Source organism: Garra rufa, chromosome 1, assembly GCF_049309525.1.
Source record: "Garra rufa chromosome 1, GarRuf1.0, whole genome shotgun sequence".
In the NCBI taxonomy this organism is placed as follows: Eukaryota; Metazoa; Chordata; class Actinopteri; order Cypriniformes; family Cyprinidae; genus Garra; species Garra rufa.
In genome coordinates this window covers 40,077,766-40,143,398 of record NC_133361.1, presented here as the reverse complement: position 1 = coordinate 40,143,398, position 65,633 = coordinate 40,077,766, and the positions used below count along the sequence as shown (strand labels likewise).

At 40.4% G+C, this 65,633-nt stretch overlaps 15 protein-coding genes across 15 annotated transcripts in view; all 15 read right to left on the bottom strand.

The window, feature by feature from the left end:
- The window catches only part of LOC141348624 (zona pellucida sperm-binding protein 3-like), a 1,849-nt gene extending 1,649 nt beyond the window's left edge, over nt 1-200 (bottom strand). Inside the window, exon 1 of the mRNA XM_073852928.1 lies at nt 1-200. This exon is cut by the window's left edge and continues 379 nt beyond it. Within this exon, the coding sequence (XP_073709029.1) occupies nt 1-200 (200 nt within the window).
- A 1,509-nt stretch (nt 201-1,709) lies between these two features.
- Nucleotides 1,710-3,452, bottom strand: LOC141310424 (zona pellucida sperm-binding protein 3-like). The gene is made up of 8 exons (XM_073832571.1): nt 2,988-3,452; nt 2,796-2,917; nt 2,603-2,706; nt 2,359-2,536; nt 2,175-2,292; nt 2,007-2,101; nt 1,850-1,938; nt 1,710-1,777 (listed from the first exon to the last, which is right to left on the bottom strand). The coding sequence occupies exons 1-8, from the start codon at nt 3,450-3,452 to the stop codon at nt 1,710-1,712; spliced, it is 1,239 nt and encodes a 412-aa protein (XP_073688672.1).
- Nucleotides 3,453-6,672: 3,220 nt separating this feature from the next.
- Nucleotides 6,673-8,519, bottom strand: LOC141348409 (zona pellucida sperm-binding protein 3-like). Its single transcript, XM_073852748.1, has 8 exons — nt 7,941-8,519; nt 7,742-7,863; nt 7,565-7,668; nt 7,326-7,503; nt 7,127-7,244; nt 6,970-7,055; nt 6,850-6,907; nt 6,673-6,765 (listed from the first exon to the last, which is right to left on the bottom strand). The coding sequence occupies exons 1-8, from the start codon at nt 8,517-8,519 to the stop codon at nt 6,673-6,675; spliced, it is 1,338 nt and encodes a 445-aa protein (XP_073708849.1).
- Nucleotides 8,520-12,408: 3,889 nt separating this feature from the next.
- Nucleotides 12,409-14,148, bottom strand: LOC141310258 (zona pellucida sperm-binding protein 3-like). The gene is made up of 8 exons (XM_073832570.1): nt 13,684-14,148; nt 13,492-13,613; nt 13,299-13,402; nt 13,055-13,232; nt 12,871-12,988; nt 12,703-12,797; nt 12,549-12,637; nt 12,409-12,476 (listed from the first exon to the last, which is right to left on the bottom strand). Exons 1-8 carry the CDS (start codon nt 14,146-14,148, stop codon nt 12,409-12,411), a joined length of 1,239 nt encoding a protein of 412 aa, XP_073688671.1.
- Nucleotides 14,149-17,672: 3,524 nt separating this feature from the next.
- On the bottom strand, nt 17,673-19,520 carry LOC141347928 (zona pellucida sperm-binding protein 3-like). The gene is made up of 8 exons (XM_073852689.1): nt 18,942-19,520; nt 18,743-18,864; nt 18,566-18,669; nt 18,327-18,504; nt 18,128-18,245; nt 17,970-18,055; nt 17,850-17,907; nt 17,673-17,765 (listed from the first exon to the last, which is right to left on the bottom strand). Exons 1-8 carry the CDS (start codon nt 19,518-19,520, stop codon nt 17,673-17,675), a joined length of 1,338 nt encoding a protein of 445 aa, XP_073708790.1.
- Nucleotides 19,521-21,976: 2,456 nt separating this feature from the next.
- Nucleotides 21,977-23,669, bottom strand: LOC141310092 (zona pellucida sperm-binding protein 3-like). Its single transcript, XM_073832569.1, has 8 exons — nt 23,254-23,669; nt 23,056-23,177; nt 22,863-22,966; nt 22,619-22,796; nt 22,435-22,552; nt 22,267-22,361; nt 22,113-22,201; nt 21,977-22,044 (listed from the first exon to the last, which is right to left on the bottom strand). The coding sequence occupies exons 1-8, from the start codon at nt 23,629-23,631 to the stop codon at nt 21,977-21,979; spliced, it is 1,152 nt and encodes a 383-aa protein (XP_073688670.1). The 5' UTR covers nt 23,632-23,669.
- Nucleotides 23,670-26,716: 3,047 nt separating this feature from the next.
- LOC141347327 (zona pellucida sperm-binding protein 3-like) lies at nt 26,717-28,563 on the bottom strand. The gene is made up of 8 exons (XM_073852367.1): nt 27,985-28,563; nt 27,786-27,907; nt 27,609-27,712; nt 27,370-27,547; nt 27,171-27,288; nt 27,014-27,099; nt 26,894-26,951; nt 26,717-26,809 (listed from the first exon to the last, which is right to left on the bottom strand). Exons 1-8 carry the CDS (start codon nt 28,561-28,563, stop codon nt 26,717-26,719), a joined length of 1,338 nt encoding a protein of 445 aa, XP_073708468.1.
- A 2,766-nt stretch (nt 28,564-31,329) lies between these two features.
- Nucleotides 31,330-33,073, bottom strand: LOC141309926 (zona pellucida sperm-binding protein 3-like). Its single transcript, XM_073832568.1, has 8 exons — nt 32,609-33,073; nt 32,411-32,532; nt 32,218-32,321; nt 31,974-32,151; nt 31,790-31,907; nt 31,620-31,714; nt 31,466-31,554; nt 31,330-31,397 (listed from the first exon to the last, which is right to left on the bottom strand). Exons 1-8 carry the CDS (start codon nt 33,071-33,073, stop codon nt 31,330-31,332), a joined length of 1,239 nt encoding a protein of 412 aa, XP_073688669.1.
- Nucleotides 33,074-36,317: 3,244 nt separating this feature from the next.
- On the bottom strand, nt 36,318-38,164 carry LOC141346836 (zona pellucida sperm-binding protein 3-like). Its single transcript, XM_073851829.1, has 8 exons — nt 37,586-38,164; nt 37,387-37,508; nt 37,210-37,313; nt 36,971-37,148; nt 36,772-36,889; nt 36,615-36,700; nt 36,495-36,552; nt 36,318-36,410 (listed from the first exon to the last, which is right to left on the bottom strand). Exons 1-8 carry the CDS (start codon nt 38,162-38,164, stop codon nt 36,318-36,320), a joined length of 1,338 nt encoding a protein of 445 aa, XP_073707930.1.
- Nucleotides 38,165-40,298: 2,134 nt separating this feature from the next.
- On the bottom strand, nt 40,299-42,042 carry LOC141309782 (zona pellucida sperm-binding protein 3-like). Its single transcript, XM_073832567.1, has 8 exons — nt 41,578-42,042; nt 41,380-41,501; nt 41,187-41,290; nt 40,943-41,120; nt 40,759-40,876; nt 40,589-40,683; nt 40,435-40,523; nt 40,299-40,366 (listed from the first exon to the last, which is right to left on the bottom strand). Exons 1-8 carry the CDS (start codon nt 42,040-42,042, stop codon nt 40,299-40,301), a joined length of 1,239 nt encoding a protein of 412 aa, XP_073688668.1.
- A 2,998-nt stretch (nt 42,043-45,040) lies between these two features.
- LOC141346482 (zona pellucida sperm-binding protein 3-like) lies at nt 45,041-46,887 on the bottom strand. The gene is made up of 8 exons (XM_073851389.1): nt 46,309-46,887; nt 46,110-46,231; nt 45,933-46,036; nt 45,694-45,871; nt 45,495-45,612; nt 45,338-45,423; nt 45,218-45,275; nt 45,041-45,133 (listed from the first exon to the last, which is right to left on the bottom strand). The coding sequence occupies exons 1-8, from the start codon at nt 46,885-46,887 to the stop codon at nt 45,041-45,043; spliced, it is 1,338 nt and encodes a 445-aa protein (XP_073707490.1).
- A 2,757-nt stretch (nt 46,888-49,644) lies between these two features.
- On the bottom strand, nt 49,645-51,339 carry LOC141309621 (zona pellucida sperm-binding protein 3-like). The gene is made up of 8 exons (XM_073832553.1): nt 50,924-51,339; nt 50,726-50,847; nt 50,533-50,636; nt 50,289-50,466; nt 50,105-50,222; nt 49,935-50,029; nt 49,781-49,869; nt 49,645-49,712 (listed from the first exon to the last, which is right to left on the bottom strand). Exons 1-8 carry the CDS (start codon nt 51,299-51,301, stop codon nt 49,645-49,647), a joined length of 1,152 nt encoding a protein of 383 aa, XP_073688654.1. The 5' UTR covers nt 51,302-51,339.
- Nucleotides 51,340-54,634: 3,295 nt separating this feature from the next.
- On the bottom strand, nt 54,635-56,481 carry LOC141345763 (zona pellucida sperm-binding protein 3-like). Its single transcript, XM_073850701.1, has 8 exons — nt 55,903-56,481; nt 55,704-55,825; nt 55,527-55,630; nt 55,288-55,465; nt 55,089-55,206; nt 54,932-55,017; nt 54,812-54,869; nt 54,635-54,727 (listed from the first exon to the last, which is right to left on the bottom strand). The coding sequence occupies exons 1-8, from the start codon at nt 56,479-56,481 to the stop codon at nt 54,635-54,637; spliced, it is 1,338 nt and encodes a 445-aa protein (XP_073706802.1).
- A 2,137-nt stretch (nt 56,482-58,618) lies between these two features.
- Nucleotides 58,619-60,313, bottom strand: LOC141309455 (zona pellucida sperm-binding protein 3-like). The gene is made up of 8 exons (XM_073832552.1): nt 59,898-60,313; nt 59,700-59,821; nt 59,507-59,610; nt 59,263-59,440; nt 59,079-59,196; nt 58,909-59,003; nt 58,755-58,843; nt 58,619-58,686 (listed from the first exon to the last, which is right to left on the bottom strand). Exons 1-8 carry the CDS (start codon nt 60,273-60,275, stop codon nt 58,619-58,621), a joined length of 1,152 nt encoding a protein of 383 aa, XP_073688653.1. The 5' UTR covers nt 60,276-60,313.
- Nucleotides 60,314-63,606: 3,293 nt separating this feature from the next.
- LOC141345273 (zona pellucida sperm-binding protein 3-like) lies at nt 63,607-65,453 on the bottom strand. The gene is made up of 8 exons (XM_073850176.1): nt 64,875-65,453; nt 64,676-64,797; nt 64,499-64,602; nt 64,260-64,437; nt 64,061-64,178; nt 63,904-63,989; nt 63,784-63,841; nt 63,607-63,699 (listed from the first exon to the last, which is right to left on the bottom strand). Exons 1-8 carry the CDS (start codon nt 65,451-65,453, stop codon nt 63,607-63,609), a joined length of 1,338 nt encoding a protein of 445 aa, XP_073706277.1.
- Between the last annotated feature and the right edge of the window lie 180 nt (nt 65,454-65,633).

Genomic DNA, 65,633 nt, shown 5'->3' with positions numbered 1-65,633 from the left:
GCAAATCCAGGGTTGCTAGAGTCATATCTCTGGGGAACCTGAGGAATCCTGGATTCACTCTGTTGAGGAACTTGCGCTAATGCCCCAAGCTTAAACATAAGTGGGTCCTGATTATGTGTTGACCTTCCTTGCCATTGTGCTGCAGACAAGCCAAATGCAAGCACAACCACCAAGCCAACACTAACTTGCCTCAACCCCATTGTCAGAAACGTTCAGATCCTTAATGCTGGTCCTTGTCTTGTCCTTTATGTATAGTAGTTAGATAAACTTGGCTCCACCTCTCTAGCATCAAGCATAATCAGTCCCTGGACTTGTTAACTTACACATCATGTCACAGGTGAAAACCATTGAGTCATTATCAGTAAAAGGAAAATGTGTGTTCTTAAATAACATTTACGAATAACTTTAATATAATCAGTGATTAGGTCAAAACTTTGGACTCAACTTACCTAAAGCAATGTTGCAAACAGATTTATTATTGCGCACTTAAACTCAAATAAATATACTGAACATACTATACAAAAAAAGTCATTCTTCAACCCAGATGCATCACTTACAGAGCAATTTGCACTATATATATATATATATATATATACATACACACTGTTACTTAAACCTATATTGCAAAGGAATGTTCATACATGGGTTTCAGTGCACTTTCAGTCCATTGTCTGAAAAAACTATGCACTGTTCACACACAAAATGCCCTTGGTGCATTTCCATTAGAGATTTTTTTTTTAGAAATGTCAAGAAACTATTGTAAAATGCTTCCATTAAACAAGGTTTTGCGATTAAAACTTTTCCTGTCGCAGTAAATCATGGCAACGGATGTTGGTAGGTTTACGTATATTGCAGCATCACACTAGCCCTTATTTTTAGTCAAGGAAGACACATGAGTGAGACAGCAAAGAGAACCATTTCTGGGACACTTCTGAATCATGCCACAGAGCAGCTGGTATATGCAAGCATTGACTAGAGTGGCCGATAAAGGTTAATCCAAGAATAAATAAAAGCCCTTTTATTTTTAAGAGCAGCCACATACGAGGCATTTCTTGGAGTTGATGGTACACTAAAGAATGATCATGTGACTTTATATAGTTGGTGAATTGTAAATGCAAAAAAAAAAAAAAAAAAAAAAAAAAAAAAAAAAAACACCACACACACCCACCCTACCTCATGAGAGTGTAAAACATTTGCTATCCAACTTTTTCCTGAATGTGGCAGAGTCTTTTACACCTCAAAATGGAAAGATGCTTAATTTCAGTCTTGGGGGTTTCTAGTCAAATTAACCCTACACACATTTTTATACTAAAAGTCTAATTCAATCTTTCTACCCTATTTTAACATGGATTTCTATGGAGACAGGAACATGAGAGCACCAAAATTTTGAAAAAAAAAAAAAATTACTCAGGAAAAAGGTGGATATGACAGTTTTTGCAAATTGACTCATTTCCATTAGGCATATTTTTAGTTTGTGCAATTTAAAGGGTGATTGCAGCTACTGTTCTACATTACTGTTAATTGGGTGCAGCATGAATAGCAATCAACATGGGAGCAGTAGTAACATGTTTACACATTTTCAGAGGCAAAAAAAAAAACAAAACACCCTTCTCAAACCTAGAGATCCAAAAGAGTAAAGTTAAAGGAGTAGTCAGGTGATGGTTCTAAAAACTTTATTATCAATTGCACAGAAGCCCAAAGCCATTCTGTTAATTTTGGCCATAGCCATATTCCTTAACACTGATAGGCCCAACAGAGGCTCTCTCCCATTGCAGATCTGAGGAATAAAAGAAAGAAATTGTGAGAAAGCCTTCTACGTAAAAGGAAGAAATTGGGAGTTAGTTTATACCTTTAAGAAGCTGATCACTTCCACTCCTGCTGCTACAGGTTGTGTCACAGCAGCTACAAACCTGGTTGAATTCATCTGCAGACACCCACCTGCCAAACAAACATTACTTGCACAGCCTCATTTACAGCATCATCATCATGAGTCTTGGTTAACATACCCATTAGCAGAAAATGAACAAGCTTTCTGTTCAGGACTTGGAGTATAAGTAGAAGCAGTTGCTGTAGCCGCCTTCACAATGCATGTGATGTAGATCTGCAGAAACAGTTGCAAGCACACCATGGCAGCATATCATACAAGGGAATTGCACAATTAATCACATACATACCAATCCACTGTCTGCTTGCTGGAACCTAAAAGCCTCTAGTTGAAACTGGAGCTTGTCACCCTGAGTCCGGGTCATGAAGCGAGACCTGGAGCCTGTGATTTTGGCATCAACCATACACCTAAGGTAGAATCCAGTTAGACCTCTTCCACAGTCCCATGAGGAAACTACATATAGGACTCCTTACCCATTGTTCTCAATAAAGGAGTATCGAGGGACAGCACTGGCATCAGGAACTACAGTAGCCACACAGCCATCCACAAAAACACGCAGAGGAACATGGTTGTACGACCTTACAGAGGCTTCAAAGTTGATGATGTCACCCAAGAAGTACTGATTAGAAGGCCTCTCAAATCTCCAGTCATCTGTTGAGAGATCAGTTTATCAGTTGAGGTTCACACAAAGACGGCACTAAATTGCAGTCTACCAACCAGTCATGAGCTTGAGAGAGAACACCAGAAGTTCCTCAACAACTTTAGTGGAGGCATATGGCATCCAAGTGGGCATTAAGGTATCACTGCTCACATCATGTAATCTACATGAGGTTGGGAGAAAGAAGCAGTCACCACAACTGGTAAATGAAAGGGTATTAGAATGCCAAACAATTCAGAATTTAGTCCTTACCTCGAATAGTGACACTCAATATTAATCACTGCACCGCTGCTCCTGACAATAGGACCACCATATGAAGCCTCTTGTGGAGTGTAGGTTAAGGTGAACGTATAGATAAGCTGATTTTCAGTCACCTAAAGGGTTAGCAGTGTAAGGATTGCTCACAGAAACCTAAAATGCACAAACAAAACTAAATCACATCACCTGTGGTATGCTGCCACACCCATGCAGTTCCGACTCAAAGATGAGCACTTGAGTAGAAGGATCCTCTCCAGTTGCAGTACAGCCTCCCAGGGAAAAAGCGGTGGGCTTTAGAGATTGTCCAGTCCCAAAGAAGTCTTTCATCACCTCCACATATACAGAGCTCTCAGCACACTGAGCCACCACACTGTTTGGAGGGACAGGATGACGCAACTCAAAAGGAACATCTGGTTGTTGTGGTTCCTCCGGTAGTGTTGGAAAGCTCCATGTCAGTTTTGCCACTGGACCCATCAACAGCTCTTTTGACTGAACACCAAAAATATCTTGAGAAGGCCTTGCAAAGTCACTCCTGGCTGGGGTCTGGACAGCAAACCTTTGCATTGATCTACCTTGCCATTGTGCATCAGATACACCAACAACAAGCGCCAACAATAGCACAAATACTGCTTGCCTCAACCCCATTGCCATTTTTCAAATCACCAACATATTGAACGTTGCTTTTTTCTTCTTTTTATAGAGGACTTATTTATGCAGTCTCCATCATTTTGGAGGTAACCCAGCTGAATTCAATTATCAGTTGATTAGTGGAGTGCTCCATGACTGAAGCTGGGTGTGTCCAATAAAGGAAATATACTGCTGGGGAGGCTCGATATTATTTTTTATGTATTATATAAATGTATATTGTACTTTAATTGATATTTATTTTTGGAGAGAATAACGTGCAAGCAACAGTTTAGCATGAATTAGGAATTTGAATCTGCTGCTCTCAAGTGAATAATAGACTGCAAAGAATACAAAATCTCTGCAACATTTTTGCAATTTCTTGATTTTGCATTAATCATAGTTATATGTAACCCCTCTGGTTCTATAAGACCTGCTCCAAGTAGGATTTGAACTAGTCTATCTAGCATTGAAGGCAGGTGCCCTAACAAGGAAGCTAAAGACCACAGTCTTTTGCAAAAATTGCTACTAGTGCACATTTTGAGATCAGAGTGAGGTTTAGCTGCATGGCTCTTGCTAGCAGGCCTCCATTACATATAAATATCAAAGCACAAAAACAACCCTGCATAAGACAATAAATTGGTCCAACAATCTTCACACATAGTTTTTAGAGAATACACAAAAAAGTGGAAAATGTATGGGATTCAAATGCTTTTGAACAGAAGTACTGATTACCTCACACCAGGGAAAAAAAAAGCTTGGAGACATATTGGAAACAGATGTTCAGGAGTCACCTTTCATAACAAAAGGAGGTGGCATAGACAGTTTTAGTGTCAAATTCAGAAGTAAAATAATGGGAAATAGCCAAACATCCACCATCTGGTGGGAAGATACCAGCATTGCAGCTGGGAAATAAGACTATGTGACCATGGACCACAAAACCAGTTTGAAGTAGCAGGGGTATATTTGTAGCAATAGCCAAAAAAAAAAAAAAAAATTGATTTTTACAAAAATCATTAGGATATTAAGTAAACATGTTCCATGAAGATATTTTGTAAACTTCCTACTGTAAATATATGAAAAACTTATTTTTCTTTAGTAATATTCATTACTAAGAACTTAATTTGAACAATTTAAGGCATTCTCAGTATTTAGACTTCTTTTGCACTCTTGGATTCCTGGGCCCGTATCCCTAAAGAATTTTTGTGCAAAAAGTGGCTCTTAGCGGCCAAATTCTAAGAAAATTCTCAGAGTCATGACGTTTTCTTAGAATTTCCCCTAAAAGTGACACGAAAATCCCAGTTAATATAAAAGCTATTCCTCAAGATTCCTAGCGCTTAAAAGGGCTCCTAAGGCGAGATCTGCTAAGAGCAGGGAAGAGGACTTTTAGTGGCTTAGGAGTTCCCCTAAGCAGCTGCACAAAATGGCCAACAGAGGAGGCAGGAGAGATGTCCTGCAAACACTGGATGACAGGGAATTATTGAGACCTAACAGATTGGATCGTGCAGGAATCATGTTTGTGGTGGATCTCCTTAGAGATGCAATTACTTCAACTCGACGCCACAACGCTATTACATCGGAGAAGAAAGTAATCACAGACATTGATAAAATCTGAGCCGTGTTACCCTTGTTAAGACCACACTGAGTTGTAACGTTGCAATTTTTACTTCATTAAGGACAGCCCCTTGAGATAGGCCATCTTGTTTTCAATGGGGTCCATATGGGAGTGAAAGTACAAAATATGCCAGCTAGGATATTAATATGAGCAAATAAGACACGAATCATTATTTGAACAGGGTGTAATGAGCTTAAGTTTTCACATATTTTAGATTCTAATGTTAGGCTATAACCCCTACAGCTTACTATTCATTTTCCAGATATTTTCTTGAATGTGAAATATTATTTACAATTACAGTCTGCATAAGATTCGAGTGTATAATTATGTTTATTGATTTGAGGGTACATCCTTTGCTCATTATCACCAAAAGTTCATTTTCATCAAACTTGTAGGATCAACCAATCACGGCTTTTGAAATGATGACTCATACCTAGCAACAGGGTCAACCACACCTCCTCACTAAGATAGGATTTTCCATCCATTCCTTGCTCAGAGTTCACTGAAAATGTTCTGGAATCACTAAGCTAAAACTCCTGGCAAGGAATTTTTAGGTTAAGTTAGGAGCTCTCTGAGAGGATTCTCAGAATCTTTAGGGATACGGGCCCTGGTTTTTAAATCGTTGCATCTGAAACAAATATTGTCTTATCCTAACAAAACAATTTAAAAAAACAATTCAGATGAATAGAATAAAATAAAAACACACACACACCACAACACCTTATGAATGGTTTTGTGGTCCTGGGTCTCATTCTTGATTTGCCTCAAAACCACCCTTGTTTGGCTGTAGATGGTAAAATAGAGTATGGCCAATTCAGTATGTAAAATATTGAGTTGCAGTTCTCTTTTGGGAAAATTAGACACATTATGCTTAAGTTACAGTAATTTTACAAAATGTTTAAATAGTGTTACACTAAATAAATTTGATTTTATTTATAATTCAATCTTCATACTTCAGAAGTAACACAAATTCATTACTTCCCCATTTTCGGCAATTGCAAAACCTTATAGCAATTTTAAAGTTAAAACTGTTTCTCTGGTTTTCAGTGTACACATTGCACAATAGTTAAGCAATAGCATCAGCACAAACCCGATTAGAATCACAGAAAAGCAGCACAAATGAAAGCTCTTAAATTCACCAAAACTGTTTGGATACAAAATCCATTACACCTTTGCTCTTATAGACATTTTGTCCTGCAGGTTTCAGCTCAAACCCAAAACTAGATGTATCAAATCGTTCCAGGTTACTTGATATTTACAAGCAAGTTTGGAGCAGAATTGGAACAAAGTCTGCAGGATGGCCAACCTGATCTCTCAGCAATTCGTACATTTGACAAGGTGGCAAATTCGTACAACCTCACTTGTGCAAATTCAGTCGCATAAGTAGTACGAGTATGGTCATACCAGTGAGCCACATACGAATTGGCTGTGAAACGGTGTTGGGATGGCAGCTCTTCAGGAGAAAGGTTGGAGATCACTACAGTAATCAACATTTGAAGACAGACATTCAAAGTTGTCCTAAAACCAAAGGTGGCTGAATTTCAGGGATAATGACTGAAGTTGTAGATAAACCACCAGTAATTCAAGAAAAGTATGATTAAGAGGATTTTATTTTGCCATTGTGCAGTGGAGTTACATTGGACCAAAACCACGGTCCTTGACTCTGATGGGGCCAACAGATGCGCTGTCCCAACGCAGATCTGCAGAAGATAAAAATGGTGAACACTAAAGTATGACCATACAATCTACACATTCCCCTTGTAAAATTTAAAACATGCCTTTAAGAATCTGATCGCGTCCGCTCCTAACACCACAGGTTGCATCACAGCAGCCGCATACCTGGTCATCCTCGTCGGCAGACACCCACCTGTCAAATAAAGCATTAGATTCTTACAGTTATTGGAGTACTTCAATGCAGTGGCAACTTACCGATTAGCAGAGAAGGAGCAAGCTTTCTGCTCAACATTAGTAGGGGTGGATGCCGCAGCCACCTTAAGAACACAAGTGATGTAGACCTACAAAAACAAAAAGTTTACTTGTATACTCCATGCAAACATGCACCGAAACTGCTAATCCAGATACATACAAATCCACTAATCTCCTGTTGGAATCTGAATGCCTCCAGCTGAAACTGCAGCTTGTCAATTTGTGTCCTGGGCATGAATTGAGAGCCGGAGCCTGTGAGCTTGGCATCAACTAGGCACCTAGAACGTGTGGGGCAATTAATAACCATCAGACGTTAGATGACACCACTAGTGGAACTAGCTTGAAAGACCTTGTCTCACCCATTATTCTCAATAAAGGCATATCTGGGGAGAGCATTTGTATCAGGGACTGAAGTAGCCACACATCTGTCCACAAACACTCGAAGAGGAAGGTGGTTGTATGACCTTACTGAAGCCTCAATGTTAATAAAGTCTCCCAGGAAGTACTGGTTAGAAGGTCGCTCAAACCTCCAGTCATCTGCAAAGGAATACTTTTAGCCAAGGTTCACAAGCAGAGTTATGAAAGCACTTATACCAACCAGTCATGAGCCGGAGGGAGAAGACCAAAAGTTCCTCCGAAACTATAGTAGCAGCATATGGGATCCAAGTGGGCATTAAGCCGTTGCTGCTCACATCATGCACTCTGTAGAAAAAGTTAGAAACTGACTGTTACAGTGCATAGTAACACATTCAGTAATCCTAAATTAAGCACTCACCTTGCATAATGACACTCAATACCAACTACCGCACCACTGCTCCTGATGATAGGACCACTCAATGAAGCCTGTTGCGGGGTGTAGATAAGGGAGAACGTGTACACTAGTTCATCCTCGGTCATCTAAACAGAAAGGCTAGGTTAAAAGTGAACATTCACAGCAACTTTAGAAAACCTGTGAACTTGCAAACCAACATTACCAATAATGTGCTGCCACACCCATGCAGTTCTGACTCAAAGATGAGCACTTGAGAAGAAGGATCCTCTCCAGTTGGACCACAGCCTCCCAATGAAAAAGATGAGGGATTTAGTGGTTGTCCAGTCCCAAAGAAGTCTTCCATCACTTCTACATATATTGAATTCTCCCCACACTGTGCCGCTACACTGTTTGCAGGGACAGGATGACCCAACTCAAAAGGAATATCTGGCTGCTGTGGTTCTTCTGGTAGTCTTGGAAAGCTCCATGTCAGTTTTGCCACTGGACCCATCAACAACTCTTTTGACTGAACACCAAGAAGATCTTGAGAAGGCCTTGCAAAGTCACTCCTGGCTGGGGTCTGGACACCAAACCTTTGCGGTGCAAATCCAGGGTTGCTAGAGTCATATCTCTGGGGAACCTGAGGAATCCTGAATTCACTCTGTTGAGGAACTTGCGCTAATGCCCCAAGCTTAAACATAAGTGGGTCCTGATTATGTGTTGACCTTCCTTGCCATTGTGCTGCAGACAAGCCAAACGCAAGCACAACCACCAAGCCAACACTAACTTGCCTCAACCCCATTGCCAGAAACGTTCAGATCCTTAATGCTGGTCCTTGTCTTGTCCTTTATGTATAGTAGTTAGATAAACTTGGCTCCACCTCTCTAGCATCAAGCATAATCAGACCCTGGACTTGTTAACTTACACATCATGTCACAGGTGAAAACCATTGAGTCATTATCAGTAAAAGGAAAATGTGTGTTCTTAAATAACATTTATGAATAACTTTAATATAATCAGTGATTAGGTCAAAACTTTAGACTCAACTTACCTAAAGCAATGTTGCAAACAGACTTATTATTGTGCACTTAAATTACTCAAATAAATATACTGAACATACTATAGAAAAAAAAGTCATTCTTCAATCCAGATGCATCACTTACAGAGCAATTTGCACTATATATATATACATGGGATATGTTGGGAAGGTTACTTTGGAAATGTAATAGGTTACAGATTACAAGTTACTTGATTTAAAATGTAATAAGTAGTGTAACTTTTCGATTACTTTATAAAAGTAATGTAACTTATTACTTTTAATTACTTTTCGATTACTTTTCTAAAATCCGAATATTTTCAACTGTTATTCATTTTGAAACATTTAAACGAGGCAGAGTTAATCTTACAGTAGCACTCAACATTGATTATTGTCAGACTTTCAAAATCTTTCATCACTTGAATTAAGTAAGGGATAGTATACATCTTTATTTTGCGGTAACAACTGGCTACATTATCAACAACATTATCCCACTTATTACACAACTGCTTCATAGATTATTTAGATGTTTAGGTCAAAATTGTTAGATTAAAAAAATTATTATAAGGAAGTAGTACTAGTTTGTTAGTTATTTTATAATCCATTACAGTGTACAAAAAAAAAAAAAAAAAATGCCAGCAGCTGCGTTTGTATAAAACAAATTGACAGAATTAAGAAGTTGTCCACATAATATTGAATTAAGCTTTAATAATTTGTTAGCTAACCAAACACAAAGCTGCCGCCAAGAAAAATTATCAAGCATATAACACTGACTGAAGTTGCCCTGAATGTCGTGACAGACCAATCAGAATTAAGCATTCCACAATACCGTGTAATAATTTAATTTATACTACAGGGCCGTTGAATGCTTGAATCTGAGTGGCTGACGAACATTCTAGAGGTGTGCATTATATTCAGGGAAACGCATGGCGAACGTAGTTCCAGGCAGCTTTAGACCGCAGTGCATGTCTATATCACTTCGCCAAATACGATTTCAGTTATTTCAAAGGTCCTTACAGCCCAAAACAGCAAAATAACTAAAACCCACAATGACACTGGCCAAACTAATAAATTCAGTAAACATCAGGATGAAATCGACATAATATTTCCATGTTTTTTTTCCACAATACATTACGTTTTATTATGTACGGAAAGCGCAAACTCTATTTCTCTCGCCCTCTCTCACTCACCTCACAGACGCACACACATAACGTAAGTTACAGTTTGAACTCGCGTTAGCATTCGCGCTATTGTTGTTAGCGCTGCTCTGACGATTAACAACTTAAAAATGACATGACAGCTCTCACACGTGAGGTAACAACGGCGTGGTCTTGAAGAAAATGAACTTAAAGTTTAACTGTTAGTAGAGACGATGCTGCCAGTCACCCTTGAGAGACACAGACGTGAGAGAGGTAAAGTCATACACTTAGTTTCTCTCCCTCACTCTTTCCGTCTGTCTGCTTGTCTGTCGGTCTGTCTAAACTTCATTATTAACGGCAGTATTTTGCTATTAACAGCCCAAGCGTTGTTACTAGTTCTAAAATGACATTTTGGAACTAGCAACGAAGCTGTTGAATGAGCTGCGTAAGAAATTAATCCTACTCACAATAGCGTTTTAAGGATAAAAACCGGACGAATGTCTTGAAATATATCACTTGATCGATGTCTTGAGGTGTGGTAACTGTAGTATAAGCGGAGTAATTGACTTCGGGCCGTAGAATTCTACGAAAACAATGCACACCCGAGGTGGTGACACCCGAGGTGTAACGGCCACTCCGCTTCGCGTCGTGACCACATCACCACCTCGGGTGTGCATTATTTTCTAAGAATTCTACGGCCCGTCGTCAATTATTCTTTACTTAAAGCACAGCCACCACAATTTCAGTTTAACTTTTTTTTTTTGGGGGGGGGGGGGGGGGTCTTTTTATGCCTTTTATTGTGATAGGACAGTAGAGAGATGACAGGAAAGAGCTGGGAGGAGAGAGGGGAGCGGGAGCGCAGTTGCACTATATGTCATAACAAGATCATAAAATAAATAGCTTCATAAGAAATTGTTTAATAGCTGTGATACTGGGTTTGAAATTAAATGTTTGCATAGTTATGACAGAAAACTCGAGCATCTAACAATGCCTTGGAAAAAACAATCTTAAAAAATAAAGTTTATTTATAAACGCAAATAGGAAAGTTTAGAGTTATCGAATAAGCATGTGTCCTATTCTCTGTCCTAAACTCCTGAAACATTGGTGTCTCATTTTAGAGCAGTCAATGCAATTTATTGAAGAAGTCAATTAAATCTGTAAGTGGGGGTGAGTGAGTGAAAAAATTCAGATGTAATCCCCTTTGTAATCGCTGGCATTTTTCAGAAGTAACTGTAATTTAATTACAATTTTTTTTTTTTAGTAACTGTAACTAATTACAGTTACATTTATTTTGTAATTAAATTACGTAATTCCGTTACATGTAACTAGTTACTTCCCAACACTGTATAGTGTATATATATATATATACACACACACTGTTACTTAAACCTATATTGCAAAGGAATGTTCATAAACGGGTTTCAGTGCACTTTCAGTCCATTGTCTGAAAAAACTATGCACTGTTCACACACAAAATGCCCTTGGTGCATTTCCATTAGAGATTTTTTTTTAGAAATGTCAATAAAAACTATTGTAAAATGCTTCCATTAATCAAGGTTTTGCGATTAAAACTTTTCCTGTGGCAGTAAATCATGGCAACGGATGTTGGTAGGTTTACGTATATTGCAGCATCACACTAGCCCTTATTTTTAGTCAAGGAAGACGCATGAGTGAGACAGCAAAGAGAACCATTTCTGGGACACTTCTGAATCATGCCACAGAGCAGCTGGTATAAGCAAGCATTGACTAGAGTGGCCGATAAAGGTTAATCCAAGAATAAATAAAAGCCCTTTTATTCTTAAGAGCAGCCACATACAAGGCATTTCTTGGAGGTTATGATACACTAAAGAATGATCATGTGACTTTACATATAGTTGGTGAATTGTAAATGCAAAAAAAAAAAAAAAAAAAAAAAAAAAAAAAAACACCACACACCCACCCTACCTCATGAGAGTGTAAAAACACTTGATTTCCAACTTTTTCGTGAATGTGGCAGAGTCTTTTACACCTCAAAATGGAAAGATGCTTAACAATTTCAGTCTTGGGGGTTTCCAGTCAAATTAACACACAGCTTAACCCTACGCACATTTTTATACTAAAAGTCTAACTCAAGCTTTCTACCCTATTTTAACATGGATTTCTATGGAGACAGGAACATGAGCGCACCCAAATGGAAATTAAAAACAAAAACAAAAAAAAAAAAAACCTCAGGAAAAAGGTGGAGATGACAGTTTTTGCAAATTGACTCGTTTCCATTAGGCATAGTTTTAGTTTGTGCAATTTAAAGGGTGATGAAATGCAGCTAATGTTCTACATGACAGTTAATTGAGTGCAGCATGAATAGCAATCAACATGGGAGCAGTAGTAACATGTTTACACATTTTCAGAGACAAAATAAATAAATAAATAAAAAAACCCTCAAACCTACAGATCCAAAAGAGTGAGGTTAAAGGAGTAGTCAGGTGATGGTTCTAAAAACTTTATTATCAATTGCACAGAAGCCCAAAGCCATTCTGTTAATTTTGGCCATAGCCATATTCCTTAACACTGATAGGCCCAACAGAGGCTCTCTCCCATCGCAGATCTGAGGAACAAAAGAAAGAAATTGTGAGAAAGCCTTCTACGTAAAAGGAAGAAATTGGGAGTTAGTTTATACCTTTAAGAAGCTGATCACTTCCACTCCTGCTGCTACAGGTTGTGTCACAGCAGCTACAAACCTGGTTGGATTCATCTGCAGACACCCACCTGCCAAACAAACATTACTTGCACAGCCTCATTTACATCATCATCTTGAGTCTTGGTTAACATACCCATTAGCAGAAAATGAACAAGCTTTCTGTTCAGGACTTGGAGTATAAGTAGAAGCAGTTGCTGTAGCCGCCTTCACAATGCATGTGATGTAGATCTGCAGAAACAGTTGCAAGCACACCATGGCAGCATATCATACAAGGGAATTGCACAATTAATCACATACATACCAATCCACTGTCTGCTTGCTGGAACCTAAAAGCCTCTAGTTGAAACTGGAGCTTGTCACCCTGAGTCCGGGTCATGAAGCGAGACCTGGAGCCTGTGATTTTGGCATCAACCATACACCTAAGGTAGAATCCAGTTAGACCTCTTCCACATTCCCATGAGGAAACTACATAAAGGACTCCTTACCCATTGTTCTCAATAAAGGAGTATCTAGGGACAGCACTGGCATCAGGAACTACAGTAGCCACGCAGCCATCCACAAAAACACGCAGAGGAACATGGTTGTACGACCTTACAGAGGCTTCAAAGTTGATGATGTCACCCAAGAAGTACTGATTAGAAGGCCTCTCAAATCTCCAGTCATCTGTTGAGAGATCAGTTTATCAGTTGAGGTTCACACAAAGACGACACTAAATTGCAGTCTACCAACCAGTCATGAGCTTGAGAGAGAACACCAGAAGTTCCTCAACAACTTTAGTGGAGGCATATGGCATCCAAGTGGGCATTAAGGTATCACTGCTCACATCATGTAATCTACATGAGGTTGGGAGAAAGAAGCAGTCACCACAACTGGTAAATGAAAGGGTATTAGACTGCCAAACAATTCAGAATTTAGTCCTTACCTCGAATAGTGACACTCAATATTAACCACTGCACCGCTGCTCCTGACAATAGGACCACCATATGAAGCCTCTTGTGGAGTGTAGGTTAAGGTGAACGTATAGATAAGCTGATTTTCAGTCACCTAAAGGGTTAGCAGTGTAAGGATTGCTCACAGAAACCTAAAATGCACAAACAAAACTAAATCACATCACCTGTGGTATGCTGCCACATCCATGCAGTTCCGACTCAAAGATGAGCACTTGAGTAGAAGGATCCTCTCCAGTTGCAGTACAGCCTCCCAGGGAAAAAGCGGTGGGCTTTAGAGGTTGTCCAGTCCCAAAGAAGTCTTTCATCACCTCCACATATACAGAGCTCTCAGCACACTGAGCCGCCACACTGTTTGGAGGGACAGGATGACGCAACTCAAAAGGAACATCTGGTTGTTGTGGTTCTTCCGGTAGTGTTGGAAAGCTCCATGTCAGTTTTGCCACTGGACCCATCAACAGCTCTTTTGACTGAACACCAAAAATATCTTGAGAAGGCCTTGCAAAGTCACTCCTGGCTGGGGTCTGGACAGCAAACCTTTGCATTGATCTACCTTGCCATTGTGCGTCAGATACACCAACAACAAGCGCCAACAATAGCACAAATACTGCTTGCCTCAACCCCATTGCCATTTTTCAAATCACCAACATATTGAACGTCGCTTTTTTCTTCTTTTTATAGAGGACTTATTTATGCAGTCTCCATCATTTTGGAGGTAACCCAGCTGAATTCAATTATCAGTTGATTAGTGGAGTGCTCCATGACTGAAGCTGGGTGTGTCCAATAAAGGAAATATACTGCTGGGGAGGCTCGATATTATTTTTTATGTATTATATAAATGTATATTGTACTTTAATTGATATTTATTTTTGGAGAGAATAACGTGCAAGCAACAGTTTAGCATGAATTAGGAATTTGAATCTGCTGCTCTCAAGTGAATAATAGACTGCAAAGAATACAAAATCTCTGCAACATTTTTGCAATTTCTTGATTTTGCATTGATCATAGTTATATGTAACCCCTCTGGTTCTATAAGACCTGCTCCAAGTAGGATTTGAACTAGTCTATCTAGCATTGAAGGCAGGTGCCCTAACAAGGAAGCTAAAGACCACAGTCTTTTGCAAAAATTGCTACTAGTGCACATTTTGAGATCAGAGTGAGGTTTAGCTGCATGGCTCTTGCTAGCAGGCCTCCATTACATATAAATATCAAAGCACAAAAACAACCCTGCATAAGACAATAAATTGGTCCAACAATCTTCACACATAGTTTTTAGAGAATACACAAAAAAGTGGAAAATGTATGGGATTCAAATGCTTTTGAACAGAAGTACTGATTACCTCACACCAGGGGAAAAAAAAGCTTGGAGACATATTGGAAACAGATGTTCAGGAGTCACCTTTCATAACAAAAGGAGGTGGCATAGACAGTTTTAGTGTCAAATTCAGAAGTAAAATAATGGGAAATAGCCAAACATCCACCATCTGGTGGGAAGATACCAGCATTGCAGCTGGGAAATAAGACTATGTGACCATGGACCACAAAACCAGTTTGAAGTAGCAGGGGTATATTTGTAGCAATAGCCAAAAAAAAAAAAAAAATTGATTTTTACAAAAATCATTAGGATATTAAGTAAACATGTTCCATGAAGATATTTTGTAAACTTCCTACTGTAAATATATGAAAAACTTATTTTTCTTTAGTAATATGCATTACTAAGAACTTAATTTGAACAATTTAAGGCATTTTTCTCAGTATTTAGACTTCTTTTGCACTCTTGGATTCCTGGGCCCGTATCCCTAAAGAATTTTTGTGCAAAAAGTGTCTCCTAGCGGCCAAATTCTAAGAAAATTCTCAGAGTCATGACGTTTTCTCAGAATTTCCCCTAAAAGTGACACGAAAATCCCAGTTAATATAAAAGCTATTCCTCAAGATTCCTAGCGCTTAAAAGGGCTCCTAAGGCGAGATCTGCTAAGAGCAGGGAAGAGGACTTTTAGTGGCTTAGGAGTTCCCCTAATCAGCTGCACAAAATGGCCAACAGAGGAGGCAGGAGAGATGTCCTGCAAACACTGGATGACAGGGAATTATTGAGACCTTACAGATTGGATCGTGCAGGAATCATGTTCGTGGTGGATCTCCTTAGAGATGCAATTACTTCAACTCGACGCCACAACGCTATTACACCGGAGAAGAAAGTAATCACAGACACTGATAAAAACTGAGCCGTGTTACCATTGCCGTTTTAAGACCACACTGAGTTGTAACGTTGCAATTTCTACTTCATTAAGGACAGCCCCTTGAGATAGGCCATCTTGTTTTCAATGGGGTCCATATGGGAGTGAAAGTACAAAATATGCCAGCTAGGATATTAATATGAGCAAATAAGACACTAATCATTATTTGAACAGGGTGTAATGAGCTTAAGTTTTCACATATTTTAGATTCTAATGTTAGGCTATAACCCCTACAGCTTACTATTCATTTTCCAGATATTTTCTTGAATGTGAAATATTTACAATTACAGTCTGCATAAGATTAGAGTGTATAATTATGTTTATTGATTTGAGGGTACATCCTTTGCTCATTATCACCAAAAGTTCATTTTCTTCAAACTTGTAGGACCAACCAATCACGGCTTTTGAAATGACTCATACCTAGCAACGGGGTCAACCACACCTCCTCACTAAGATAGGATTTTCCATCCATTCCTTGCTCAGAGTTCACTGAAAATGTTCTGGAATCACTTCTAAGCTAAAACTCCTGGCAAGAAATTTTTAGGTTAAGTTAGGAGCTCTCTGAGAGGATTCTCAGAATCTTTAGGGATACGGGCCCTGGTTTTTAAATCGTTGCATCTGAAACAAATATTGTCTTATCCTAACAAAACAATTAAAAAAAACAATTCAGATGAATAGGAAAAAAACACCACAACACCTTATGAATGGTTTTGTGGTCCTGGGTCTCATTCTTGATTTGCCTCAAAACCACCCTTGTTTGGCTGTAGATGGTGAAATAGGTGAGTATGGCCAATTCTGTCACGTTATCACAGAGGAGGTCTGGGTCCAAATGCAGGTGAGTAGGTTAATATAATTAAACAAACAAAACAAAACCAAAAGCCAACACGGCACAAACAGGAGACTAAATACAATCAAAACCAGGATCAGAAACACACAGGAGACGAGACAATGCAGAGTGAAGTGGGATCTATTATAGTCCAGGAGTGATTGTGAACAGGTGTGCATGTAATCAATGCAAATGACAAGACAAACGTGAATGATTAGGGAAGTGCAGTGGCAGGGGAACAGCGACCTCGAGAGGCTGAGGGAGACCCACAGCCCCGATCATGACAAATTCAGTATGTAAAATATTGAGTTGCAGTTTTCTTTTGGGAAAATTAGACACATTAAGCTTAAGTTACAGTAACTTAAATGTTTAAATAGTGTTACACTAAATCATTTAAAAAAATTGATTTTATTTATAATTCAATCTTCATACTTCAAAGTTAACAAATTCATTACTTCCCCATTTTCGGCAATTGCAAAACCTTATAGCAATTAAGTGAAAATTGTTTCTCTGGTTTTCAGTGTACACATTGCACAATAGTTTTAAGCAATAGCATCAGCACAAACCCGATTAGAATCACAGAAAAGTAGCACAAATGAAAGCTCTTAATTCACCAAAACTGTTTGGATACAAAATCCATTACACCTTTGCTCTTATAGACATTTTGTCCTGCAGGTTTCAGCTCAAACCCAAAACTAGATGTATCAAATCGTTCCAGGTTACTTGATATTTACAAGCAAGTTTGGAGCAGAATTGGAACAAAGTCTGCAGGATGGCCAACCTGATCTCTCAGCAATTCGTACATTTGACAAGGTGGCAAATTCGTACAACCTCACTTGTGCAAATTCAGTCACATAAGTAGTACGAGTATGGTCATACCAGTGAGCCACATACGAATTGGCTGTGAAACGGTGTTGGGATGGTTCAGGAGAAGGGTTGGAGATCACTACAGTAATCAACATTTGGACAGACATTCAAAGTTCTCCTAAAACCAAAGGTGGCTGAATTTCAAGGATAATGACTGAAGTTGTAGATAAACCACCAGTAATTCAAGAAAAGTATGATTAAGATTTTATTTTGCCATTGTGCAGTGGAGTTACATTGGACCAAAACCACGGTCCTTGACTCTGATGGGGCCAACAGATGCGCTGTCCCAACGCAGATCTGCAGAAGATAAAAATGGTGAACACTAAAGTATGACCATACAATCTACACATTCCCCTTGTAAAATTTAAAACATGCCTTTAAGAATCTGATCGCGTCCGCTCCTAACACCACAGGTTGCATCACAGCAGCCGCATACCTGGTCATCCTCGTCGGCAGACACCCACCTGTCAAATAAAGCATTAGATTCTTACAGTTATTGGAGTACTTCAATGCAGTGGCAACTTACCGATTAGCAGAGAAGGAGCAAGCTTTCTGCTCAACATTAGTAGGGGTGGATGCCGCAGCCACCTTAAGAACACAAGTGATGTAGACCTACAAAAAACAAAAAGTTTACTTGTATACTCCATGCAAACATGCACCGAAACTGCTAATCCAGATACATACAAATCCACTAATCTCCTGTTGGAATCTGAATGCCTCCAGCTGAAACTGCAGCTTGTCAATTTGTGTCCTGGGCATGAATTGAGAGCCGGAGCCTGTGAGCTTGGCATCAACTAGGCACCTAGAACGTGTGGGGCAATTAATAACCATCAGACATTAGATGACACCACTAGTGGAACTAGCTTGAAAGACCTTGTCTCACCCATTATTCTCAATAAAGGCATATCTGGGGAGAGCATTTGTATCAGGGACTGAAGTAGCCACACAGCTGTCCACAAACACTCGAAGAGGAAGGTGGTTGTATGACCTTACTGAAGCCTCAATATTAATAAAGTCTCCCAGGAAGTACTGGTTAGAAGGTCGCTCAAACCTCCAGTCATCTGCAAAGGAATACTTTTAGCCAAGGTTCACAAGCAGAGTTATGAAAGCACTTATACCAACCAGTCATGAGCCGGAGGGAGAAGACCAAAAGTTCCTCCGAAACTATAGTAGCAGCATATGGGATCCAAGTGGGCATTAAGCCGTTGCTGCTCACATCATGCACTCTGTAGAAAAAGTTAGAAACTGACTGTTACAGTGCATAGTAACACATTCAGTAATCCTAAATTAAGCACTCACCTTGCATAATGACACTCAATACCAACTACCGCACCACTGCTCCTGATGATAGGACCACTCAATGAAGCCTGTTGCGGGGTGTAGATAAGGGAGAACGTGTACACTAGTTCATCCTCGGTCATCTAAACAGAAAGGTTAGGTTAAAAGTGAACATTCACAGCAACTTTAGAAAACCTGTGAACTTGCAAACCAACATTACCAATAATGTGCTGCCACACCCATGCAGTTCTGACTCAAAGATGAGCACTTGAGAAGAAGGATCCTCTCCAGTTGGACCACAGCCTCCCAATGAAAAAGATGAGGGATTTAGTGGTTGTCCAGTCCCAAAGAAGTCTTCCATCACTTCTACATATATTGAATTGTCCCCACACTGTGCCGCCACACTGTTTGCAGGGACAGGATGACCCAACTCAAAAGGAATATCTGGCTGCTGTGGTTCTTCTGGTAGTCTTGGAAAGGTCCATGTCAGTTTTGCCACTGGACCCATCAACAACTCTTTTGACTGAACACCAAGAAGATCTTGAGAAGGCCTTGCAAAGTCACTCCTGACTGGGGTCTGGACACCAAACCTTTGCGGTGCAAATCCAGGGTTGCTAGAGTCATATCTCTGGGGAACCTGAGGAATCCTGGATTCACTCTGTTGAGGAACTTGCGCTAATGCCCCAAGCTTAAACATAAGTGGGTCCTGATTATGTGTTGACCTTCCTTGCCATTGTGCTGCAGACAAGCCAAATGCAAGCACAACCACCAAGCCAACACTAACTTGCCTCAACCCCATTACCAGAAACGTTCAGATCCTTAATGCTGGTCCTTGTCTTGTCCTTTATGTATAGTAGTTAGATAAACTTGGCTCCACCTCTCTAGCATCAAGCATAATCAGTCCCTGGACTTGTTAACTTACACATCATGTCACAGGTGAAAACCATTGAGTCATTATCAGTAAAAGGAAAATGTGTGTTCTTAAATAACATTTATGAATAACTTTAATATAATCAGTGATTAGGTCAAAACTTTAGACTCAACTTACCTAAAGCAATGTTGCAAACAGATTTATTATTGTGCACTTAAATTACTCAAATAAATATACTGAACATACTGTACAAAAAAAGTCATTCTTCAATCCAGATGCATCACTTACAGAGCAATTTGCACTATATGTATATATATACACACATACTGTTACTTAAACCTATATTGCAAAGGAATGTTCATACACAGGTTTCAGTGCACTTTCAATCCATTGTCTGAAAAAACTATGCACTGTTCACACACAAAATGCCCTTGGTGCATTTCCATTAGAGATTTTTTTTAGAAATGTCAATAAAAACTATTGTAAAATGCTTCCATTAATCAAGGTTTTGCGATTAAAACTTTTCCTGTCGCAGTAAATCATGGCAACGGATGTTGGTAGGTTTACGTATATTGCAGCAACACACTAGCCCTTATTTTTAGTCAAGGAAGACACATGAGTGAGACAGCAAAGAGAACCATTTCTGGGACACTTCTGAATCATGCCACAGAGCAGCTGGTATAAGCAAGCATTGACTAGAGTGGCCGATAAAGGTTAATCCAAGAATAAATAAAAGCCCTTTTATTCTTAAGAGCAGCCACATACGAGGCATTTCTTGGAGTTTATGATACACTAAAGAATGATCATGTGACTTTATATATAGTTGGTGAATTGTACACTGTGTGCATAATTATTAGGCACGTTGATATTGTGGTCATATTTTTTTTTCCAAGCACATTTGACCAATTCCAAACCACATCAATCTTAATAACTATTCATTTTGTATTTAATTATTTATAAGTGATATATAATTGCTTTATAGACAGATGAGTTGAGAGTGGCTCTTGAAGGACCAGCACCACATTCTCTTGTAGCACTCTTTCCAGTTTATCCTCCAGAATCTGCCAGTAAATGTTGGGACTTCAGTTTTAGTCCATCTCCTATCCTGAAATGTCTGTCTTGCAGAGATGGACCAAAATGAACTCTTAAAACTTACTGCCAGATTCAGGAAAATATATTTTTGAAAGAGTCCTCCAAGAGCCACTCTCAACTCATCCGTCTATAAAGCCTATTAAAAAACAGTCTTTATGTATTACACAACACTTCAGCATGTTATTCTTATTAATTGAGGGTCATTTTGTAGGATTTTTTGCCCAAGCAAAGTCTCTGAGAACCTGACACATTGCACTTCTGGAGACTCAAGGTAGGTTGCAGTTCTGGAAAACAGTGGCGCTCGAGACTAAATGGTTCCTGATGGTTTCATATCTAATTCTTAACATTAATTCTTACTTTTTTTGCAATTAACATGCATCTTTTCTCCTCCATCTGTTTTTTCTGACAATGCAGACGCAACGAGCGTTTTTCTGTCCGGTGGTCATGCCTTAACTTTGCAAATTCCAGTATTGCATCCTTCTCATGGGCATTCAATAGTTTTTGACTTTTCAGTCTGAGGTAAATCTCTTTTTTGGCTCATTTTATCTGTAAAAGAAAATGTGCCTAATAATTGTGCACACCTGAATATAAAGGAGTTTTTCACGTCCAGCCTTCATGGACAATTATATCACTTATAAATACAAAATGAATAGTTAAGATTGATGTGGTTTGGAATTGGTCAAATTTGCTTGGGGGGGGGGGGGGGGGGGGAGAGAAAAAAAAAAAAAAAACCACACACACCCTACCTCATGAGTGTAAAATCATTTGATTTCCAACTTTTTCCTGAATGTGGCAGAGTCTCTTAGACCTCAAAATGGAAAGATACTTAATTTCAGTCTTGGGAGTTTCCAGTCAAATTAACACACAGCTTAACCCCATGCACATTTTTATACTAAAAGTCTATTTCACATGGATTTCTATGGAGACAGGAACATGAGCACCCAAATGGAAATTTAAAAAAAAAAAAAAAAAAAAAAAAAAAAAAACCCTCAGGAAAAAGGTGGATATGACAGTTTTTGCAAACTGACTCATTTCCATTAGGCATATTTTTAGTTTGTGCAATTTAAAGGGTGATGAAATGCAGCTAATGTTCTACATGACGGTTAATTGAGTGCAGCGTGAATAGCCATCAACATGGGAGCAGTAGTAGCATGTTTACACATTTTCAGAGGCCAAAAATAAATAAAAACCTTCTCAAACCTAGAGATCCAAAAGAGTGAGGTTAAAGGAGTAGTCAGGTGATGGTTCTAAAAACTTTATTATCAATTGCACAGAAGCACAAAGCCATTCTGTTAATTTTGGCCATAGCCATATTCCTTAACACTGATAGGCCCAACAGAGGCTCTCTCCCATCGCAGATCTGAGGAACAAAAGAAATTGTGAGAAAGCCTTCTACGTAAAAGGAAGAAATTGGGAGTTAGTTTATACCTTTAAGAAGCTGATCACTTCCACTCCTGCTGCTACAGGTTGTGTCACAGCAGCTACAAACCTGGTTGGATTCATCTGCAGACACCCACCTGCCAAACAAACATTACTTGCACAGCCTCATTTACATCATCATCTTGAGTCTTGGTTAACATACCCATTAGCAGAAAATGAACAAGCTTTCTGTTCAGGACTTGGAGTATAAGTAGAAGCAGTTGCTGTAGCCGCCTTCACAATGCATGTGATGTAGATCTGCAGAAACAGTTGCAAGCACACCATGGCAGCATATCATACAAGGGAATTGCACAATTAATCACATACATACCAATCCACTGTCTGCTTGCTGGAACCTAAAAGCCTCTAGTTGAAACTGGAGCTTGTCACCCTGAGTCCGGGTCATGAAGCGAGACCTGGAGCCTGTGATTTTGGCATCAACCATACACCTAAGGTAGAATCCAGTTAGACCTCTTCCACATTCCCATGAGGAAACTACATAAAGGACTCCTTACCCATTGTTCTCAATAAAGGAGTATCTAGGGACAGCACTGGCATCAGGAACTACAGTAGCCACGCAGCCATCCACAAAAACACGCAGAGGAACATGGTTGTACGACCTTACAGAGGCTTCAAAGTTGATGATGTCACCCAAGAAGTACTGATTAGAAGGCCTCTCAAATCTCCAGTCATCTGTTGAGAGATCAGTTTATCAGTTGAGGTTCACACAAAGACGACACTAAATTGCAGTCTACCAACCAGTCATGAGCTTGAGAGAGAACACCAGAAGTTCCTCAACAACTTTAGTGGAGGCATATGGCATCCAAGTGGGCATTAAGGTATCACTGCTCACATCATGTAATCTACATGAGGTTGGGAGAAAGAAGCAGTCACCACAACTGGTAAATGAAAGGGTATTAGACTGCCAAACAATTCAGAATTTAGTCCTTACCTCGAATAGTGACACTCAATATTAATCACTGCACCGCTGCTCCTGACAATAGGACCACCATATGAAGCCTCTTGTGGAGTGTAGGTTAAGGTGAACGTATAGATAAGCTGATTTTCAGTCACCTAAAGGGTTAGCAGTGTAAGGATTGCTCACAGAAACCTAAAAATGCACAAACAAAAAAAACTAAAATCACATCACCTGTGGTATGCTGCCACACCCATGCAGTTCCGACTCAAAGATGAGCACTTGAGTAGAAGGATCCTCTCCAGTTGCAGTACAGCCTCCCAGGGAAAAAGCGGTGGGCTTTAGAGATTGTCCAGTCCCAAAGAAGTCTTTCATCACCTCCACATATACAGAGCTCTCAGCACACTGAGCCACCACACTGTTTGGAGGGACAGGATGACGCAACTCAAAAGGAACATCTGGTTGTTGTGGTTCTTCCGGTAGTGTTGGAAAGCTCCATGTCAGTTTTGCCACTGGACCCATCAACAGCTCTTTTGACTGAACACCAAAAATATCTTGAGAAGGCCTTGCAAAGTCACTCCTGGCTGGGGTCTGGACAGCAAACCTTTGCATTGATCTACCTTGCCATTGTGCATCAGATACACCAACAACAAGCGCCAACAATAGCACAAATACTGCTTGCCTCAACCCCATTGCCATTTTTCAAATCACCAACATATTGAACATTGCTTTTTTCTTCTTTTTATAGAGGACTTATTTATGCAGTCTCCATCATTTTGGAGGTAACCCAGCTGAATTCAATTATCAGCTGATTAGTGGAGTGCTCCATGACTGAAGCTGGGTGTGTCCAATAAAGGAAATATACTGCTGGGGAGGCTCGATATTATTTTTTATGTATTATATAAAGGTATATTGTACTTTAATTGATATTTACTTTTGGAGAGAATAACGTGCAAGCAACAGTTTAGCATGAATTAGGAATTTGAATCTGCTGCTCTCAAGTGAATAATAGACTGCAAAGAATACAAAATCTCTGCAACATTTTTGCAATTTCTTGATTTTGCATTAATCATAGTTATATGTAACCCCTCTGGTTCTATAAGACCTGCTCCAAGTAGGATTTGAACTAGTCTATCTAGCATTGAAGGCAGGTGCCCTAACAAGGAAGCTAAAGACCACAGTCTTTTGCAAAAATTGCTACTAGTGCACATTTTGAGATCAGAGTGAGGTTTAGCTGCATGGCTCTTGCTAGCAGGCCTCCATTACATATAAATATCAAAGCACAAAAACAACCCTGCATAAGACAATAAATTGGTCCAACAATCTTTACACATAGTTTTTAGAGAATACACAAAAAAGTGGAAAATGTATGGGATTCAAATGCTTTTGAACAGAAGTACTGATTACCTCACACCAGGAAAAAAAAAAGCTTGGAGACATATTGGAAACAGATGTTCAGGAGTCACCTTTCATAACAAAAGGAGGTGGCATAGACAGTTTTAGTGTCAAATTCAGAAGTAAAATAATGGGAAATAGCCAAACATCCAACATCTGGTGGGAAGATACCAGCATTGCAGCTGGGAAATAAGACTATGTGACCATGGACCACAAAACCAGTTTGAAGTAGCAGGGGTATGTTTGTAGCAATAGCCAAAAAAAATTGATTTTTCCAAAAATCATTAGAATATTAAGTAAACATGTTCCATGAAGATATTTTGTAAACTTCCTACTGTAAATATATGAAAAACTTATTTTTCTTTAGTAATATGCATTACTAAGAACTTAATTTGAACAACTTAAGGCATTTTTCTCAGTATTTAGACTTCTTTTGCACTCTTGGACTCCTGGTTTTTAAATCGTTGCATCTGAAACAAATATTGTCTTATCCTAACAAAACAATTAAAAAAAAAATTCAGACGAATAGAATTAAAAAAAAATAACCACATACACCACAACACCTTATGAATGGTTTTGTGGTCCTGGGTCTCATTCTTGATTTGCCTCAAAACCACCCTTGTTTGGCTGTAGATGGTGAAAATAGATGAGTATGGCCAATTCAGTATGTAAAACATTGAGTTGCAGTTCTCTTTTGGAAAAATTAGACACATTAAGCTTAAGTTACAGTAACTTTACAGTTTAAATAGTGTTACACTAATTTTTCACTAAATCATAAAATTAAAAAAAAAATAAAAGTAGATTTTATTTATAATTCAATCTTCATACTTCAAAGTTAACACAAATTCATTACTTCCCCGTTTTCGGCAATTGCAAAACCTAATAGCAATTTTAAAGTGAAAATTGTTTCTCTGGTTTTCAGTGTACACATTGCACAATAGTTTTAAGCAATAGCATCAGCACAAACCCGATTAGAATCACAGAAAAGCAGCACAAATGAAAGCTCTTAATTCACCAAAACTGTTTGGATTCAAAATCCATTACACCTTTGCTCTTTTAAGGCCGGGACACGCCAACCAACTAGCGCAGACGAAAGCCGACCGTCTTGTCGCCTCTAGTCGGCTGCATCTGCGGGCGTCTGGGCGATTAAACGGAGCTCGAACACACCGAACTGACGAAAGCCGACTACAAACTAGAAGGTGCTTTCTGCGCATGCGTGAGGAGATATACCGTGGCGTACCTGCAGATGGCAGTAGTCTGTATTTTCATTCCAAGAAGAGAACCCGGAAGAACCGCCGCACGGTTTGCATAGCGTTTCCCGTTATGTCATACAGCGCTGGCCTGTCTTGGATCAAATTGATCAGCTCGCCTTCAATAGCTTCGTTCCACACAGCCATAGCTGGTTTCGAATTGCGAAACAACAGCGAGCCAATTCCCTCTTGACTATTTTCTTTGCTTGTTACGTCACTTCACGTTCAAGTCCTCCACACGCTCTGTGTCTGAACAGCCAATCAGAGCGTGCTCTTTCCCAGACGGCCACAACAAGCCCGACACCGATTCAACATGTCGAATCGGGCAAACTTTGGCCGACGCGAGCAGACGTGCGGAACACACCGAACCGACGCGCTTCACCGACGCCCACCAACTGCCCGACGAGGCCAGACGGCCGATCGTCGGCTTGGTGTGTCCCGGCCTATAGAGATTTTGTCCTGCAGGTTTCAGCTCAAACCCAAAACTAGATGTCAAATCGTTCCAGGTTACTTGATATCTACAAGCAGGTTTGTTGGAGCAGAATTGGAACAAAGTCTGCAGGATGGCCAACCTGATCTCTCAGCAATTCGTACATTTGACAAGGTGGCAAATTCTTACAACCTCACTCGTACAAATTCAGTCACATAAATAGTATGAGTACGGTCATACCAGTGAGCCACATACGAATTGGCTGTGAAACTGTGTTGGGATGGCAGCTCTTCAGGAGAAGGGTTGGAGATCACTACAGTAATCAACATTTGAAGACAGACATTTCAAAGTTGTCCTAAAACCAAAACACATGTTCTTGTCTTAGGACAAAATTGATTAACTTTTGATCCACTTCAAATGTGGATTACTATAGAAAAGCATTGGGGTTAAGTGCCTTTCTCAGAGCATAGAGACTGCTCACATCTCATACTTCCTAGCACCTAAACTCTAGTCTGTGTTGGTGGCTGAATTTCAGGGATAATGACTGAAGTTGTAGATAAACCACCAGTAATTCAAGACAAGCATGATTAAGAGGATTTTATTTTGCCATTGTGCAGTGGAGTTACATTGGACCAAAACCACGGTCCTTGACTCTGATGGGGCCAACAGATGCGCTGTCCCAACGCAGATCTGCAGAAGATAAAAATGGTGAACACTAAAGTATGACCATACAATCTACACATTCCCCTTGTAAAATTTAAAACATGCCTTTAAGAATCTGATCGCGTCCGCTCCTAACACCACAGGTTGCATCACAGCAGCCGCATACCTGGTCATCCTCGTCGGCAGACACCCACCTGTCAAATAAAGCATTAGATTCTTACAGTTATTGGAGTACTTCAATGCAGTGGCAACTTACCGATTAGAAGAGAAGGAGCAAGCTTTCTGCTCAACATTAGTAGGGGTGGATGCCGCAGCCACCTTAAGAACACAAGTGATGTAGACCTACAAAAACAAAGAGTTTACTTGTATACTCCATGCAAACATGCACCGGAACTGCTAATCCAGATACATACAAATCCACTAATCTCCTGTTGGAATCTGAATGCCTCCAGCTGAAACTGCAGCTTGTCAATTTGTGTCCTGGGCATGAATTGAGAGCCGGAGCCTGTGAGCTTGGCATCAACTAGGCACCTAGAAAGTGTGGGGCAATTAATAACCATCAGACGTTAGATGACACCACTAGTGGAACTAGCTTGAAAGACCTTGTCTCACCCATTATTCTCAATAAAGGCATATCTGGGGAGAGCATTTGTATCAGGGACTGAAGTAGCCACACATCTGTCCACAAACACTCGAAGAGGAAGGTGGTTGTACGACCTCACTGAAGCCTCAATGTTAATAAAGTCTCCCAGGAAGTACTGGTTAGAAGGTCGCTCAAACCTCCAGTCATCTGCAAAGGAATACTTTTAGCCAAGGTTCACAAGCAGAGTTATGAAAGCACTTATACCAACCAGTCATGAGCCGGAGGGAGAAGACCAAAAGTTCCTCCGAAACTATAGTAGCAGCATATGGGATCCAAGTGGGCATTAAGCCGTTGCTGCTCACATCATGCACTCTGTAGAAAAAGTTAGAAACTGACTGTTACAGTGCATAGTAACACATTCAGTAATCCTAAATTAAGCACTCACCTTGCATAATGACACTCAATACCAACTACCGCACCACTGCTCCTGATGATAGGACCACTCAATGAAGCCTGTTGCGGGGTGTAGATAAGGGAGAACGTGTACACTAGTTCATCCTCGGTCATCTAAACAGAAAGGTTAGGTTAAAAGTGAACATTCACTGCAACTTTAGAAAACCTGTGAACTTGCAAACCAACATTACCAATAATGTGCTGCCACACCCATGCAGTTCTGACTCAAAGATGAGCACTTGAGAAGAAGGATCCTCTCCAGTTGGACCACAGCCTCCCAATGAAAAAGATGAGGGATTTAGTGGTTGTCCAGTCCCAAAGAAGTCTTCCATCACTTCTACATATATTGAATTCTCCCCACACTGTGCCGCCACACTGTTTGCAGGGACAGGATGACCCAACTCAAAAGGAATATCTGGCTGCTGTGGTTCTTCTGGTAGTCTTGGAAAGCTCCATGTCAGTTTTGCCACTGGACCCATCAACAACTCTTTTGACTGAACACCAAGAAGATCTTGAGAAGGCCTTGCAAAGTCACTCCTGGCTGGGGTCTGGACACCAAACCTTTGCGGTGCAAATCCAGGGTTGCTAGAGTCATACCTCTGGGGAACCTGAGGAATCCTGGATTCACTCTGTTGAGGAACTTGCGCTAATGCCCCAAGCTTAAACGTAAGTGGGTCCTGATTATGTGTTGACCTTCCTTGCCATTGTGCTGCAGACAAGCCAAACGCAAGCACAACCACCAAGCCAACACTAACTTGCCTCAACCCCATTGCCAGAAACGTTCAGATCCTTAATGCTGGTCCTTGTCTTGTCCTTTATGTATAGTAGTTAGATAAACTTGGCTCCACCTCTCTAGCATCAAGCATAATCAGTCCCTGGACTTGTTAACTTACACATCATGTCACAGGTGAAAACCATTGAGTCATTATCAGTAAAAGGAAAATGTGTGTTCTTAGGCCCCGTTTACACGAAGGGAAAACGCAGATATTTCCCTGCGGTTTGGCCTCTCATTTACACGAAAACCCCGTTTTTTTCACAGAAAACGATTATTTCTAAAAACTCCGGCCAAAGTGGATAAATTAGAAAACGCCGTTTTTACGTTGTAGTGTGGACTGTGAAAACGGAGGCTTTTGAAAACGATGACGCATATTGTACCAATAGATATCTATGTTTACACCAGTAATTGTGCCTGTGCTATTCACACACTGCTACTAAAGAGATTTACCTTGTACACTCTTCAAATTACAGTCCTAAAATGATGACGGAAAATTTACTCACAGTTGCTGTCCTGCAAAACATGACGACAACTGCTTTTCAGATAAAATATGAATGAGTGCGATATAGACGCGTCAGTGGATGATGAGATATTTCCGTAAATTATCCCGCCAGAAGAATTGCGTGAAAACTTATTACGTCTGTATAATTTTGGAGGCTTTACACATGCGCAGTAAGGCGAATTTGATGTTTTCCTACGTTTCAGTGTGGATGAGAAACTTTTGGAAAACGCTTGGAAACGCTAGTGTGGACGGAGAGCGTTTTAAAATGAAAACTCCGTTTTCAAATGTATCCGGATTAATGTAAACGTAGCCTTAAATAACATTTATGAAAACTTTAATATAATCAGTGATTAGGTCAAAACTTTAGACTCAACTAAAGCCTAGTTCAGACTGCATGATTTTAGCCCCGATTTTAACTCGCCGACAGGTTTTGAGAAATCGCCGACAAATGCCCGAAATCACAGGCAAATCAGTGCTCGTTCACGTGAGTGACAATCACACAGTGTGAACTATCAAAGACGCGATCTGAGAGAATCGCCGACGTGTCGCCGACACCCGTGAGATATTTGGCATGCTAAATATCTGGACCTGTCGGCGATTCAAAATCATGCCGTGTGAAAGGTGATCTGACTGAAAATCACATCGGCGATTACCTACAGCCAATGAGACAGCAACATCCAGGCCAGCGGGAAGTTAGGGGAGGAGTTACGAAGGTATAGATCACAATATCAACAAGAATAGTTTCGGCTTTTTTTCTTTTCGCTGCAAATGAGTGCACATTCAATTTGTATGACAAGCTTCTTGCGGGCTACCATTTTTTTTATAATAATACCAGTCTCACGTGAGAACTTGCATGCCTGACCTCGCGTTGTTTCCATGTCACTTCTCGCGTGTGTTTGGTTGTGAGACGTAGTTTGCGGACCGGGACAGAGTTGTCGGCGATTCTTCCTATTGTAAAGTCATGCAGTGTGAAACCCCCTGTCGCCGATCCATCGTGCAGTGTGAACACAGCAGCGACAGAATGCTACCCCAGATAGTCATGCAGTGTGAAAACATCTGTGACGCGATTGCTTTGAAAATCGTGCAGTCTGAACTCGGCATTACCTAAAGCAATGTTGCAAACAGACTTATTATTGTGCACTTAAATTACTCAAATAAATATACTGAACATACTATACAAAAAAAGTCATTCTTCAATCCAGATGCATCACTTACAGAGCAATTTGCACTATATATATATATATATACACACACATACTGTTACTTAAACCTATATTGCAAAGGAATGTTCATACACAGGTTTCAGTGCACTTTCAATCCATTGTCTGAAAAAACTATGCACTGTTCACACACAAAATGCCCTTGGTGCATTTCCATTAGAGATTTTTTTTTTAGAAATGTCAATAAAAACTATTGTAAAATGCTTCCATTAATCAAGGTTTTGCGATTAAAACTTTTCCTGTCGCAGTAAATCATGGCAACGGATGTTGGTAGGTTTACGTATATTGCAGCAACACACTAGCCCTTATTTTTAGTCAAGGAAGACACATGAGTGAGACAGCAAAGAGAACCATTTCTGGGACACTTCTGAATCATGCCACAGAGCAGCTGGTATAAGCAAGCATTGACTAGAGTGGCCGATAAAGGTTAATCCAAGAATAAATAAAAGCCCTTTTATTCTTAAGAGCAGCCACATACAAGGCATTTCTTGGAGGTTATGATACACTAAAGAATGATCATGTGACTTTATATATAGTTGTTCAATTGTAAATGCAGCAAAAAAAAAAAAAAAAAAAAAAAAAAAAAAAAAAAAAACACCCCAACAACACACCCTACCTCATGAGAGTGTAAAAACGTTTGATTTCCAACTTTTTCCTGAATGTGGCAGAGTCTTTTACACCTCAAAATGGAAAGATGCTTAATTTCAGTCTTGGGAGTTTCCAGTCAAATTAACACAGCTTAACCCTACACACATTTTTATACTAAAAGTCTAACTCAAGCTTTCTACCCTATTTTAACATGGATTTCTATGGAGACAGGAACATGAGCACCCAAATGGTTAATTGAGTGCAGCGTGAATAGCAATCAACATGGGAGCAGTAGTAACACGTTTACACATTTTCAGAGGCGCAAAAAACAAACAAAAAAAAAAACACCCTTCTCAAACCTAGAGATCCAAAAGAGTGAGGTTAAAGGAGTAGTCAGGTGATGGTTCTAAAAACTTTATTATCAATTGCACAGAAGCACAAAGCCATTCTGTTAATTTTGGCCATAGCCATATTCCTTAACACTGATAGGCCCAACAGAGGCTCTCTCCCATCGCAGATCTGAGGAACAAAAGAAATTGTGAGAAAGCCTTCTACGTAAAAGGAAGAAATTGGGAGTTAGTTTATACCTTTAAGAAGCTGATCACTTCCACTCCTGCTGCTACAGGTTGTGTCACAGCAGCTACAAACCTGGTTGGATTCATCTGCAGACACCCACCTGCCAAACAAACATTACTTGCACAGCCTCATTTACATCATCATCTTGAGTCTTGGTTAACATACCCATTAGCAGAAAATGAACAAGCTTTCTGTTCAGGACTTGGAGTATAAGTAGAAGCAGTTGCTGTAGCCGCCTTCACAATGCATGTGATGTAGATCTGCAGAAACAGTTGCAAGCACACCATGGCAGCATATCATACAAGGGAATTGCACAATTAAAATCACATACATACCAATCCACTGTCTGCTTGCTGGAACCTAAAAGCCTCTAGTTGAAACTGGAGCTTGTCACCCTGAGTCCGGGTCATGAAGCGAGACCTGGAGCCTGTGATTTTGGCATCAACCATACACCTAAGGTAGAATCCAGTTAGACCTCTTCCACATTCCCATGAGGAAACTACATAAAGGACTCCTTACCCATTGTTCTCAATAAAGGAGTATCTAGGGACAGCACTGGCATCAGGAACTACAGTAGCCACACAGCCATCCACAAAAACACGCAGAGGAACATGGTTGTACGACCTTACAGAGGCTTCAAAGTTGATGATGTCACCCAAGAAGTACTGATTAGAAGGCCTCTCAAATCTCCAGTCATCTGTTGAGAGATCAGTTTATCAGTTGAGGTTCACACAAAGACGACACTAAATTGCAGTCTACCAACCAGTCATGAGCTTGAGAGAGAACACCAGAAGTTCCTCAACAACTTTAGTGGAGGCATATGGCATCCAAGTGGGCATTAAGGTATCACTGCTCACATCATGTAATCTACATGAGGTTGGGAGAAAGAAGCAGTCACCACAACTGGTAAATGAAAGGGTATTAGAATGCCAAACAATTCAGAATTTAGTCCTTACCTCAAATAGTGACACTCAATATTAACCACTGCACCGCTGCTCCTGACAATAGGACCACCATATGAAGCCTCTTGTGGAGTGTAGGTTAAGGTGAACGTATAGATAAGCTGATTTTCAGTCACCTAAAGGGTTAGCAGTGTAAGGATTGCTCACAGAAACCTAAAAATGCACAAACAAAAAAAACTAAAATCACATCACCTGTGGTATGCTGCCACACCCATGCAGTTCCGACTCAAAGATGAGCACTTGAGTAGAAGGATCCTCTCCAGTTGCAGTACAGCCTCCCAGGGAAAAAGCGGTGGGCTTTAGAGATTGTCCAGTCCCAAAGAAGTCTTTCATCACCTCCACATATACAGAGCTCTCAGCACACTGAGCCACCACACTGTTTGGAGGGACAGGATGACGCAACTCAAAAGGAACATCTGGTTGTTCTGGTTCTTCCGGTAGTGTTGGAAAGCTCCATGTCAGTTTTGCCACTGGACCCATCAACAGCTCTTTTGACTGAACACCAAAAATATCTTGAGAAGGCCTTGCAAAGTCACTCCTGGCTGGGGTCTGGACAGCAAACCTTTGCATTGATCTACCTTGCCATTGTGCATCAGATACACCAACAACAAGCGCCAACAATAGCACAAATACTGCTTGCCTCAACCCCATTGCCATTTTTCAAATCACCAACATATTGAACATTGCTTTTTTCTTCTTTTTATAGAGGACTTATTTATGCAGTCTCCATCATTTTGGAGGTAACCCAGCTGAATTCAATTATCAGCTGATTAGTGGAGTGCTCCATGACTGAAGCTGGGTGTGTCCAATAAAGGAAATATACTGCTGGGGAGGCTCGATATTATTTTTTATGTATTATATAAATGTATATTGTACTTTAATTGATATTTATTTTTGGAGAGAATAACGTGCAAGCAACAGTTTAGCATGAATTAGGAATTTGAATCTGCTGCTCTCAAGTGAATAATAGACTGCAAAGAATACAAAATCTCTGCAACATTTTTGCAATTTCTTGATTTTGCATTAATCATAGTTATATGTAACCCCTCTGGTTCTATAAGACCTGCTCCAAGTAGGATTTGAACTAGTCTATCTAGCATTGAAGGCAGGTGCCCTAACAAGGAAGCTAAAGACCACAGTCTTTTGCAAAAATTGCTACTAGTGCACATTTTGAGATCAGAGTGAGGTTTAGCTGCATGGCTCTTGCTAGCAGGCCTCCATTACATATAAATATCAAAGCACAAAAACAACCCTGCATAAGACAATAAATTGGTCCAACAATCTTCACACATAGTTTTTAGAGAATACACAAAAAAGTGGAAAATGTATGGGATTCAAATGCTTTTGAACAGAAGTACTGATTACCTCACACCAGGGAAAAAAAAAGCTTGGAGACATATTGGAAACAGATGTTCAGGAGTCACCTTTCATAACAAAAGGAGGTGGCATAGACAGTTTTAGTGTCAAATTCAGAAGTAAAATAATGGGAAATAGCCAAACATCCACCATCTGGTGGGAAGATACCAGCATTGCAGCTGGGAAATAAGACTATGTGACCATGGACCACAAAACCAGTTTGAAGTAGCAGGGGTATATTTGTAGCAATAGCCAAAAAAAAAAAAAAAAAAATGATTTTTACAAAAATCATTAGGATATTAAGTAAACATGTTCCATGAAGATATTTTGTAAACTTCCTACTGTAAATATATGAAAAACTTATTTTTCTTTAGTAATATGCATTACTAAGAACTTAATTTGAACAATTTAAGGCATTTTTCTCAGTATTTAGACTTCTTTTGCACTCTTGGATTCCTGGGCCCGTATCCCTAAAGAATTTTTGTGCAAAAAGTGGCTCCTAGCGGCCAAATTCTAAGAAAATTCTCAGAGTCATGACGTTTTCTTAGAATTTCCCCTAAAAGTGACACGAAAATCCCAGTTAATATAAAAGCTATTCCTCAAGATTCCTAGCGCTTAAAAGGGCTCCTAAGGCGAGATCTGCTAAGAGCAGGGAAGAGGACTTTTAGTGGCTTAGGAGTTCCCCTAAGCAGCTGCACAAAATGGCCAACAGAGGAGGCAGGAGAGATGTCCTGCAAACACTGGATGACAGGGAATTATTGAGACCTTACAGATTGGATCGTGCAGGAATCATGTTTGTGGTGGATCTCCTTAGAGATGCAATTACTTCAACTCGACGCCACAACGCTATTACACCGGAGAAGAAAGTAATCACAGACATTGATAAAAGCTGAGCCGTGTTACCCTTGTTAAGACCACACTGAGTTGTAACGTTGCAATTTCTACTTCAATAAGGACAGCCCCTTGAGATAGGCCATCTTGTTTTCAATGGGGTCCATATGGGAGTGAAAGTACAAAATATGCCAGCTAGGATATTAATATGAGCAAATAAGACACGAATCATTATTTGAACAGGGTGTAATGAGCTTAAGTTTTCACATATTTTAGATTCTAATGTTAGGCTATAACCCCTACAGCTTACTATTCATTTTCCAGATATTTTCTTGAATGTGAAATATTATTTACAGTTACAGTCTGCATAAGATTCGAGTGTATAATTATGTTTATTGATTTGAGGATACATCCTTTGCTCATTATCACCAAAAGTTCATTTTCATCAAACTTGTAGGACCAACCAATCACGGCTTTTGAAATGACTCATACCTAGCAACGGGGTCAACCACACCTCCTCACTAAGATAGGATTTTCCATCCATTCCTTGCTCAGAGTTCACTGAAAATGTTCTGGAATCACTTCTAAGCTAAAACTCCTGGCAAGGAATTTTTAGGTTAAGTTAGGAGCTCTCTGAGAGGATTCTCAGAATCTTTAGGGATACGGGCCCTGGTTTTTAAATCGTTGCATCTGAAACAAATATTGTCTTATCCTAACAAAACAATTAAAAAAAAACAAAAAACAATTCAGATGAATAGAATATAAAAAAATAAAAAAAAAACACACACACACACACAACACCTTATGAATGGTTTTGTGGTCCTGGGTCTCATTCTTGATTTGCCTCAAAACCACCCTTGTTTGGCTGTAGACGGTAAAATAGAGTATGGCCAATTCAGTATGTAAAATATTGAGTTGCAGTTTTCTTTTGGGAAAATTAGACATTAAGCTTAAGTTACAGTAATTTTACAAATGTTTAAATAGTGTTACACTAAATCATAAATTTGATTTTATTTATAATTCAATCTTCATACTTCAGAAGTAACACAAATTCATTACTTCCCCATTTTCGGCAATTGCAAAACCTTATAGCAATTTTAAAGTTAAAATTGTTTCTCTGGTTTTCAGTGTACACATTGCACAATAGTTTTAAGCAATAGCATCAGCACAAACCCGATTAGAATCACAGAAAAGTAGCACAAATGAAAGCTCTTAATTCACCAAAACTGTTTGGATACAAAATCCATTACACCTTTGCTCTTATAGACATTTTGTCCTGCAGGTTTCAGCTCAAACCCAAAACTAGATGTATCAAATCGTTCCAGGTTACTTGATATTTACAAGCAGGTTTGGAGCAGAATTGGAACAAAGTCTGCAGGATGGCCAACCTGATCTCTCAGCAATTCGTACATTTGACAAGGTGGCAAATTCGTACAACCTCACTTGTGCACATTCAGTCACATAAGTAGTACGAGTATGGTCATACCAGTGAGCCACATACGAATTGGCTGTGAAACGGTGTTGGGATGGCAGCTCTTCAGGAGAAAGGTTGGAGATCACTACAGTAATCAACATTTGAAGACAGACATTCAAAGTTGTCCTAAAACCAAAGGTGGCTGAATTTCAGGGATAATGACTGAAGTTGTAGATAAACCACCAGTAATTCAAGAAAAGTATGATTAAGAGGATTTTATTTTGCCATTGTGCAGTGGAGTTACATTGGACCAAAACCACGGTCCTTGACTCTGATGGGGCCAACAGATGCGCTGTCCCAACGCAGATCTGCAGAAGATAAAAATGGTGAACACTAAAGTATGACCATACAATCTACACATTCCCCTTGTAAAATTTAAAACATGCCTTTAAGAATCTGATCGCGTCCGCTCCTAACACCACAGGTTGCATCACAGCAGCCGCATACCTGGTCATCCTCGTCGGCAGACACCCACCTGTCAAATAAAGCATTAGATTCTTACAGTTATTGGAGTACTTCAATGCAGTGGCAACTTACCGATTAGAAGAGAAGGAGCAAGCTTTCTGCTCAACATTAGTAGGGGTGGATGCCGCAGCCACCTTAAGAACACAAGTGATGTAGACCTACAAAAACAAAGAGTTTACTTGTATACTCCATGCAAACATGCACCGGAACTGCTAATCCAGATACATACAAATCCACTAATCTCCTGTTGGAATCTGAATGCCTCCAGCTGAAACTGCAGCTTGTCAATTTGTGTCCTGGGCATGAATTGAGAGCCGGAGCCTGTGAGCTTGGCATCAACTAGGCACCTAGAAAGTGTGGGGCAATTAATAACCATCAGACGTTAGATGACACCACTAGTGGAACTAGCTTGAAAGACCTTGTCTCACCCATTATTCTCAATAAAGGCATATCTGAGGAGAGCATTTGTATCAGGGACTGAAGTAGCCACACATCTGTCCACAAACACTCGAAGAGGAAGGTGGTTGTACGACCTCACTGAAGCCTCAATGTTAATAAAGTCTCCCAGGAAGTACTGGTTAGAAGGTCGCTCAAACCTCCAGTCATCTGCAAAGGAATACTTTTAGCCAAGGTTCACAAGCAGAGTTATGAAAGCACTTATACCAACCAGTCATGAGCCGGAGGGAGAAGACCAAAAGTTCCTCCGAAACTATAGTAGCAGCATATGGGATCCAAGTGGGCATTAAGCCGTTGCTGCTCACATCATGCACTCTGTAGAAAAAGTTAGAAACTGACTGTTACAGTGCATAGTAACACATTCAGTAATCCTAAATTAAGCACTCACCTTGCATAATGACACTCAATACCAACTACCGCACCACTGCTCCTGATGATAGGACCACTCAATGAAGCCTGTTGCGGGGTGTAGATAAGGGAGAACGTGTACACTAGTTCATCCTCGGTCATCTAAACAGAAAGGTTAGGTTAAAAGTGAACATTCACTGCAACTTTAGAAAACCTGTGAACTTGCAAACCAACATTACCAATAATGTGCTGCCACACCCATGCAGTTCTGACTCAAAGATGAGCACTTGAGAAGAAGGATCCTCTCCAGTTGGACCACAGCCTCCCAATGAAAAAGATGAGGGATTTAGTGGTTGTCCAGTCCCAAAGAAGTCTTCCATCACTTCTACATATATTGAATTCTCCCCACACTGTGCCGCCACACTGTTTGCAGGGACAGGATGACCCAACTCAAAAGGAATATCTGGCTGCTGTGGTTCTTCTGGTAGTCTTGGAAAGCTCCATGTCAGTTTTGCCACTGGACCCATCAACAACTCTTTTGACTGAACACCAAGAAGATCTTGAGAAGGCCTTGCAAAGTCACTCCTGGCTGGGGTCTGGACACCAAACCTTTGCGGTGCAAATCCAGGGTTGCTAGAGTCATACCTCTGGGGAACCTGAGGAATCCTGGATTCACTCTGTTGAGGAACTTGCGCTAATGCCCCAAGCTTAAACGTAAGTGGGTCCTGATTATGTGTTGACCTTCCTTGCCATTGTGCTGCAGACAAGCCAAACGCAAGCACAACCACCAAGCCAACACTAACTTGCCTCAACCCCATTGCCAGAAACGTTCAGATCCTTAATGCTGGTCCTTGTCTTGTCCTTTATGTATAGTAGTTAGATAAACTTGGCTCCACCTCTCTAGCATCAAGCATAATCAGTCCCTGGACTTGTTAACTTACACATCATGTCACAGGTGAAAACCATTGAGTCATTATCAGTAAAAGGAAAATGTGTGTTCTTAAATAACATTTATGAAAACTTTAATATAATCAGTGATTAGGTCAAAACTTTAGACTCAACTAAAGCCTAGTTCAGACTGCATGATTTTAGCCCCGATTTTAACTCGCCGACAGGTTTTGAGAAATCGCCGACAAATGCCCGAAATCACAGGCAAATCAGTGCTCGTTCACGTGAGTGACAATCACACAGTGTGAACTATCAAAGACGCGATCTGAGAGAATCGCCGACGTGTCGCCGACACCCGTGAGATATTTGGCATGCTAAATATCTGGACCTGTCGGCGATTCAAAATCATGCCGTGTGAAAGGTGATCTGACTGAAAATCACATCGGCGATTACCTACAGCCAATGAGACAGCAACATCCAGGCCAGCGGGAAGTTAGGGGAGGAGTTACGAAGGTATAGATCACAATATCAACAAGAATAGTTTCGGCTTTTTTTCTTTTCGCTGCAAATGAGTGCACATTCAATTTGTATGACAAGCTTCTTGCGGGCTACCATTTTTTTTATAATAATACCAGTCTCACGTGAGAACTTGCATGCCTGACCTCGCGTTGTTTCCATGTCACTTCTCGCGTGTGTTTGGTTGTGAGACGTAGTTTGCGGACCGGGACAGAGTTGTCGGCGATTCTTCCTATTGTAAAGTCATGCAGTGTGAAACCCCCTGTCGCCGATCCATCGTGCAGTGTGAACACAGCAGCGACAGAATGCTACCCCAGATAGTCATGCAGTGTGAAAACATCTGTGACGCGATTGCTTTGAAAATCGTGCAGTCTGAACTCGGCATTACCTAAAGCAATGTTGCAAACAGACTTATTATTGTGCACTTAAATTACTCAAATAAATATACTGAACATACTATACAAAAAAAGTCATTCTTCAATCCAGATGCATCACTTACAGAGCAATTTGCACTATATATATATATACACACACATACTGTTACTTAAACCTATATTGCAAAGGAATGTTCATACACAGGTTTCAGTGCACTTTCAATCCATTGTCTGAAAAAACTATGCACTGTTCACACACAAAATGCCCTTGGTGCATTTCCATTAGAGATTTTTTTTTTAGAAATGTCAATAAAAACTATTGTAAAATGCTTCCATTAATCAAGGTTTTGCGATTAAAACTTTTCCTGTCGCAGTAAATCATGGCAACGGATGTTGGTAGGTTTACGTATATTGCAGCAACACACTAGCCCTTATTTTTAGTCAAGGAAGACACATGAGTGAGACAGCAAAGAGAACCATTTCTGGGACACTTCTGAATCATGCCACAGAGCAGCTGGTATAAGCAAGCATTGACTAGAGTGGCCGATAAAGGTTAATCCAAGAATAAATAAAAGCCCTTTTATTCTTAAGAGCAGCCACATACAAGGCATTTCTTGGAGGTTATGATACACTAAAGAATGATCATGTGACTTTATATATAGTTGTTCAATTGTAAATGCAGCAAAAAAAAAAAAAAAAAAAAAAAAAAAAAACCCAACAACACACCCTACCTCATGAGAGTGTAAAAACGTTTGATTTCCAACTTTTTCCTGAATGTGGCAGAGTCTTTTACACCTCAAAATGGAAAGATGCTTAATTTCAGTCTTGGGAGTTTCCAGTCAAATTAACACAGCTTAACCCTACACACATTTTTATACTAAAAGTCTAACTCAAGCTTTCTACCCTATTTTAACATGGATTTCTATGGAGACAGGAACATGAGCACCCAAATGGTTAATTGAGTGCAGCGTGAATAGCAATCAACATGGGAGCAGTAGTAACACGTTTACACATTTTCAGAGGCGCAAAAAACAAACAAAAAAAAACAAAAAAAAAAAAAAAAAAAAACACCCTTCTCAAACCTAGAGATCCAAAAGAGTGAGGTTAAAGGAGTAGTCAGGTGATGGTTCTAAAAACTTTATTATCAATTGCACAGAAGCACAAAGCCATTCTGTTAATTTTGGCCATAGCCATATTCCTTAACACTGATAGGCCCAACAGAGGCTCTCTCCCATCGCAGATCTGAGGAACAAAAGAAATTGTGAGAAAGCCTTCTACGTAAAAGGAAGAAATTGGGAGTTAGTTTATACCTTTAAGAAGCTGATCACTTCCACTCCTGCTGCTACAGGTTGTGTCACAGCAGCTACAAACCTGGTTGGATTCATCTGCAGACACCCACCTGCCAAACAAACATTACTTGCACAGCCTCATTTACATCATCATCTTGAGTCTTGGTTAACATACCCATTAGCAGAAAATGAACAAGCTTTCTGTTCAGGACTTGGAGTATAAGTAGAAGCAGTTGCTGTAGCCGCCTTCACAATGCATGTGATGTAGATCTGCAGAAACAGTTGCAAGCACACCATGGCAGCATATCATACAAGGGAATTGCACAATTAAAATCACATACATACCAATCCACTGTCTGCTTGCTGGAACCTAAAAGCCTCTAGTTGAAACTGGAGCTTGTCACCCTGAGTCCGGGTCATGAAGCGAGACCTGGAGCCTGTGATTTTGGCATCAACCATACACCTAAGGTAGAATCCAGTTAGACCTCTTCCACATTCCCATGAGGAAACTACATAAAGGACTCCTTACCCATTGTTCTCAATAAAGGAGTATCTAGGGACAGCACTGGCATCAGGAACTACAGTAGCCACACAGCCATCCACAAAAACACGCAGAGGGACATGGTTGTACGACCTTACAGAGGCTTCAAAGTTGATGATGTCACCCAAGAAGTACTGATTAGAAGGCCTCTCAAATCTCCAGTCATCTGTTGAGAGATCAGTTTATCAGTTGAGGTTCACACAAAGACGACACTAAATTGCAGTCTACCAACCAGTCATGAGCTTGAGAGAGAACACCAGAAGTTCCTCAACAACTTTAGTGGAGGCATATGGCATCCAAGTGGGCATTAAGGTATCACTGCTCACATCATGTAATCTACATGAGGTTGGGAGAAAGAAGCAGTCACCACAACTGGTAAATGAAAGGGTATTAGACTGCCAAACAATTCAGAATTTAGTCCTTACCTCGAATAGTGACACTCAATATTAATCACTGCACCGCTGCTCCTGACAATAGGACCACCATATGAAGCCTCTTGTGGAGTGTAGGTTAAGGTGAACGTATAGATAAGCTGATTTTCAGTCACCTAAAGGGTTAGCAGTGTAAGGATTGCTCACAGAAACCTAAAAATGCACAAACAAAAAAAACTAAAATCACATCACCTGTGGTATGCTGCCACACCCATGCAGTTCCGACTCAAAGATGAGCACTTGAGTAGAAGGATCCTCTCCAGTTGCAGTACAGCCTCCCAGGGAAAAAGCGGTGGGCTTTAGAGATTGTCCAGTCCCAAAGAAGTCTTTCATCACCTCCACATATACAGAGCTCTCAGCACACTGAGCCACCACACTGTTTGGAGGGACAGGATGACGCAACTCAAAAGGAACATCTGGTTGTTCTGGTTCTTCCGGTAGTGTTGGAAAGCTCCATGTCAGTTTTGCCACTGGACCCATCAACAGCTCTTTTGACTGAACACCAAAAATATCTTGAGAAGGCCTTGCAAAGTCACTCCTGGCTGGGGTCTGGACAGCAAACCTTTGCATTGATCTACCTTGCCATTGTGCATCAGATACACCAACAACAAGCGCCAACAATAGCACAAATACTGCTTGCCTCAACCCCATTGCCATTTTTCAAATCACCAACATATTGAACATTGCTTTTTTCTTCTTTTTATAGAGGACTTATTTATGCAGTCTCCATCATTTTGGAGGTAACCCAGCTGAATTCAATTATCAGCTGATTAGTGGAGTGCTCCATGACTGAAGCTGGGTGTGTCCAATAAAGGAAATATACTGCTGGGGAGGCTCGATATTATTTTTTATGTATTATATAAAGGTATATTGTACTTTAATTGATATTTACTTTTGGAGAGAATAACGTGCAAGCAACAGTTTAGCATGAATTAGGAATTTGAATCTGCTGCTCTCAAGTGAATAATAGACTGCAAAGAATACAAAATCTCTGCAACATTTTTGCAATTTCTTGATTTTGCATTAATCATAGTTATATGTAACCCCTCTGGTTCTATAAGACCTGCTCCAAGTAGGATTTGAACTAGTCTATCTAGCATTGAAGGCAGGTGCCCTAACAAGGAAGCTAAAGACCACAGTCTTTTGCAAAAATTGCTACTAGTGCACATTTTGAGATCAGAGTGAGGTTTAGCTGCATGGCTCTTGCTAGCAGGCCTCCATTACATATAAATATCAAAGCACAAAAACAACCCTGCATAAGACAATAAATTGGTCCAACAATCTTTACACATAGTTTTTAGAGAATACACAAAAAAGTGGAAAATGTATGGGATTCAAATGCTTTTGAACAGAAGTACTGATTACCTCACACCAGGAAAAAAAAAAGCTTGGAGACATATTGGAAACAGATGTTCAGGAGTCACCTTTCATAACAAAAGGAGGTGGCATAGACAGTTTTAGTGTCAAATTCAGAAGTAAAATAATGGGAAATAGCCAAACATCCAACATCTGGTGGGAAGATACCAGCATTGCAGCTGGGAAATAAGACTATGTGACCATGGACCACAAAACCAGTTTGAAGTAGCAGGGGTATGTTTGTAGCAATAGCCAAAAAAAATTGATTTTTCCAAAAATCATTAGAATATTAAGTAAACATGTTCCATGAAGATATTTTGTAAACTTCCTACTGTAAATATATGAAAAACTTATTTTTCTTTAGTAATATGCATTACTAAGAACTTAATTTGAACAACTTAAGGCATTTTTCTCAGTATTTAGACTTCTTTTGCACTCTTGGACTCCTGGTTTTTAAATCGTTGCATCTGAAACAAATATTGTCTTATCCTAACAAAACAATTAAAAAAAAAATTCAGACGAATAGAATTAAAAAAAAATAACCACATACACCACAACACCTTATGAATGGTTTTGTGGTCCTGGGTCTCATTCTTGATTTGCCTCAAAACCACCCTTGTTTGGCTGTAGATGGTGAAAATAGATGAGTATGGCCAATTCAGTATGTAAAACATTGAGTTGCAGTTCTCTTTTGGAAAAATTAGACACATTAAGCTTAAGTTACAGTAACTTTACAGTTTAAATAGTGTTACACTAATTTTTCACTAAATCATAAAATTAAAAAAAAAATAAAAGTAGATTTTATTTATAATTCAATCTTCATACTTCAAAGTTAACACAAATTCATTACTTCCCCGTTTTCGGCAATTGCAAAACCTAATAGCAATTTTAAAGTGAAAATTGTTTCTCTGGTTTTCAGTGTACACATTGCACAATAGTTTTAAGCAATAGCATCAGCACAAACCCGATTAGAATCACAGAAAAGCAGCACAAATGAAAGCTCTTAATTCACCAAAACTGTTTGGATTCAAAATCCATTACACCTTTGCTCTTTTAAGGCCGGGACACGCCAACCAACTAGCGCAGACGAAAGCCGACCGTCTTGTCGCCTCTAGTCGGCTGCATCTGCGGGCGTCTGGGCGATTAAACGGAGCTCGAACACACCGAACTGACGAAAGCCGACTACAAACTAGAAGGTGCTTTCTGCGCATGCGTGAGGAGATATACCGTGGCGTACCTGCAGATGGCAGTAGTCTGTATTTTCATTCCAAGAAGAGAACCCGGAAGAACCGCCGCACGGTTTGCATAGCGTTTCCCGTTATGTCATACAGCGCTGGCCTGTCTTGGATCAAATTGATCAGCTCGCCTTCAATAGCTTCGTTCCACACAGCCATAGCTGGTTTCGAATTGCGAAACAACAGCGAGCCAATTCCCTCTTGACTATTTTCTTTGCTTGTTACGTCACTTCACGTTCAAGTCCTCCACACGCTCTGTGTCTGAACAGCCAATCAGAGCGTGCTCTTTCCCAGACGGCCACAACAAGCCCGACACCGATTCAACATGTCGAATCGGGCAAACTTTGGCCGACGCGAGCAGACGTGCGGAACACACCGAACCGACGCGCTTCACCGACGCCCACCAACTGCCCGACGAGGCCAGACGGCCGATCGTCGGCTTGGTGTGTCCCGGCCTATAGAGATTTTGTCCTGCAGGTTTCAGCTCAAACCCAAAACTAGATGTCAAATCGTTCCAGGTTACTTGATATCTACAAGCAGGTTTGTTGGAGCAGAATTGGAACAAAGTCTGCAGGATGGCCAACCTGATCTCTCAGCAATTCGTACATTTGACAAGGTGGCAAATTCTTACAACCTCACTCGTACAAATTCAGTCACATAAATAGTATGAGTACGGTCATACCAGTGAGCCACATACGAATTGGCTGTGAAACTGTGTTGGGATGGCAGCTCTTCAGGAGAAGGGTTGGAGATCACTACAGTAATCAACATTTGAAGACAGACATTTCAAAGTTGTCCTAAAACCAAAACACATGTTCTTGTCTTAGGACAAAATTGATTAACTTTTGATCCACTTCAAATGTGGATTACTATAGAAAAGCATTGGGGTTAAGTGCCTTTCTCAGAGCATAGAGACTGCTCACATCTCATACTTCCTAGCACCTAAACTCTAGTCTGTGTTGGTGGCTGAATTTCAGGGATAATGACTGAAGTTGTAGATAAACCACCAGTAATTCAAGACAAGCATGATTAAGAGGATTTTATTTTGCCATTGTGCAGTGGAGTTACATTGGACCAAAACCACGGTCCTTGACTCTGATGGGGCCAACAGATGCGCTGTCCCAACGCAGATCTGCAGAAGATAAAAATGGTGAACACTAAAGTATGACCATACAATCTACACATTCCCCTTGTAAAATTTAAAACATGCCTTTAAGAATCTGATCGCGTCCGCTCCTAACACCACAGGTTGCATCACAGCAGCCGCATACCTGGTCATCCTCGTCGGCAGACACCCACCTGTCAAATAAAGCATTAGATTCTTACAGTTATTGGAGTACTTCAATGCAGTGGCAACTTACCGATTAGAAGAGAAGGAGCAAGCTTTCTGCTCAACATTAGTAGGGGTGGATGCCGCAGCCACCTTAAGAACACAAGTGATGTAGACCTACAAAAACAAAGAGTTTACTTGTATACTCCATGCAAACATGCACCGGAACTGCTAATCCAGATACATACAAATCCACTAATCTCCTGTTGGAATCTGAATGCCTCCAGCTGAAACTGCAGCTTGTCAATTTGTGTCCTGGGCATGAATTGAGAGCCGGAGCCTGTGAGCTTGGCATCAACTAGGCACCTAGAAAGTGTGGGGCAATTAATAACCATCAGACGTTAGATGACACCACTAGTGGAACTAGCTTGAAAGACCTTGTCTCACCCATTATTCTCAATAAAGGCATATCTGGGGAGAGCATTTGTATCAGGGACTGAAGTAGCCACACATCTGTCCACAAACACTCGAAGAGGAAGGTGGTTGTACGACCTCACTGAAGCCTCAATGTTAATAAAGTCTCCCAGGAAGTACTGGTTAGAAGGTCGCTCAAACCTCCAGTCATCTGCAAAGGAATACTTTTAGCCAAGGTTCACAAGCAGAGTTATGAAAGCACTTATACCAACCAGTCATGAGCCGGAGGGAGAAGACCAAAAGTTCCTCCGAAACTATAGTAGCAGCATATGGGATCCAAGTGGGCATTAAGCCGTTGCTGCTCACATCATGCACTCTGTAGAAAAAGTTAGAAACTGACTGTTACAGTGCATAGTAACACATTCAGTAATCCTAAATTAAGCACTCACCTTGCATAATGACACTCAATACCAACTACCGCACCACTGCTCCTGATGATAGGACCACTCAATGAAGCCTGTTGCGGGGTGTAGATAAGGGAGAACGTGTACACTAGTTCATCCTCGGTCATCTAAACAGAAAGGTTAGGTTAAAAGTGAACATTCACTGCAACTTTAGAAAACCTGTGAACTTGCAAACCAACATTACCAATAATGTGCTGCCACACCCATGCAGTTCTGACTCAAAGATGAGCACTTGAGAAGAAGGATCCTCTCCAGTTGGACCACAGCCTCCCAATGAAAAAGATGAGGGATTTAGTGGTTGTCCAGTCCCAAAGAAGTCTTCCATCACTTCTACATATATTGAATTCTCCCCACACTGTGCCGCCACACTGTTTGCAGGGACAGGATGACCCAACTCAAAAGGAATATCTGGCTGCTGTGGTTCTTCTGGTAGTCTTGGAAAGCTCCATGTCAGTTTTGCCACTGGACCCATCAACAACTCTTTTGACTGAACACCAAGAAGATCTTGAGAAGGCCTTGCAAAGTCACTCCTGGCTGGGGTCTGGACACCAAACCTTTGCGGTGCAAATCCAGGGTTGCTAGAGTCATACCTCTGGGGAACCTGAGGAATCCTGGATTCACTCTGTTGAGGAACTTGCGCTAATGCCCCAAGCTTAAACGTAAGTGGGTCCTGATTATGTGTTGACCTTCCTTGCCATTGTGCTGCAGACAAGCCAAACGCAAGCACAACCACCAAGCCAACACTAACTTGCCTCAACCCCATTGCCAGAAACGTTCAGATCCTTAATGCTGGTCCTTGTCTTGTCCTTTATGTATAGTAGTTAGATAAACTTGGCTCCACCTCTCTAGCATCAAGCATAATCAGTCCCTGGACTTGTTAACTTACACATCATGTCACAGGTGAAAACCATTGAGTCATTATCAGTAAAAGGAAAATGTGTGTTCTTAGGCCCCGTTTACACGAAGGGAAAACGCAGATATTTCCCTGCGGTTTGGCCTCTCATTTACACGAAAACCCCGTTTTTTTCACAGAAAACGATTATTTCTAAAAACTCCGGCCAAAGTGGATAAATTAGAAAACGCCGTTTTTACGTTGTAGTGTGGACTGTGAAAACGGAGGCTTTTGAAAACGATGACGCATATTGTACCAATAGATATCTATGTTTACACCAGTAATTGTGCCTGTGCTATTCACACACTGCTGCTAAAGAGATTTACCTTGTACACTCTTCAAATTACAGTCCTAAAATGATGACGGAAAATTTACTCACAGTTGCTGTCCTGCAAAACATGACGACAACTGCTTTTCAGATAAAATATGAATGAGTGCGATATAGACGCGTCAGTGGATGATGAGATATTTCCGTAAATTATCCCGCCAGAAGAATTGCGTGAAAACTTATTACGTCTGTATAATTTTGGAGGCTTTACACATGCGCAGTAAGGCGAATTTGATGTTTTCCTACGTTTCAGTGTGGATGAGAAACTTTTGGAAAACGCTTGGAAACGCTAGTGTGGACGGAGAGCGTTTTAAAATGAAAACTCCGTTTTCAAATGTATCCGGATTAATGTAAACGTAGCCTTAAATAACATTTATGAAAACTTTAATATAATCAGTGATTAGGTCAAAACTTTAGACTCAACTAAAGCCTAGTTCAGACTGCATGATTTTAGCCCCGATTTTAACTCGCCGACAGGTTTTGAGAAATCGCCGACAAATGCCCGAAATCACAGGCAAATCAGTGCTCGTTCACGTGAGTGACAATCACACAGTGTGAACTATCAAAGACGCGATCTGAGAGAATCGCCGACGTGTCGCCGACACCCGTGAGATATTTGGCATGCTAAATATCTGGACCTGTCGGCGATTCAAAATCATGCCGTGTGAAAGGTGATCTGACTGAAAATCACATCGGCGATTACCTACAGCCAATGAGACAGCAACATCCAGGCCAGCGGGAAGTTAGGGGAGGAGTTACGAAGGTATAGATCACAATATCAACAAGAATAGTTTCGGCTTTTTTTCTTTTCGCTGCAAATGAGTGCACATTCAATTTGTATGACAAGCTTCTTGCGGGCTACCATTTTTTTTATAATAATACCAGTCTCACGTGAGAACTTGCATGCCTGACCTCGCGTTGTTTCCATGTCACTTCTCGCGTGTGTTTGGTTGTGAGACGTAGTTTGCGGACCGGGACAGAGTTGTCGGCGATTCTTCCTATTGTAAAGTCATGCAGTGTGAAACCCCCTGTCGCCGATCCATCGTGCAGTGTGAACACAGCAGCGACAGAATGCTACCCCAGATAGTCATGCAGTGTGAAAACATCTGTGACGCGATTGCTTTGAAAATCGTGCAGTCTGAACTCGGCATTACCTAAAGCAATGTTGCAAACAGACTTATTATTGTGCACTTAAATTACTCAAATAAATATACTGAACATACTATACAAAAAAAGTCATTCTTCAATCCAGATGCATCACTTACAGAGCAATTTGCACTATATATATATATATACACACACATACTGTTACTTAAACCTATATTGCAAAGGAATGTTCATACACAGGTTTCAGTGCACTTTCAATCCATTGTCTGAAAAAACTATGCACTGTTCACACACAAAATGCCCTTGGTGCATTTCCATTAGAGATTTTTTTTTTAGAAATGTCAATAAAAACTATTGTAAAATGCTTCCATTAATCAAGGTTTTGCGATTAAAACTTTTCCTGTCGCAGTAAATCATGGCAACGGATGTTGGTAGGTTTACGTATATTGCAGCAACACACTAGCCCTTATTTTTAGTCAAGGAAGACACATGAGTGAGACAGCAAAGAGAACCATTTCTGGGACACTTCTGAATCATGCCACAGAGCAGCTGGTATAAGCAAGCATTGACTAGAGTGGCCGATAAAGGTTAATCCAAGAATAAATAAAAGCCCTTTTATTCTTAAGAGCAGCCACATACAAGGCATTTCTTGGAGGTTATGATACACTAAAGAATGATCATGTGACTTTATATATAGTTGTTCAATTGTAAATGCAGCAAAAAAAAAAAAAAAAAAAAAAAAAAAAAAAAAAAAAAACCAACAACACACCCTACCTCATGAGAGTGTAAAAACATTTCCAACTTTTTCCTGAATGTGGCAGAGTCTTTTACACCTCAAAATGGAAAGATGCTTAATTTCAGTCTTGGGAGTTTCCAGTCAAATTAACACAGCTTAACCCTACACACATTTTTATACTAAAAGTCTAACTCAAGCTTTCTACCCTATTTTAACATGGATTTCTATGGAGACAGGAACATGAGCACCCAAATGGTTAATTGAGTGCAGCGTGAATAGCAATCAACATGGGAGCAGTAGTAACACGTTTACACATTTTCAGAGGCGCAAAAAACAAACAAAAAAAAAAAACACCCTTCTCAAACCTAGAGATCCAAAAGAGTGAGGTTAAAGGAGTAGTCAGGTGATGGTTCTAAAAACTTTATTATCAATTGCACAGAAGCACAAAGCCATTCTGTTAATTTTGGCCATAGCCATATTCCTTAACACTGATAGGCCCAACAGAGGCTCTCTCCCATCGCAGATCTGAGGAACAAAAGAAATTGTGAGAAAGCCTTCTACGTAAAAGGAAGAAATTGGGAGTTAGTTTATACCTTTAAGAAGCTGATCACTTCCACTCCTGCTGCTACAGGTTGTGTCACAGCAGCTACAAACCTGGTTGGATTCATCTGCAGACACCCACCTGCCAAACAAACATTACTTGCACAGCCTCATTTACATCATCATCTTGAGTCTTGGTTAACATACCCATTAGCAGAAAATGAACAAGCTTTCTGTTCAGGACTTGGAGTATAAGTAGAAGCAGTTGCTGTAGCCGCCTTCACAATGCATGTGATGTAGATCTGCAGAAACAGTTGCAAGCACACCATGGCAGCATATCATACAAGGGAATTGCACAATTAAAATCACATACATACCAATCCACTGTCTGCTTGCTGGAACCTAAAAGCCTCTAGTTGAAACTGGAGCTTGTCACCCTGAGTCCGGGTCATGAAGCGAGACCTGGAGCCTGTGATTTTGGCATCAACCATACACCTAAGGTAGAATCCAGTTAGACCTCTTCCACATTCCCATGAGGAAACTACATAAAGGACTCCTTACCCATTGTTCTCAATAAAGGAGTATCTAGGGACAGCACTGGCATCAGGAACTACAGTAGCCACACAGCCATCCACAAAAACACGCAGAGGAACATGGTTGTACGACCTTACAGAGGCTTCAAAGTTGATGATGTCACCCAAGAAGTACTGATTAGAAGGCCTCTCAAATCTCCAGTCATCTGTTGAGAGATCAGTTTATCAGTTGAGGTTCACACAAAGACGACACTAAATTGCAGTCTACCAACCAGTCATGAGCTTGAGAGAGAACACCAGAAGTTCCTCAACAACTTTAGTGGAGGCATATGGCATCCAAGTGGGCATTAAGGTATCACTGCTCACATCATGTAATCTACATGAGGTTGGGAGAAAGAAGCAGTCACCACAACTGGTAAATGAAAGGGTATTAGAATGCCAAACAATTCAGAATTTAGTCCTTACCTCAAATAGTGACACTCAATATTAACCACTGCACCGCTGCTCCTGACAATAGGACCACCATATGAAGCCTCTTGTGGAGTGTAGGTTAAGGTGAACGTATAGATAAGCTGATTTTCAGTCACCTAAAGGGTTAGCAGTGTAAGGATTGCTCACAGAAACCTAAAAATGCACAAACAAAAAAAACTAAAATCACATCACCTGTGGTATGCTGCCACACCCATGCAGTTCCGACTCAAAGATGAGCACTTGAGTAGAAGGATCCTCTCCAGTTGCAGTACAGCCTCCCAGGGAAAAAGCGGTGGGCTTTAGAGATTGTCCAGTCCCAAAGAAGTCTTTCATCACCTCCACATATACAGAGCTCTCAGCACACTGAGCCACCACACTGTTTGGAGGGACAGGATGACGCAACTCAAAAGGAACATCTGGTTGTTGTGGTTCTTCCGGTAGTGTTGGAAAGCTCCATGTCAGTTTTGCCACTGGACCCATCAACAGCTCTTTTGACTGAACACCAAAAATATCTTGAGAAGGCCTTGCAAAGTCACTCCTGGCTGGGGTCTGGACAGCAAACCTTTGCATTGATCTACCTTGCCATTGTGCATCAGATACACCAACAACAAGCGCCAACAATAGCACAAATACTGCTTGCCTCAACCCCATTGCCATTTTTCAAATCACCAACATATTGAACATTGCTTTTTTCTTCTTTTTATAGAGGACTTATTTATGCAGTCTCCATCATTTTGGAGGTAACCCAGCTGAATTCAATTATCAGCTGATTAGTGGAGTGCTCCATGACTGAAGCTGGGTGTGTCCAATAAAGGAAATATACTGCTGGGGAGGCTCGATATTATTTTTTATGTATTATATAAATGTATATTGTACTTTAATTGATATTTATTTTTGGAGAGAATAACGTGCAAGCAACAGTTTAGCATGAATTAGGAATTTGAATCTGCTGCTCTCAAGTGAATAATAGACTGCAAAGAATACAAAATCTCTGCAACATTTTTGCAATTTCTTGATTTTGCATTAATCATAGTTATATGTAACCCCTCTGGTTCTATAAGACCTGCTCCAAGTAGGATTTGAACTAGTCTATCTAGCATTGAAGGCAGGTGCCCTAACAAGGAAGCTAAAGACCACAGTCTTTTGCAAAAATTGCTACTAGTGCACATTTTGAGATCAGAGTGAGGTTTAGCTGCATGGCTCTTGCTAGCAGGCCTCCATTACATATAAATATCAAAGCACAAAAACAACCCTGCATAAGACAATAAATTGGTCCAACAATCTTCACACATAGTTTTTAGAGAATACACAAAAAAGTGGAAAATGTATGGGATTCAAATGCTTTTGAACAGAAGTACTGATTACCTCACACCAGGGAAAAAAAAAGCTTGGAGACATATTGGAAACAGATGTTCAGGAGTCACCTTTCATAACAAAAGGAGGTGGCATAGACAGTTTTAGTGTCAAATTCAGAAGTAAAATAATGGGAAATAGCCAAACATCCACCATCTGGTGGGAAGATACCAGCATTGCAGCTGGGAAATAAGACTATGTGACCATGGACCACAAAACCAGTTTGAAGTAGCAGGGGTATATTTGTAGCAATAGCCAAAAAAAAAAAAAAAAAATGATTTTTACAAAAATCATTAGGATATTAAGTAAACATGTTCCATGAAGATATTTTGTAAACTTCCTACTGTAAATATATGAAAAACTTATTTTTCTTTAGTAATATGCATTACTAAGAACTTAATTTGAACAATTTAAGGCATTTTTCTCAGTATTTAGACTTCTTTTGCACTCTTGGATTCCTGGGCCCGTATCCCTAAAGAATTTTTGTGCAAAAAGTGGCTCCTAGCGGCCAAATTCTAAGAAAATTCTCAGAGTCATGACGTTTTCTTAGAATTTCCCCTAAAAGTGACACGAAAATCCCAGTTAATATAAAAGCTATTCCTCAAGATTCCTAGCGCTTAAAAGGGCTCCTAAGGCGAGATCTGCTAAGAGCAGGGAAGAGGACTTTTAGTGGCTTAGGAGTTCCCCTAAGCAGCTGCACAAAATGGCCAACAGAGGAGGCAGGAGAGATGTCCTGCAAACACTGGATGACAGGGAATTATTGAGACCTTACAGATTGGATCGTGCAGGAATCATGTTTGTGGTGGATCTCCTTAGAGATGCAATTACTTCAACTCGACGCCACAACGCTATTACACCGGAGAAGAAAGTAATCACAGACATTGATAAAAGCTGAGCCGTGTTACCCTTGTTAAGACCACACTGAGTTGTAACGTTGCAATTTCTACTTCAATAAGGACAGCCCCTTGAGATAGGCCATCTTGTTTTCAATGGGGTCCATATGGGAGTGAAAGTACAAAATATGCCAGCTAGGATATTAATATGAGCAAATAAGACACGAATCATTATTTGAACAGGGTGTAATGAGCTTAAGTTTTCACATATTTTAGATTCTAATGTTAGGCTATAACCCCTACAGCTTACTATTCATTTTCCAGATATTTTCTTGAATGTGAAATATTATTTACAGTTACAGTCTGCATAAGATTCGAGTGTATAATTATGTTTATTGATTTGAGGATACATCCTTTGCTCATTATCACCAAAAGTTCATTTTCATCAAACTTGTAGGACCAACCAATCACGGCTTTTGAAATGACTCATACCTAGCAACGGGGTCAACCACACCTCCTCACTAAGATAGGATTTTCCATCCATTCCTTGCTCAGAGTTCACTGAAAATGTTCTGGAATCACTTCTAAGCTAAAACTCCTGGCAAGGAATTTTTAGGTTAAGTTAGGAGCTCTCTGAGAGGATTCTCAGAATCTTTAGGGATACGGGCCCTGGTTTTTAAATCGTTGCATCTGAAACAAATATTGTCTTATCCTAACAAAACAATTAAAAAAAAACAAAAAACAATTCAGATGAATAGAATATAAAAAAATAAAAAAAAACACACACACACACACACACAACACCTTATGAATGGTTTTGTGGTCCTGGGTCTCATTCTTGATTTGCCTCAAAACCACCCTTGTTTGGCTGTAGACGGTAAAATAGAGTATGGCCAATTCAGTATGTAAAATATTGAGTTGCAGTTTTCTTTTGGGAAAATTAGACATTAAGCTTAAGTTACAGTAATTTTACAAATGTTTAAATAGTGTTACACTAAATCATAAATTTGATTTTATTTATAATTCAATCTTCATACTTCAGAAGTAACACAAATTCATTACTTCCCCATTTTCGGCAATTGCAAAACCTTATAGCAATTTTAAAGTTAAAATTGTTTCTCTGGTTTTCAGTGTACACATTGCACAATAGTTTTAAGCAATAGCATCAGCACAAACCCGATTAGAATCACAGAAAAGTAGCACAAATGAAAGCTCTTAATTCACCAAAACTGTTTGGATACAAAATCCATTACACCTTTGCTCTTATAGACATTTTGTCCTGCAGGTTTCAGCTCAAACCCAAAACTAGATGTATCAAATCGTTCCAGGTTACTTGATATTTACAAGCAGGTTTGGAGCAGAATTGGAACAAAGTCTGCAGGATGGCCAACCTGATCTCTCAGCAATTCGTACATTTGACAAGGTGGCAAATTCGTACAACCTCACTTGTGCACATTCAGTCACATAAGTAGTACGAGTATGGTCATACCAGTGAGCCACATACGAATTGGCTGTGAAACGGTGTTGGGATGGCAGCTCTTCAGGAGAAAGGTTGGAGATCACTACAGTAATCAACATTTGAAGACAGACATTCAAAGTTGTCCTAAAACCAAAGGTGGCTGAATTTCAGGGATAATGACTGAAGTTGTAGATAAACCACCAGTAATTCAAGAAAAGTATGATTAAGAGGATTTTATTTTGCCATTGTGCAGTGGAGTTACATTGGACCAAAACCACGGTCCTTGACTCTGATGGGGCCAACAGATGCGCTGTCCCAACGCAGATCTGCAGAAGATAAAAATGGTGAACACTAAAGTATGACCATACAATCTACACATTCCCCTTGTAAAATTTAAAACATGCCTTTAAGAATCTGATCGCGTCCGCTCCTAACACCACAGGTTGCATCACAGCAGCCGCATACCTGGTCATCCTCGTCGGCAGACACCCACCTGTCAAATAAAGCATTAGATTCTTACAGTTATTGGAGTACTTCAATGCAGTGGCAACTTACCGATTAGAAGAGAAGGAGCAAGCTTTCTGCTCAACATTAGTAGGGGTGGATGCCGCAGCCACCTTAAGAACACAAGTGATGTAGACCTACAAAAACAAAGAGTTTACTTGTATACTCCATGCAAACATGCACCGGAACTGCTAATCCAGATACATACAAATCCACTAATCTCCTGTTGGAATCTGAATGCCTCCAGCTGAAACTGCAGCTTGTCAATTTGTGTCCTGGGCATGAATTGAGAGCCGGAGCCTGTGAGCTTGGCATCAACTAGGCACCTAGAAAGTGTGGGGCAATTAATAACCATCAGACGTTAGATGACACCACTAGTGGAACTAGCTTGAAAGACCTTGTCTCACCCATTATTCTCAATAAAGGCATATCTGGGGAGAGCATTTGTATCAGGGACTGAAGTAGCCACACATCTGTCCACAAACACTCGAAGAGGAAGGTGGTTGTACGACCTCACTGAAGCCTCAATGTTAATAAAGTCTCCCAGGAAGTACTGGTTAGAAGGTCGCTCAAACCTCCAGTCATCTGCAAAGGAATACTTTTAGCCAAGGTTCACAAGCAGAGTTATGAAAGCACTTATACCAACCAGTCATGAGCCGGAGGGAGAAGACCAAAAGTTCCTCCGAAACTATAGTAGCAGCATATGGGATCCAAGTGGGCATTAAGCCGTTGCTGCTCACATCATGCACTCTGTAGAAAAAGTTAGAAACTGACTGTTACAGTGCATAGTAACACATTCAGTAATCCTAAATTAAGCACTCACCTTGCATAATGACACTCAATACCAACTACCGCACCACTGCTCCTGATGATAGGACCACTCAATGAAGCCTGTTGCGGGGTGTAGATAAGGGAGAACGTGTACACTAGTTCATCCTCGGTCATCTAAACAGAAAGGTTAGGTTAAAAGTGAACATTCACTGCAACTTTAGAAAACCTGTGAACTTGCAAACCAACATTACCAATAATGTGCTGCCACACCCATGCAGTTCTGACTCAAAGATGAGCACTTGAGAAGAAGGATCCTCTCCAGTTGGACCACAGCCTCCCAATGAAAAAGATGAGGGATTTAGTGGTTGTCCAGTCCCAAAGAAGTCTTCCATCACTTCTACATATATTGAATTCTCCCCACACTGTGCCGCCACACTGTTTGCAGGGACAGGATGACCCAACTCAAAAGGAATATCTGGCTGCTGTGGTTCTTCTGGTAGTCTTGGAAAGCTCCATGTCAGTTTTGCCACTGGACCCATCAACAACTCTTTTGACTGAACACCAAGAAGATCTTGAGAAGGCCTTGCAAAGTCACTCCTGGCTGGGGTCTGGACACCAAACCTTTGCGGTGCAAATCCAGGGTTGCTAGAGTCATACCTCTGGGGAACCTGAGGAATCCTGGATTCACTCTGTTGAGGAACTTGCGCTAATGCCCCAAGCTTAAACGTAAGTGGGTCCTGATTATGTGTTGACCTTCCTTGCCATTGTGCTGCAGACAAGCCAAACGCAAGCACAACCACCAAGCCAACACTAACTTGCCTCAACCCCATTGCCAGAAACGTTCAGATCCTTAATGCTGGTCCTTGTCTTGTCCTTTATGTATAGTAGTTAGATAAACTTGGCTCCACCTCTCTAGCATCAAGCATAATCAGTCCCTGGACTTGTTAACTTACACATCATGTCACAGGTGAAAACCATTGAGTCATTATCAGTAAAAGGAAAATGTGTGTTCTTAAATAACATTTATGAAAACTTTAATATAATCAGTGATTAGGTCAAAACTTTAGACTCAACTAAAGCCTAGTTCAGACTGCATGATTTTAGCCCCGATTTTAACTCGCCGACAGGTTTTGAGAAATCGCCGACAAATGCCCGAAATCACAGGCAAATCAGTGCTCGTTCACGTGAGTGACAATCACACAGTGTGAACTATCAAAGACGCGATCTGAGAGAATCGCCGACGTGTCGCCGACACCCGTGAGATATTTGGCATGCTAAATATCTGGACCTGTCGGCGATTCAAAATCATGCCGTGTGAAAGGTGATCTGACTGAAAATCACATCGGCGATTACCTACAGCCAATGAGACAGCAACATCCAGGCCAGCGGGAAGTTAGGGGAGGAGTTACGAAGGTATAGATCACAATATCAACAAGAATAGTTTCGGCTTTTTTTCTTTTCGCTGCAAATGAGTGCACATTCAATTTGTATGACAAGCTTCTTGCGGGCTACCATTTTTTTTATAATAATACCAGTCTCACGTGAGAACTTGCATGCCTGACCTCGCGTTGTTTCCATGTCACTTCTCGCGTGTGTTTGGTTGTGAGACGTAGTTTGCGGACCGGGACAGAGTTGTCGGCGATTCTTCCTATTGTAAAGTCATGCAGTGTGAAACCCCCTGTCGCCGATCCATCGTGCAGTGTGAACACAGCAGCGACAGAATGCTACCCCAGATAGTCATGCAGTGTGAAAACATCTGTGACGCGATTGCTTTGAAAATCGTGCAGTCTGAACTCGGCATTACCTAAAGCAATGTTGCAAACAGACTTATTATTGTGCACTTAAATTACTCAAATAAATATACTGAACATACTATACAAAAAAAGTCATTCTTCAATCCAGATGCATCACTTACAGAGCAATTTGCACTATATATATATATACACACACATACTGTTACTTAAACCTATATTGCAAAGGAATGTTCATACACAGGTTTCAGTGCACTTTCAATCCATTGTCTGAAAAAACTATGCACTGTTCACACACAAAATGCCCTTGGTGCATTTCCATTAGAGATTTTTTTTTTAGAAATGTCAATAAAAACTATTGTAAAATGCTTCCATTAATCAAGGTTTTGCGATTAAAACTTTTCCTGTCGCAGTAAATCATGGCAACGGATGTTGGTAGGTTTACGTATATTGCAGCAACACACTAGCCCTTATTTTTAGTCAAGGAAGACACATGAGTGAGACAGCAAAGAGAACCATTTCTGGGACACTTCTGAATCATGCCACAGAGCAGCTGGTATAAGCAAGCATTGACTAGAGTGGCCGATAAAGGTTAATCCAAGAATAAATAAAAGCCCTTTTATTCTTAAGAGCAGCCACATACAAGGCATTTCTTGGAGGTTATGATACACTAAAGAATGATCATGTGACTTTATATATAGTTGTTCAATTGTAAATGCAGCAAAAAAAAAAAAAAAAAAAAAAAAAAAAACCCAACAACACACCCTACCTCATGAGAGTGTAAAAACGTTTGATTTCCAACTTTTTCCTGAATGTGGCAGAGTCTTTTACACCTCAAAATGGAAAGATGCTTAATTTCAGTCTTGGGAGTTTCCAGTCAAATTAACACAGCTTAACCCTACACACATTTTTATACTAAAAGTCTAACTCAAGCTTTCTACCCTATTTTAACATGGATTTCTATGGAGACAGGAACATGAGCACCCAAATGGTTAATTGAGTGCAGCGTGAATAGCAATCAACATGGGAGCAGTAGTAACACGTTTACACATTTTCAGAGGCGCAAAAAACAAACAAAAAAAAAACAAAAAAAAAAAAAAAAAAAAAAAACACCCTTCTCAAACCTAGAGATCCAAAAGAGTGAGGTTAAAGGAGTAGTCAGGTGATGGTTCTAAAAACTTTATTATCAATTGCACAGAAGCACAAAGCCATTCTGTTAATTTTGGCCATAGCCATATTCCTTAACACTGATAGGCCCAACAGAGGCTCTCTCCCATCGCAGATCTGAGGAACAAAAGAAATTGTGAGAAAGCCTTCTACGTAAAAGGAAGAAATTGGGAGTTAGTTTATACCTTTAAGAAGCTGATCACTTCCACTCCTGCTGCTACAGGTTGTGTCACAGCAGCTACAAACCTGGTTGGATTCATCTGCAGACACCCACCTGCCAAACAAACATTACTTGCACAGCCTCATTTACATCATCATCTTGAGTCTTGGTTAACATACCCATTAGCAGAAAATGAACAAGCTTTCTGTTCAGGACTTGGAGTATAAGTAGAAGCAGTTGCTGTAGCCGCCTTCACAATGCATGTGATGTAGATCTGCAGAAACAGTTGCAAGCACACCATGGCAGCATATCATACAAGGGAATTGCACAATTAAAATCACATACATACCAATCCACTGTCTGCTTGCTGGAACCTAAAAGCCTCTAGTTGAAACTGGAGCTTGTCACCCTGAGTCCGGGTCATGAAGCGAGACCTGGAGCCTGTGATTTTGGCATCAACCATACACCTAAGGTAGAATCCAGTTAGACCTCTTCCACATTCCCATGAGGAAACTACATAAAGGACTCCTTACCCATTGTTCTCAATAAAGGAGTATCTAGGGACAGCACTGGCATCAGGAACTACAGTAGCCACACAGCCATCCACAAAAACACGCAGAGGAACATGGTTGTACGACCTTACAGAGGCTTCAAAGTTGATGATGTCACCCAAGAAGTACTGATTAGAAGGCCTCTCAAATCTCCAGTCATCTGTTGAGAGATCAGTTTATCAGTTGAGGTTCACACAAAGACGACACTAAATTGCAGTCTACCAACCAGTCATGAGCTTGAGAGAGAACACCAGAAGTTCCTCAACAACTTTAGTGGAGGCATATGGCATCCAAGTGGGCATTAAGGTATCACTGCTCACATCATGTAATCTACATGAGGTTGGGAGAAAGAAGCAGTCACCACAACTGGTAAATGAAAGGGTATTAGAATGCCAAACAATTCAGAATTTAGTCCTTACCTCAAATAGTGACACTCAATATTAACCACTGCACCGCTGCTCCTGACAATAGGACCACCATATGAAGCCTCTTGTGGAGTGTAGGTTAAGGTGAACGTATAGATAAGCTGATTTTCAGTCACCTAAAGGGTTAGCAGTGTAAGGATTGCTCACAGAAACCTAAAAATGCACAAACAAAAAAAACTAAAATCACATCACCTGTGGTATGCTGCCACACCCATGCAGTTCCGACTCAAAGATGAGCACTTGAGTAGAAGGATCCTCTCCAGTTGCAGTACAGCCTCCCAGGGAAAAAGCGGTGGGCTTTAGAGATTGTCCAGTCCCAAAGAAGTCTTTCATCACCTCCACATATACAGAGCTCTCAGCACACTGAGCCACCACACTGTTTGGAGGGACAGGATGACGCAACTCAAAAGGAACATCTGGTTGTTGTGGTTCTTCCGGTAGTGTTGGAAAGCTCCATGTCAGTTTTGCCACTGGACCCATCAACAGCTCTTTTGACTGAACACCAAAAATATCTTGAGAAGGCCTTGCAAAGTCACTCCTGGCTGGGGTCTGGACAGCAAACCTTTGCATTGATCTACCTTGCCATTGTGCATCAGATACACCAACAACAAGCGCCAACAATAGCACAAATACTGCTTGCCTCAACCCCATTGCCATTTTTCAAATCACCAACATATTGAACATTGCTTTTTTCTTCTTTTTATAGAGGACTTATTTATGCAGTCTCCATCATTTTGGAGGTAACCCAGCTGAATTCAATTATCAGCTGATTAGTGGAGTGCTCCATGACTGAAGCTGGGTGTGTCCAATAAAGGAAATATACTGCTGGGGAGGCTCGATATTATTTTTTATGTATTATATAAATGTATATTGTACTTTAATTGATATTTATTTTTGGAGAGAATAACGTGCAAGCAACAGTTTAGCATGAATTAGGAATTTGAATCTGCTGCTCTCAAGTGAATAATAGACTGCAAAGAATACAAAATCTCTGCAACATTTTTGCAATTTCTTGATTTTGCATTAATCATAGTTATATGTAACCCCTCTGGTTCTATAAGACCTGCTCCAAGTAGGATTTGAACTAGTCTATCTAGCATTGAAGGCAGGTGCCCTAACAAGGAAGCTAAAGACCACAGTCTTTTGCAAAAATTGCTACTAGTGCACATTTTGAGATCAGAGTGAGGTTTAGCTGCATGGCTCTTGCTAGCAGGCCTCCATTACATATAAATATCAAAGCACAAAAACAACCCTGCATAAGACAATAAATTGGTCCAACAATCTTCACACATAGTTTTTAGAGAATACACAAAAAAGTGGAAAATGTATGGGATTCAAATGCTTTTGAACAGAAGTACTGATTACCTCACACCAGGGAAAAAAAAAGCTTGGAGACATATTGGAAACAGATGTTCAGGAGTCACCTTTCATAACAAAAGGAGGTGGCATAGACAGTTTTAGTGTCAAATTCAGAAGTAAAATAATGGGAAATAGCCAAACATCCACCATCTGGTGGGAAGATACCAGCATTGCAGCTGGGAAATAAGACTATGTGACCATGGACCACAAAACCAGTTTGAAGTAGCAGGGGTATATTTGTAGCAATAGCCAAAAAAAAAAAAAAAAAAATGATTTTTACAAAAATCATTAGGATATTAAGTAAACATGTTCCATGAAGATATTTTGTAAACTTCCTACTGTAAATATATGAAAAACTTATTTTTCTTTAGTAATATGCATTACTAAGAACTTAATTTGAACAATTTAAGGCATTTTTCTCAGTATTTAGACTTCTTTTGCACTCTTGGATTCCTGGGCCCGTATCCCTAAAGAATTTTTGTGCAAAAAGTGGCTCCTAGCGGCCAAATTCTAAGAAAATTCTCAGAGTCATGACGTTTTCTTAGAATTTCCCCTAAAAGTGACACGAAAATCCCAGTTAATATAAAAGCTATTCCTCAAGATTCCTAGCGCTTAAAAGGGCTCCTAAGGCGAGATCTGCTAAGAGCAGGGAAGAGGACTTTTAGTGGCTTAGGAGTTCCCCTAAGCAGCTGCACAAAATGGCCAACAGAGGAGGCAGGAGAGATGTCCTGCAAACACTGGATGACAGGGAATTATTGAGACCTTACAGATTGGATCGTGCAGGAATCATGTTTGTGGTGGATCTCCTTAGAGATGCAATTACTTCAACTCGACGCCACAACGCTATTACACCGGAGAAGAAAGTAATCACAGACATTGATAAAAGCTGAGCCGTGTTACCCTTGTTAAGACCACACTGAGTTGTAACGTTGCAATTTCTACTTCAATAAGGACAGCCCCTTGAGATAGGCCATCTTGTTTTCAATGGGGTCCATATGGGAGTGAAAGTACAAAATATGCCAGCTAGGATATTAATATGAGCAAATAAGACACGAATCATTATTTGAACAGGGTGTAATGAGCTTAAGTTTTCACATATTTTAGATTCTAATGTTAGGCTATAACCCCTACAGCTTACTATTCATTTTCCAGATATTTTCTTGAATGTGAAATATTATTTACAGTTACAGTCTGCATAAGATTCGAGTGTATAATTATGTTTATTGATTTGAGGATACATCCTTTGCTCATTATCACCAAAAGTTCATTTTCATCAAACTTGTAGGACCAACCAATCACGGCTTTTGAAATGACTCATACCTAGCAACGGGGTCAACCACACCTCCTCACTAAGATAGGATTTTCCATCCATTCCTTGCTCAGAGTTCACTGAAAATGTTCTGGAATCACTTCTAAGCTAAAACTCCTGGCAAGGAATTTTTAGGTTAAGTTAGGAGCTCTCTGAGAGGATTCTCAGAATCTTTAGGGATACGGGCCCTGGTTTTTAAATCGTTGCATCTGAAACAAATATTGTCTTATCCTAACAAAACAATTAAAAAAAAACAAAAAACAATTCAGATGAATAGAATATAAAAAAATAAAAAAAAAACACACACACACACACAACACCTTATGAATGGTTTTGTGGTCCTGGGTCTCATTCTTGATTTGCCTCAAAACCACCCTTGTTTGGCTGTAGACGGTAAAATAGAGTATGGCCAATTCAGTATGTAAAATATTGAGTTGCAGTTTTCTTTTGGGAAAATTAGACATTAAGCTTAAGTTACAGTAATTTTACAAATGTTTAAATAGTGTTACACTAAATCATAAATTTGATTTTATTTATAATTCAATCTTCATACTTCAGAAGTAACACAAATTCATTACTTCCCCATTTTCGGCAATTGCAAAACCTTATAGCAATTTTAAAGTTAAAATTGTTTCTCTGGTTTTCAGTGTACACATTGCACAATAGTTTTAAGCAATAGCATCAGCACAAACCCGATTAGAATCACAGAAAAGTAGCACAAATGAAAGCTCTTAATTCACCAAAACTGTTTGGATACAAAATCCATTACACCTTTGCTCTTATAGACATTTTGTCCTGCAGGTTTCAGCTCAAACCCAAAACTAGATGTATCAAATCGTTCCAGGTTACTTGATATTTACAAGCAGGTTTGGAGCAGAATTGGAACAAAGTCTGCAGGATGGCCAACCTGATCTCTCAGCAATTCGTACATTTGACAAGGTGGCAAATTCGTACAACCTCACTTGTGCACATTCAGTCACATAAGTAGTACGAGTATGGTCATACCAGTGAGCCACATACGAATTGGCTGTGAAACGGTGTTGGGATGGCAGCTCTTCAGGAGAAAGGTTGGAGATCACTACAGTAATCAACATTTGAAGACAGACATTCAAAGTTGTCCTAAAACCAAAGGTGGCTGAATTTCAGGGATAATGACTGAAGTTGTAGATAAACCACCAGTAATTCAAGAAAAGTATGATTAAGAGGATTTTATTTTGCCATTGTGCAGTGGAGTTACATTGGACCAAAACCACGGTCCTTGACTCTGATGGGGCCAACAGATGCGCTGTCCCAACGCAGATCTGCAGAAGATAAAAATGGTGAACACTAAAGTATGACCATACAATCTACACATTCCCCTTGTAAAATTTAAAACATGCCTTTAAGAATCTGATCGCGTCCGCTCCTAACACCACAGGTTGCATCACAGCAGCCGCATACCTGGTCATCCTCGTCGGCAGACACCCACCTGTCAAATAAAGCATTAGATTCTTACAGTTATTGGAGTACTTCAATGCAGTGGCAACTTACCGATTAGAAGAGAAGGAGCAAGCTTTCTGCTCAACATTAGTAGGGGTGGATGCCGCAGCCACCTTAAGAACACAAGTGATGTAGACCTACAAAAACAAAGAGTTTACTTGTATACTCCATGCAAACATGCACCGGAACTGCTAATCCAGATACATACAAATCCACTAATCTCCTGTTGGAATCTGAATGCCTCCAGCTGAAACTGCAGCTTGTCAATTTGTGTCCTGGGCATGAATTGAGAGCCGGAGCCTGTGAGCTTGGCATCAACTAGGCACCTAGAAAGTGTGGGGCAATTAATAACCATCAGACGTTAGATGACACCACTAGTGGAACTAGCTTGAAAGACCTTGTCTCACCCATTATTCTCAATAAAGGCATATCTGAGGAGAGCATTTGTATCAGGGACTGAAGTAGCCACACATCTGTCCACAAACACTCGAAGAGGAAGGTGGTTGTACGACCTCACTGAAGCCTCAATGTTAATAAAGTCTCCCAGGAAGTACTGGTTAGAAGGTCGCTCAAACCTCCAGTCATCTGCAAAGGAATACTTTTAGCCAAGGTTCACAAGCAGAGTTATGAAAGCACTTATACCAACCAGTCATGAGCCGGAGGGAGAAGACCAAAAGTTCCTCCGAAACTATAGTAGCAGCATATGGGATCCAAGTGGGCATTAAGCCGTTGCTGCTCACATCATGCACTCTGTAGAAAAAGTTAGAAACTGACTGTTACAGTGCATAGTAACACATTCAGTAATCCTAAATTAAGCACTCACCTTGCATAATGACACTCAATACCAACTACCGCACCACTGCTCCTGATGATAGGACCACTCAATGAAGCCTGTTGCGGGGTGTAGATAAGGGAGAACGTGTACACTAGTTCATCCTCGGTCATCTAAACAGAAAGGTTAGGTTAAAAGTGAACATTCACTGCAACTTTAGAAAACCTGTGAACTTGCAAACCAACATTACCAATAATGTGCTGCCACACCCATGCAGTTCTGACTCAAAGATGAGCACTTGAGAAGAAGGATCCTCTCCAGTTGGACCACAGCCTCCCAATGAAAAAGATGAGGGATTTAGTGGTTGTCCAGTCCCAAAGAAGTCTTCCATCACTTCTACATATATTGAATTCTCCCCACACTGTGCCGCCACACTGTTTGCAGGGACAGGATGACCCAACTCAAAAGGAATATCTGGCTGCTGTGGTTCTTCTGGTAGTCTTGGAAAGCTCCATGTCAGTTTTGCCACTGGACCCATCAACAACTCTTTTGACTGAACACCAAGAAGATCTTGAGAAGGCCTTGCAAAGTCACTCCTGGCTGGGGTCTGGACACCAAACCTTTGCGGTGCAAATCCAGGGTTGCTAGAGTCATACCTCTGGGGAACCTGAGGAATCCTGGATTCACTCTGTTGAGGAACTTGCGCTAATGCCCCAAGCTTAAACGTAAGTGGGTCCTGATTATGTGTTGACCTTCCTTGCCATTGTGCTGCAGACAAGCCAAACGCAAGCACAACCACCAAGCCAACACTAACTTGCCTCAACCCCATTGCCAGAAACGTTCAGATCCTTAATGCTGGTCCTTGTCTTGTCCTTTATGTATAGTAGTTAGATAAACTTGGCTCCACCTCTCTAGCATCAAGCATAATCAGTCCCTGGACTTGTTAACTTACACATCATGTCACAGGTGAAAACCATTGAGTCATTATCAGTAAAAGGAAAATGTGTGT

Coding starts and splice junctions, on each gene's coding strand:
- LOC141310424 (XM_073832571.1), bottom strand. CDS start 3,452: ATGGCAATGGGGTTGAGGCAAGCAGTATTTGTGCTATTGTTGGCGCTT. Junction 2,918..2,987: donor GGTGTGGCAGCATACCACAG/GTGATGTGATTT, acceptor CTAACCCTTTAG/GTGACTGAAAATCAGCTTAT. Junction 2,537..2,602: donor CTCTCTCAAGCTCATGACTG/GTTGGTAGACTG, acceptor ATCTCTCAACAG/ATGACTGGAGATTTGAGAGG.
- LOC141348409 (XM_073852748.1), bottom strand. CDS start 8,519: ATGGGGTTGAGGCAAGTTAGTGTTGGCTTGGTGGTTGTGCTTGCGTTT. Junction 7,669..7,741: donor ATTGAGTGTCATTATGCAAG/GTGAGTGCTTAA, acceptor CTTTTTCTACAG/AGTGCATGATGTGAGCAGCA. Junction 7,245..7,325: donor GCCTTTATTGAGAATAATGG/GTGAGACAAGGT, acceptor CACACGTTCTAG/GTGCCTAGTTGATGCCAAGC.
- LOC141310258 (XM_073832570.1), bottom strand. CDS start 14,148: ATGGCAATGGGGTTGAGGCAAGCAGTATTTGTGCTATTGTTGGCGCTT. Junction 13,614..13,683: donor GATGTGGCAGCATACCACAG/GTGATGTGATTT, acceptor CTAACCCTTTAG/GTGACTGAAAATCAGCTTAT. Junction 12,798..12,870: donor AGCAAGCAGACAGTGGATTG/GTATGTATGTGA, acceptor CTGTTTCTGCAG/ATCTACATCACATGCATTGT.
- LOC141347928 (XM_073852689.1), bottom strand. CDS start 19,520: ATGGGGTTGAGGCAAGTTAGTGTTGGCTTGGTGGTTGTGCTTGCATTT. Junction 18,865..18,941: donor GGTGTGGCAGCACATTATTG/GTAATGTTGGTT, acceptor CTTTCTGTTTAG/ATGACCGAGGATGAACTAGT. Junction 18,505..18,565: donor CTCCCTCCGGCTCATGACTG/GTTGGTATAAGT, acceptor ATTCCTTTGCAG/ATGACTGGAGGTTTGAGCGA.
- LOC141310092 (XM_073832569.1), bottom strand. CDS start 23,631: ATGCAAAGGTTTGCTGTCCAGACCCCAGCCAGGAGTGACTTTGCAAGG. Junction 22,797..22,862: donor CTCTCTCAAGCTCATGACTG/GTTGGTAGACTG, acceptor ATCTCTCAACAG/ATGACTGGAGATTTGAGAGG. Junction 22,202..22,266: donor TGTTCATTTTCTGCTAATGG/GTATGTTAACCA, acceptor TTTGTTTGGCAG/GTGGGTGTCTGCAGATGAAT.
- LOC141347327 (XM_073852367.1), bottom strand. CDS start 28,563: ATGGGGTTGAGGCAAGTTAGTGTTGGCTTGGTGGTTGTGCTTGCGTTT. Junction 27,548..27,608: donor CTCCCTCCGGCTCATGACTG/GTTGGTATAAGT, acceptor ATTCCTTTGCAG/ATGACTGGAGGTTTGAGCGA. Junction 26,810..26,893: donor GCTGTGATGCAACCTGTGGT/GTTAGGAGCGGA, acceptor GTCATACTTTAG/TGTTCACCATTTTTATCTTC.
- LOC141309926 (XM_073832568.1), bottom strand. CDS start 33,073: ATGGCAATGGGGTTGAGGCAAGCAGTATTTGTGCTATTGTTGGCGCTT. Junction 31,908..31,973: donor TCCTTTATTGAGAACAATGG/GTAAGGAGTCCT, acceptor ATTCTACCTTAG/GTGTATGGTTGATGCCAAAA. Junction 31,398..31,465: donor AAGTGATCAGCTTCTTAAAG/GTATAAACTAAC, acceptor TTTGTTCCTCAG/ATCTGCGATGGGAGAGAGCC.
- LOC141346836 (XM_073851829.1), bottom strand. CDS start 38,164: ATGGGGTTGAGGCAAGTTAGTGTTGGCTTGGTGGTTGTGCTTGCGTTT. Junction 37,314..37,386: donor ATTGAGTGTCATTATGCAAG/GTGAGTGCTTAA, acceptor CTTTTTCTACAG/AGTGCATGATGTGAGCAGCA. Junction 37,149..37,209: donor CTCCCTCCGGCTCATGACTG/GTTGGTATAAGT, acceptor ATTCCTTTGCAG/ATGACTGGAGGTTTGAGCGA.
- LOC141309782 (XM_073832567.1), bottom strand. CDS start 42,042: ATGGCAATGGGGTTGAGGCAAGCAGTATTTGTGCTATTGTTGGCGCTT. Junction 41,502..41,577: donor GGTGTGGCAGCATACCACAG/GTGATGTGATTT, acceptor CTAACCCTTTAG/GTGACTGAAAATCAGCTTAT. Junction 40,877..40,942: donor TCCTTTATTGAGAACAATGG/GTAAGGAGTCCT, acceptor ATTCTACCTTAG/GTGTATGGTTGATGCCAAAA.
- LOC141346482 (XM_073851389.1), bottom strand. CDS start 46,887: ATGGGGTTGAGGCAAGTTAGTGTTGGCTTGGTGGTTGTGCTTGCGTTT. Junction 45,613..45,693: donor GCCTTTATTGAGAATAATGG/GTGAGACAAGGT, acceptor CACACTTTCTAG/GTGCCTAGTTGATGCCAAGC. Junction 45,134..45,217: donor GCTGTGATGCAACCTGTGGT/GTTAGGAGCGGA, acceptor GTCATACTTTAG/TGTTCACCATTTTTATCTTC.
- LOC141309621 (XM_073832553.1), bottom strand. CDS start 51,301: ATGCAAAGGTTTGCTGTCCAGACCCCAGCCAGGAGTGACTTTGCAAGG. Junction 50,030..50,104: donor AGCAAGCAGACAGTGGATTG/GTATGTATGTGA, acceptor CTGTTTCTGCAG/ATCTACATCACATGCATTGT. Junction 49,870..49,934: donor TGTTCATTTTCTGCTAATGG/GTATGTTAACCA, acceptor TTTGTTTGGCAG/GTGGGTGTCTGCAGATGAAT.
- LOC141345763 (XM_073850701.1), bottom strand. CDS start 56,481: ATGGGGTTGAGGCAAGTTAGTGTTGGCTTGGTGGTTGTGCTTGCGTTT. Junction 55,826..55,902: donor GGTGTGGCAGCACATTATTG/GTAATGTTGGTT, acceptor CTTTCTGTTTAG/ATGACCGAGGATGAACTAGT. Junction 54,728..54,811: donor GCTGTGATGCAACCTGTGGT/GTTAGGAGCGGA, acceptor GTCATACTTTAG/TGTTCACCATTTTTATCTTC.
- LOC141309455 (XM_073832552.1), bottom strand. CDS start 60,275: ATGCAAAGGTTTGCTGTCCAGACCCCAGCCAGGAGTGACTTTGCAAGG. Junction 59,197..59,262: donor TCCTTTATTGAGAACAATGG/GTAAGGAGTCCT, acceptor ATTCTACCTTAG/GTGTATGGTTGATGCCAAAA. Junction 59,004..59,078: donor AGCAAGCAGACAGTGGATTG/GTATGTATGTGA, acceptor CTGTTTCTGCAG/ATCTACATCACATGCATTGT.
- LOC141345273 (XM_073850176.1), bottom strand. CDS start 65,453: ATGGGGTTGAGGCAAGTTAGTGTTGGCTTGGTGGTTGTGCTTGCGTTT. Junction 64,438..64,498: donor CTCCCTCCGGCTCATGACTG/GTTGGTATAAGT, acceptor ATTCCTTTGCAG/ATGACTGGAGGTTTGAGCGA. Junction 63,990..64,060: donor AACAGGAGATTAGTGGATTT/GTATGTATCTGG, acceptor TTGTTTTTGTAG/GTCTACATCACTTGTGTTCT.